Source organism: Oncorhynchus kisutch, linkage group LG13 (assembly GCF_002021735.2).
Source record: "Oncorhynchus kisutch isolate 150728-3 linkage group LG13, Okis_V2, whole genome shotgun sequence".
Classification (NCBI taxonomy): domain Eukaryota; kingdom Metazoa; phylum Chordata; class Actinopteri; order Salmoniformes; family Salmonidae; genus Oncorhynchus; species Oncorhynchus kisutch.
In genome coordinates, this window is record NC_034186.2 from 54,366,695 (window position 1) to 54,430,216 (window position 63,522).

A 63,522-nucleotide genomic window follows, 5' to 3' on the forward strand; every position below is an offset into this window, starting at 1 on the left:
TGTGGCCAGCAGGAGTGACATCACACCCGTGTCTAAGGTCAAATGTCACCTCCATATATCTACTGTATCTATACAGCAGCTACAGTATCAGCAAGATAGGGTCTCAGCTACAATTCACACAACTCTTAATTTAGTGGTTAGGGCAACGAGGGGGGAGGAGGGCTTTAATGGAGGAGTGTGAAGAGGAGAGGAGAAGGTCGAGAGAGAAATGTGCCTCTTCGTCTTGCTGATCCCCATGCTAAGAGGGATTTACATACGTGTTTAATCAAAGCCAAATGAAATCCCACGTCTTGCACTCCCTTCCTGCTCCATCCACCCACCTATTCCTCGCCGTTAAACGAAAGACTCTAATAGATAATCAGCACGCAGAAAAAGATGACATTGACGTGTGTGACGAATATGTGTCAAATGATGTTTTTATAGTCTAAGTGAGAACAATGTCGTTGTAACATCTCAAGGAAGTGCTGAATGGGTTTGAGGTTTGAGACAAATTGAAAAGTGAAAAGGCGTTTACTTGATTTACTTTAGATTGACAGCCAACTTGACATATATTGCAAACATGTACAAATATGGGGATGCGCCATTATTTATAGACAGACAGACGGACGGCCGGACAGACTCCACTGCACATCTTATATAGCTTTACATATTGATATCAACCTTATAGCTTGCGCTCCCCATGACTACTCACTCTTAGGCCTACAGGCATATCATACCAGTCCCACACATAGTCCCCTTCCTCACCTGTATATTCTCAACCCTTCACACCCCCACACATGCACAACCCCACATCCTCCAACAAATACACACCATGACATCCCCATACCACACACACACACACACACACACACACACACACACACACACACACACACACACACACACACACACACACACACACACACACACACACACACACACACACACACACACACACAGAGACACAAAGTCGCCTGTAGGCTTATTTGAGATGCAGACTCCTGTGTCACAGTAAATGATATTAAAAGTCATCTCATGAATAAATCAACAGACGGGGTCCTGATGTCTCCTTCATGACACATCCACACATAGCAGCAAGGGAATCAACAGAGAGTCAGGGACACAGAAAGAGAGAAAAAGAGACGGAGAGAAAGAGACAGAAAGGGGGGAGGAGAGAGAGAAAGAGAGAGCGAGAGAGAGGTGAGAGAAACAGAGCGAGAGGGGGGAGATGGGAGAGAGGAGAAAGACAGAGAGACAGAGAGAGAGGGGAGATGGGAGAGAGGAGAAAGACAGAGAGAGACAGAGAGAGACACAGAGAGAGAGAGAGAGAGGTGAGAGAGAGATAGGGGAGAGAGAGAGGGGAGATGGGAGAGAGGAGAAAGACAGAGAGAGAGACAGAGAGAGAGAGAGAGAGAGAGAGGTGAGAGAGAGAGGGGAGATGGGAGAGAGGAGAAAGACAGAGAGAGACAGAGAGAGACAGAGAGAGAGAGAGAGAGAGGGGTGAGAGAGAGATAGGAGAGAGAGAGAGGGGAGATGGGAGAGAGGAGAAAGACAGAGAGAGAGACACAGAGAGAGAGAGAGGTGAGAGAGAGATGGGGGAGAGAGAGAGGGGAGATGGGAGAGAGGAGAGGCCCACATTATTAGCCAGTTAATTCAAATCTACCTAGAAGTGGAAGGTCTATATTAAAGAGATACTTATGGAGTTTGGCAATGAGGCCCTTAATTTTCTTCCCCAGAGTCAGATGAATTTGTGGATACCCTTTTATGTCTCTGTGTCCTTCATAAATCACCTCATTGCCTAAATCGAGAACTGGTGGATTGTGGCATTTGCCCAAAATACCAGATCGCCAGTCCGCCCCTGCATGTGCACACACACACACACACACACACACACACACACACACACACACACACACACACAAACACACACACAAACAGGCTACAATGCACCTCGCCTCGATTATTTTATAAAGGGCTTCATTGCCAAAATCTAGAAGTATCCCTTTAATACAGACCCTCCACTTCTAGGAAGATTTTAACCCTCTTAATTCAAACTTTCTCCAAGTTTCACCAGAATTGTAAGGCCCTAGTTATTTTGTTGCATTGTTGCGTAATAATCCTCAGTTATTTCTGAGGATTATTTTTTTTTCATGTGATAAGTGATTTACATCTGTCCCTCATTTTAAGGTCAACCCTGTTATATGAACTGAACTCTAGTTTTAAAAGGGTGAAACTGCTCTTTTTTAAATATTTTTTTCAAAAGAAACATTGAACATCTAATAGTCAATTCATAGAGTTAAACCAGGTGAGGTGGTTCTACTCTTTTGGGCCCTTTTCTGGTGTTTTGTGGTGGAAAACTAAGAAGGTCGAGCATAACATGTCAACCCTGTTACCCATAGATAGACAACCCTGTTACCCATAGATAGACAACCCTGTTACCCATAGATAGACAACCCTGTTACCCATAGATGGACAACCCTGTTACCCATAGATAGACAACCCTGTTACCCATAGATAGACAACCCTGTTACCCATAGATAGACAACCCTGTTACCCATAGATGGACAACCCTGTTACCCATAGATAGACAACCCTGTTACCCATAGATAGACAACCCTGTTACCCATAGATAGACAACCCCTGTTACCCATAGATAGACAACCCCTGTTACCCATAGATAGACAACCCCTGTTACCCATAGATAGACAACCCTGTTACCCATAGATAGACAACCCTGTTACCCATAGATAGACAACCCTGTTACCCATAGATAGACAACCCTGTTACCCATAGATAGACAACCCTGTTACCCATAGATAGACAACCCTGTTACCCATAGATAGACAACCCTGTTACCCATAGATAGACAACCCTGTTACCCATAGATAGACAACCCTGTTACCCATAGATAGACAGGCTAGAAATGTTCTAGCAATTATCATTATTTTGCTTGCATTTAATTGCCACTCCCTGTTGCACACAAGATTCCATTCCCCCTGTCACAAAGGGATTGATGTCTGATTTAAGATGAAATTGTCAACCCTGTTACCGTCAACCCTGTTACTTTATTAATTTGTATTAATTTTTTTCTCTTGAGATGGGAAGTTGAACATGTGCACTTGATGACAATGTTAACATTAGGTGAAATCTGAAGGTTTTTTTGACCAAGTTAGACTTCTCAAAAGGCACGGAATTGGTGGAACGACCCAAAGCATTCCTTGTGTATTATGGTAATAGCATTCCTTGTTTATGGTCTGTTGCATTCCTTGAGTATTGCACTACTGTTCCTATTGAGCTTAAGAGCTATGGCCAATTGACGGTCATCAAGGTAATTTTGGTTGTCTCTTGCATGTGTGTTACTGTATGTTGCAGTATCTCAGTCACTTTACTGTACAGAGAGTTTTCCATTGGACAGACAGAGGGCTGTTTGGCAAAATAGAGAGAGAGAAAGAGAGAAAGAAAGATATAGGGAGAGACTATGTGTGTTTCTGTGTGTGTGTGTGTGTGTGTGTGTGTGTGTGTGTGTGCGTGCTCGTGCGTGTGTGTGAGAGAGAGCTGGCTGATGGGCAAAGGCATGCTCAGCCTGCAGGTTAAAACTGCCCGCGAGCCAGGCATCAAACTTTCACATCCCTGCCTTCACTTATTCACTGGGCTATGCTGTCAGGAGTTAGCACCACACAGTGGCAGACGACAACCAGGAGGGAGAGGGGGGTGAGAGGGGGGAGTGTGTGTGCAACAGGGAGAGAAAAAGACAGAGAGACGGGGGAGAGGGAGGAGAAGGAGGTGAGGGGGGGGGGGGGGGTAGGGGAGCAATAACAGATAACGGCTACTCAGACTGTACATTCACAGTATGATCAGGTCAGTGGCGGTCGGGACCGTTATAGATTAGGGAGGACGATATTTTTTTATGAGCATGGCGTTAATGGGCATGGCATATTTCTATTACAGCATATTGGATGACTGTCATTCATTTTCCATTCACTCAGCTCAGCTGTAACATCATTTGTAAATCGGGAGGTGCCGGAACAAAAAGTGAGTGCGAGAGGAGGGTGACCTGGGGAGCTCTGAGGTACCGGAAGGCATGAGGAAAAAATGTCACTGTTAAAATAAAGCATTGTATATCACTGCATTTGCCTGGTGGCATAGAGCAGTAGAGTAGAGGCACTTACAGAAGTTGCACACATGGAGAACATTTTTAGTAGCCTAGTGTCTGGGAAAAATGTGGCCTTTTATAAACGCATTTCATGCAATTCTACGTCGGGAGAATTAACAAAAAAGCAACTTGAATGAACTTTGATCTCTTTTATGTGTACAATCAATATACTAGCTGCATTAACTAAGTAAGTGAAAGGTAAACAAACAAAAAGGACCAATAAAATAAAAAAAATCACAATTGTTTATTTATTTTAATTTTAATTTAAAAAATATATATATATTTGTAATTTTACCCCTTTTTCTCCCCAATTTTGTGGTATCCAATTGTTTTAGTAGCTACTATCTTGTCTTATCGCTACAACTCCCGTATGGGCTCGGGAGAGACGAAGGTTGAAAGTCATGTGTCCTCCGATACACAACCCAACCAAGCCGCACTGCTTCTTAACACAGCGCCATCCAACCTGGAAGCCAGCCGCACCAATGTGTCGGAGGAAACACTGTGCACCTGGCAACCTTGGTTACCGCGCACTACGCCCGACCTGCCACAGGAGTCGCTGGTGCGCGATGAGACAAGGATTTCCCTACCGGCCAAACCCTCCCTAACCCGGACGGAGCTAGGCCAATTGTGCGTCGCCCCGCGGGCCTCCCGGTCACGGCCGGTTACGACAGAGCCTGGGTGCGAACCCAGAGTCTCTGGTGGCACAGCTGGCGCTGCAGTACACCCGGGAGGCCCACAATTGTTATTTTTATGAAATTCACTGAGTAGGATGGTCCTCCCCTTCCTCAGAGGAGGAGCCTACACTGATGTAGCTTTACACAGGCATACAAAAATAGTATTTTCTATGACTAGTAAGGGGGAGAGGCAGAGAGAGGGCAAGAGAGCGAGAGATAAGGACATAGAGTGTAACACCAGTCACTTAGACTTGTAGGTTCACACTACATGCACATATACACAAATGCATGGGCGCACAAATAACCTTTTCTCCTCTGACTCCCTTATCTTTCTCGCTTTCTCTGTATAGCCTCACTAGTCATCTCAAGAAAAGTAAGAAAGAGTTGAGTGGAGAAGTACACTCCTGGATTTTGTCCATGTGACATTTGCGAGACAGTGTATTGCGGAGACAGTTGATACAGATACTACGATTCAAAAGTCTCTATAGAAACATACAATGGGCTAACAGTAATAGGGTCTAGCTTTTTTTTGGTCACTCTTTTATAAACTATTCATTTATCCTCTTGAAAAGGACGAAGAATCAACGGATGACCTTTCAACGTACAGGAAATAAAAACACCAACACAGTATGGGGCCTCAATTTGAGCCGTGCAAAACTCTCGTACACACACAAGTACACCCTCACACACACTTGTGATTTCCCACTTGAGTGCGAGCCAATGGAGAAAACAAGGAAACAAGTGACAGCCAAGCCAAATGGCTGATGGTAAAGACGTCTAGAAAGACATGAAGGAGAGAGGGAGGGAGAGAGAGAGAGAGAGAGAGGGTGAAGGGTGATGGAGACAGAGAGATAGAGAGAGAAATATTCCCCAGAGACATAGTGATGGTAATATGCCTCTGAAGACACATGCCCCTAGCTATGCCACGAGGCTGCTTTGCTAGCACTGACTGGATTAGGTTCTGGGACACCGCCGATAGCATCGACGAGCTAACCACCTTTTATGCACGCTTCGACAAAAACAACACCGAGCCATGCACGAGGACCCTCGTTGACCCAGGGGACTGGGGGATCTCGCTCTCCCCGAGGCCCGCGCGAGGAAGGTTTATGATCAGGTCAACACCCGTAAGGCCGCGGAGCCTGGCAGTACTCCAGGGCGCATTCTCAGAGCATGCACAGAATAGCTGGCTGGCATATTCACAGTCATTTTCAACCTTTCAGTATGTAATCCCCACATTTCTCAAGCTGACCACCATCATTCCCGTTTCCAAGAACTCCAAGGCTACCTGCCACAATGACTACCGCCTTGTAGCACTCACATCTCTAACCATGAAGTCTGCTTATGGCACACATCAACTCCATCATTCCAGACACCCTAGACCCACTCCAAGTTGCATACCACCCCGACAGATCCATAGATGACGTAATCTCAATTCCAACAACCTCTCCCTCAACGTCAGAAAGACCAAGGAGCTGATTGTGGACTACAGGAAATGGGCGGGGGGGGGTGAACGAGCCCCCATCCACATCAACGGGGTTGCAGTGAAGCGGGTCGAGAGCTTCATGTTCCTCGTGTCCAAATCACGAAAGACTTAAAACGGTCCACACATACGCAAACAGTTGTGAAGGCGGCGCGACAGAACCGATTTGGCATGGGCACTCAAATACTCAAAAGGTTCTACAGCTGCACCATTGAGAGCATTTTGACTTGCTGCATCACTGCTTGGTATGGCAACTGCACCACCCCTGATCACATGACGCTACAGAGGGTGCTGTGTCACTGGGGCCGAGCTCCCTGACACCCAGTACCTCTATATCAGGTGGTGTGAAAGGAACCACCACCCAAGCCATAGACTGTTCTCTCTGCTTCCACACGGCAAGCGGTACTGGAGCATCAAGTCTGACACCAACAGACTCATGAAAAGCTTCCATCCTCAAGCCATATGACTGTCAAAATGGCCACACGGACTATCAGCATTGACCCATCGATTGTATTTTTTATTTTTGCACCGTCTCTATGCACACTCACTCCATGCACATTCTACACACTCACTCCATGCACATTCTACACACTCACTCCATGCACATTCTACACACTCACTCCATGCACATTCTACACACTCACTCCATGCACATTCTACACACTCACTCCATGCACATTCTACACACTCACTCCATGCACATTCTACACACTCACTCCATGCACATTCTACACACTCACTCCATGCACATTCTACACACTCACTACATGCACATTCTACACACTCACTCCATGCACATTCTACACACTCACTCCATGCACATTCTACACACTCACTCCATGCACATTCTACACACTCACTCACTCACACACATGCAGTCATCAGACACGCTACTGCTACCCTGTTTATCGTGTGCCTGGCCACCTTACCCATATACATATCTAACCCTACCACTCCAGTATCCCTGCACATATCCCCGCACACTCCAACACACACACACACACACACATGCGCGCGCACACACACACACACACACACACGCAATCATCAGACACGCTACTGCTACTCTGTTTATCGTGTGCCTGGTCTCCTTATCCCTATACAGTGGGGCAAAAAAGTATTTAGTCAGCCACCAATTGTGCAAGTTATCCCACTTAAAAGATGAGAAAGGCCTGTAATTTTCATCATAGGTACACTTCAACTATGACAGACAAAATGAGAAAAGAAATCCAGAAAATCACATTGTAGGATTATTATGGTGGAAAATAAGTAAGACAAGCAAGATTTCTGGCTCTCACAGACCTGTAACTTCTTCTTTAAGAGGCTCCTCTGTCCTCCACTCGTTACCTGTATTAATGGCACCTGTTTGAACTTGTTATCAATATAAAAGACACCTGTCCACAACCTCAAACAGTCACACTCCAAACTCCACTACGGCCAAGACCAAATAGCTGTCAAAGGACACCAGAAACAAAATTGTAGACCTGCACCAGGCTGAGAAGAATCTGCAATAGGTAACCAGCTTGGTTTGAAGAAATCAACTGTGGGAGCAATTATTAGGAAATGGAAGACATACAAGACCACTGATAACCTCCCTCGATCTGGGGCTCCACGCAAGATCTCACCCCGTGGGGTCAAAATGATCACGGGAACGGTGAGCAAAAATCCCAGTACCACACGGGGGGACCTAGTGAATGACCTGCAGAGAGCTGGGACCAAAGTAACAAAGCCTACCATCAGTAACACACTACGCCGCCAGGGACTCAAATCCTGCAGTGCCAGACGTGTCCCCCTGCTTAAGCCAGTACATGTCCAGGCCCGTCTGAAGTTTGCTCGAGAGCATTTGGATGATCCAGAAGAAGATTGGGAGAATGTCATATGGTTAGATGAAACCAAAATATTACTTTTTGGTAGAAACTCAACTCGTTGTGTTTGGAGGACAAAGAATGCTGAGTTGCATCAAAATAACACCATACCTACTGTGAAGCATGGGGGTGGAAACATCATGCTTTGGGGCTGTTTTTCTGCAAAGGGACCAGGACGACTGATCCGTGTAAAGGAAAGAATGAATGGGGCCATGTATCGTGAAATTTTGAGTGAAAACCTCCTTCCATCAGCAAGGGCATTGAAGATAAAACGTGGATGGGTCTTTCAGTATGACAATGATCCCAAACACACCGTCCAGGCAACGAAGGAGGGGCTTCGTAAGAAGCATTTCAAGGTCCTGGAGTGGCCTAGCCAGTCTCCAGATCTCAACCCCATAGAAAATCTTTGGAGGGAGTTGAAAGTCCGTGTTGCCCAGCAACAGCCCCAAAACATCACTGCTCAAGAGGAGATCTGCATGGAGGAATGGGCCAAAATACCAGCAACAGTGTGTGAAAACCTTGTGAAGACTTACAGAAAATGTTTGACCTCTGTCATTGCCAACAAAGGGTATATAACCAAGTATTGAGATAAACTTTTGTTATTGACCAAATACTTATTTTCCACCATAATTTGCAAATTAATTAATTAAAAATCCTACAATGTGATTTTCTGGATTTTTTTCTCATTTTGTCTGTCATAGTCGAAGTGTACCTATGATGAAAATTACAGGCATCTCTCATCTTTTTAAGTGGGAGAACTTGCACAATTGGTGGCTGACTAAATACCTTTTTGCCCCACTGTATATATCTAACCCTACCACTCCAGTATCCCTGCACATTGTAAAGATGGTATTGGCACTGTCCCTGAAACTTACTTACTTTCTCTGGTTCTTCTTATTTCTATTTCGGCTGTGTTTTTGTTTTCTTGACATTTTAAATAATGTTTCATAGTACTACTGCAATGTTGGGAAGAGCAAGCAACTTGAAACCCTTACTTTGCTCTCTCTCTCTACCCCCCCCCCCCTCTGATACCCATAACCCCCAACTGGAGGTCCATAGTGCACTGGAGGATACATGTGTATGCCAACGCTGTGTCTGCCATCTGATCGAGTCAATGAAGCAGGCAGAGTAAGGGAGGGAGAGAGAGCAAAGATGGAGAGAGAGAAGAGGGAGCGCTGCATGGGCCACCACAGAATTCATCTATAATTCATGGCACCTCAATTAGTGTCAGTGTTCGCAAGGGGCTGAGGGGAAGGCTGGCTGGCTGGCTTGGACTGGCTGTCTCCTCCTGGGCTGGGCCACCCACAACCTTAACCCTGTTACCAGATCAGTTTGTGCTGTGTAGCCGACTCCAATGGTAGTTGTCATGCTTGGCATGACAATGAACCAGGAGGAACCAGGAGATGGTGAGACAGCATAAACATATCTGGGATCAGGCTTCCTCGTGGTAGATGTTGTCATTAACCACGTATCTAGGGTAATATTACCTCTAGCCTTAACCAATACTGTATGTGGTCGGTGGATGAACAAATATCTTACCCTGTATCAGTCAGTGGTTAGGGACCATTGTTAGGGGCCGTCTTCTACTTTACTCCATACTTTCCACCCCTGCCTTGACTACAGATCTAGGAATCAGATTTCCTCTCATCTTAACCATTAGGTGGTCTGTGGATGTAGACATATCTGACCCGGTATCAGTAGTTATGGTGCTGGTACACTACTGTACATCTCCAGGAGGTGCGCTGTCTCCAGTCCCAGCTGGACAGATGGTGGTTAGGCACCTAAGGAGAGAGCCTCCCAGCTGGGAAACACAGCTACTCAGGTATGGGCCTGCCTCTCCCTGGAGGCTCGTTTGGGGAGGAGAAGAGAGAGTCCTCTGTACTGTGTGTGTGTGAGAGAGAGAGAGAGAATGGGGAGAGAGAATAGAGAGAGAGAGAGAGAGAGAGAGAGAGAGAGAGAGAGAGAGAGAGAGAGAGAGAGAGAGAGAGAGAGAGAGAGAGAGGAAATGGGAGAGAGAGAGAGAGAGAGATGAAATGGGAGAGAGAGATGAAATGGGAGAGAGAGAGAGAGAGAGAGATGAAATGGGAGAGAGAGAGAGAGAGAGAGAGAGAGAGAGAGAGAGAGAGAGAGAGAGAGAGAGAGAGAGAGAGAGAGAGAGAGAGAGAGAGAGAGAGAGAGATGAAAATGGGAGAGAGAGATGAAATGGGAGAGAGAGAGAGAGAGAGAGGAATATGGGAGAGAGAGAGAGAGAGAGAGATGAAATGGGAGAGAGAGAGAGAGAGAGAGAGAGAGATGAAATGGGAGAGAGAGAGAGAGAGAGAGAGATGAAATGGGAGAGAGAGAGAGAGAGAGAAGGAGAGAGAGAGAGAGAGAGAGAGAGAGAGAGAGAGAGAGAGAGAGAGAGAGAGAGAGAGAGAGAGAGAGAGAGAGAGAGAGAGAGAGAGAGAGAGAGAGAGAGAGAGAGAGAGAGAGAGAGAGAGAGAGAGAGAGAGAGAGAGAGAGAGAGAGAGAGAGAGAGAGAGAGAGAGAGAGAGAGAGAACTAATGAGTGAGAAATTGATTAAGAGTGGAACAGTGGTGAGAGAGACAGTCGCTCAATCATTACCGGTAGTCCCAACAAGGAGATACATTGTTCACACCCCTTGACTTTTTCCACATTTTGTTGTGTTCCAACCTGAATTTATATACACAACCAATCAAAAGTTTGGACACACCTATCCATTCAAAGGTTTTTCTTTATTTTACTATTTTCTACATTGTAGAATAATAGTGAAGACATCAAAACTATGAAATAACACATATGGGATCATGTAGTAACCAAACAAGTGTTAAACAAATCTAAATATGTTTTATATTTGAGATTCTTCAAATAGCCACCCTTTGCCTTTGTGCTTTGCACACTCTTGGCATTTTCTCAACCAGCTTCACCTGGAATGCTTTTCCAACAGTCTTGAAGGAGTTCCCACATGCTGAGCACTTGTTGGTTGCTTTCCCTTCACTCTGCGGTCCGACTCATCCCAAACCATCTCAATTTGGTTGAGGTCGTGGGATTGTGGAGACCTGGTCATCTGATGCAGCACTTCATCACTCTCCATCTTGGTAAAATAGCCCTTACACAGCTTGGAGGTGTGTTGGGTCATAAAATATATTTTGATTTGTTTAACACTTTTTTTTTAAATCTGTTAATTCATAGTTTTAAAGCCTTCACTATTATTCTACATTTTTTAAATGATTTTGGGGATACCTAAAGGGGTACAATGATCAACAACCAACCATTGAACAACCATTGAAGAATTTTGAAAATAATAATGGGAAAATGCTGCACAATCCAGGTGTGGAAAGGTTTTAGAGACCAAAGGGAAAGGGGGGATACCTAGTCAGTTGTACATCTGAATGCATTCAATTGAAATGTGTCTTCCACATTTAACCCAACCCCTCTGAATCTTAGAGGTGCGGTGGGGCTGCCATAATCGACATCCACGTCTTCGGTGCCCGGGGAACAGTGGGTTAACTGCCTTACTCAGAGGCAGAACGACAGATTTTTAGCTTGTCAGCTCGGGGATTCGATCCAGCAACCTTTCAGTTACTGGCTCAACGCTCTAACCACTTGAAGTGCTTCTACAAAGTATTAACTCAGGAGTGTGAATAGTTATGTAAATGTTAACTTATGTAAATTATTACATTTTCAATACATTTGCAAAACTTAAAAAAAACATATTTTAACTTTTTCATTATAGGGTATTGTATGTAGATGGGTGAGAATTTATTTTTTATTTAATCCATGTTGAATTCAGGCTGTAACACAACAAAATGTTGAATAAGTCAAGGTGTATGATTACTTGTCACTGAGAATGGATGGGATAGGGAGAGCTGCGACAGGCTAACCAATAACCATTCAGTGCAGTATGTGGCGTTAGAGGTCAGGCCCAGAGGGATCCCATGATTGGTTCTCCAGAGAGCGGGTCACGCTACAACATCTGGCATTGAGTCCATCTCCCCTCCCATCAGACACTCATCTCGTCTACCCTCAGACACTCATATCCTCTACGCACGCACTCACACTCACACACACACACACACACACACACACACACACACACACACACACACACACACACACACACACACGGCGAGACGACCTTGAGAGTGGCTGCCGGATTTTCTCTTTTCTCTCACTGAGCAATTATCACTAAAGGGAGAGAGCGAGAGTGCTCTGGGGAGGTTCTTGGCGAGGGAGAGAGAGGTAGAGAGAGATAGCGTGGGCAGGGTGGTTGGCTCTAAACCTACGGGGTCAAGGCCTCACACAGACAGCACTACTCCTTACGCACTGGAATAGCTTTAGCAGAGCGCTCGGGAGCTGGCCTGGGGCTAGGATTACTAACTCACGGCTGGGGCTTGGGGAGAGAGAGAGGGGTCAGAGGGGTAAGTGCGAGGGAGGGACTGTGTGCGCGAGCGAGTGCTGATATAAGCAAAGTATAAATGGCGTTGGCTGGGAAAGGAGAGGGAGAAGGGAATCTGATCTTAGGACAGGGGTGATACATGCACACATTTAGAAAAAGGGTTCTCAAATGGTACTTTGTGGAGATTCAGGGTTCTACATGGGACCTTTTTCATCTGATGAGCACTTTCTGGTTCTATGTCGCACCTTTTTTTTAATAAGGGCTCTATTTTAACAAAACTAACGCAATGGTCATTCTTAGCGCTAGTGGTACCATTATAGGTTCAGGTGTGTGTCAGAAATATTTGTGCTGTTTTCACATTTATTTGATGAAATAAGTTGTGGGTGTCGAGGCATGGCCCATCACTGGCCAATCAGAATGTGCTCCATGACTAAATATGTTGTTTCTTCAAGTTGTGTATTTATGGTCTTTTATGTATTGCATTGTCATCAACTCCAATTCGAATGTTGGTCCGTTATAGCCTAGTCCCTTAAATAGCCCGCTCAATATTTGCCAAATATGTTGAACAAGTTTGCAGTCTACATCGTTCTATTTGCGTTGCTTTAATATGGAAAATGCCCATGCGCCAGTTTTTACATGACAAAATTGCAAACTAACATGCGTTTGACTCCTTAGAGCCAGATGAAATTAGAGCCTTAAGAGTGCAGAGATTGAACGCCTAAAAGCCTGGCTGTGAGAGGTATACGAACAGATCCAAGAACGGTCTGATAATTGACCAAGATTAAATGACCTGGCTATGAAAGGTATAAAAACAGATCTGAGTACAGTCTGATACAGGAACAGATTAAAAGTTATATAGCAAGAGATCTAAGAACTGTTGATACAGGCACGTATTAAATACCCTGGCAGTGAGAGACACGATGAACAGATCTGAGGCCAGTGTCAGAAGGAGGTGGAGAGAAGAAGAGACGGGCTGTGGGCTGCAGCACTAACGAGTTCGAAATTCATTAAGAGGGAAACAGTGGTGTGTGAGAGAGAGAGGGGGAGAGCGAGAGAGAGAGAGGGGGAGAGAGAGAGAGAGAGAGAGGGGGAGAGAGAGAGAGAGAGAGAGAGAGAGAACGAACTGTTCGCCTGTGGGAGAGAGCCTCCTGAAGGATCAAAACAATTATTGCCATTATCATTGTCTCATTTTCTCTCTCTCCCTCTCTCTCTCTTTCTCTCTCTCTCTTTCTTGCATGTACACACACACACGCATGCACACACACTCTCTCCTGGCGGTAAGACGGAAGACAGGCCGCTAGCCCAGTGGAGCTGTAGGAGATTCTAATGAGATGTCTATCGCCTCAGTCCAGACTCTCTCTCCTCTCCTCTCAGCGAAGAAGAACCGACGCCACAGCCGCCTGCGAGGGGGAATTGCAAGAGCCTGCGTGAGACGAGATATAGCAGTGTGTGTGCGCGCGTCGGTGAGTTTGAGTGTGTCCGATGCGGCCTCACTGCCTCTCAATATTGTGATGGATGGCCTCACCAACACAACTCCCTCCTTTACCCACCACCGATACACACACACACACACACACACACACACACACACACACACACACACACACACACACACACACACACACACAAACTGCTCCCCACCCTACACACACATCACTGTAACTGCCCTCCAAATTCCACCACCCTTTGTCCCTCTCCCTCCACCCCCACCCAAGACCCTATACCCTCCCCTCCGCCCCTGCCAGGCTGGCCCTCAGTCGGGGCACTACCACCAAAGAAACCTCACCCGTGGCAAAGTCATGACGACAGCTATAGCTGCATCGGTTCCCGTGCTCACCCCTCTCTGCTCTGACCTGATTCCGTACGAACACTGCTTCATGTCAACACTCATTCCTACAGAGAACCAAGGCCACACGAAGCATCGTTGTCTTCCTCAGTTATCGTCCAAGCCCTGGTCAAACGTAGCACACCATTTGGGACACATAACATGAATATTTCCACACGCATTGCTACCATTTGAGTTCAACAATGGCACACTTCTATTTTGTTATTTTTAACAATCAGTTGCTTGCTGTTACAGTGGTCCATGACTCCACATTGTCTGTGGAAGCAGACTTGGTATCGTTTGTCGACTGGTTGTTGACGGCTCGTCCCCAGCTGGTCCTTGATAAGCTGCAGCTTCTCTCTCCAGAGGGAGGGATGTTGACTTCTCTCTCTCTCTCTCTTCCTCTCTCCTGGGTTTTAATCAGTCACTTTTTTGCAAAGCGACTTCTCTGGTAGTCTGGACGCTGCTGTGTACACAAACTCTGTGGTGATTAAGGTAGCGGGAGAGAGAGATGCTGAGAAAGAGAGAGAGAGAGAGAGAGAACGCTTGTTAGCAGCCAGGTTGAAGTGCTGCTCCAGTTACTCGGAGTGAGAGGCTCTGCTTTTTTTTTCACTTTCACTCTGTCTCTCACTCTCACTCTTTCGTATCTAGCTCTCTGAGGTCCTTTGGTACCAGGTGATGCTTACTGAGGGTCAGGGTGGACTGAACACTGGATAACGCAACACACACACACACAGAGGGCTCTCCACTACAGGCCTATTAACTACACTACTGCTGCCCTCGATTCAGAGCCTCTCTGTCTAACACACACAGCCTCTCTCTATTCCTCTCACTTCCTCAATTCAGTTCATTCAATTCAATTATCTCTCTGTCTCTCTCTCTCTCGTACACACACACTCACACCAATGATACATGAACTACCAACCACCGCCACAGCCTGCAGTTGACCCCTCTCTCTGAGCTCCGCAGTCCCCAGGCCCAAATCCAATCCTCCCCTACAGCGTCACATGACCCAGTATTTAAGCACCAGAACCGTCTCTGATCCAGAACCCATGTGCCTGCTCTTGCCCACGGGAGGCTAGTTGAAGCATTGCTATCTCCTAGCGATCAACCCTAACATTCCAAAGCCGCAGCCATAAGCAACACTCGCTAATTACTGTCTCAGTGTCAGCCCGTAATTCTAGACGCCAATCGGCCCTGTTCCCCAGAAGCTAATGCTACGCCAGTGCTGCGCTAGCTGATTCAGGCTACCGCGCTTAACGCTTAGCCCCCATGTGGGATTAGGCCATGTGTGATAGAGAAGGGGGGTGGGTGAGGGGGGATGCAGATTTGAGAAGGGGGCTCAGGGGTATTCACTTGACATTAATTGTGTCATCACCTCTGTAGCCCCCCCCCCCTCCCTCGCTCCCCCAGCCCCCACCTCCTCTGGATGTCTGACTTGGGATCTGCAGTAGTATTAGTAGGCTACAGGGAATTGCTGACTTCATCTATATTAACCCTTTAAACCGGGTGAACTAAGAACAGCAGGACAGCATGGACCTAAGTCGATAGGGCAATTTACGGCAGACGAGGACCGTGATTCCATCTGAGCAGCTGCATAATGTATCCCAATGACAGTTATATTAGCATCTACAATGAGAGTGAAATAAAGCTATACTCTATTCTAAGTAGAAACACATGGGATCAGCATTAAATCAAATGTATCTGTCTTCTGTATTATATTCTAGTATTATATTAACCTATAGGTCCTGGTAAGCAGTGCCCTCCCCTGACAGCCTTTCGCCCTGTGAATGTTTTTCCATGCTATACCATCACCGGGCTCAGTGAAGCAGACCTGCGTTGAGCTGTTTGAGTGAGAGAATAATGGCACCGGAATGTATAGCCTCTCTCTCTCTCTCCGATAGTGTGGCAACAGAAGACTGGTCCATCCCTGAGGCACAGCACCTGGGCTGGGCCGTCTGCTTTCTCTTCTCTCCTCCTTCTTTCCTGTCTTTCTTTCGGTCTCTCCTCTCTGGCTTTACCCTCCGTATGGTCCACCACCTCCCTCTTTTTCTCGCTCTCCCTCCCTCCCGAGAGCCTCTGCCGAGTGGAGTCAATTAAAAGCGCACATTTCAGTGAGAGGAGAATGTGTGTGTGTGTGTGGAGGAGGCTCCCATGGGGCCTGGCAGTATTGCGCTGCAGCGCAGCACTCTCCTCCTGTGACAACGCCTCCGATGGGACTGGGACAGCTGTGACCAACCTACAGCTTCAGCGGGGATGACAAGCCTTATTAGACACTCACCCCCTCATCACCCACCCCCCGCCCCCATATCTCTCTCACACACAGGCAAACACGTTTTTGCTTTCGCACATACAGAAGGAGACACACTAGCATACAAGTACACACTTTCACACCGAAGGGCACATATGCACAAACACACACAGACTGTACACACACACATTTCCCTTATGCACATACACTCATCAACATATGCATACACTCTTTCAAACTAAAAAAAACCCTAGTCGTTCACAAACACACACTTTGGAAGCAACGTGAGTCTGTGTGTGCTGCATGTACAAAAAGAGAACCTTGTTGGACAGATTACCCTTGGATAATATCAAATCAAAGACCAAATTCATATGCAACACAACACATGCATTCGCTCACACAGGTATACGAAAGAACAAGGACTCGAGGACACACCAGCACAAGACAATGGAAATGTCATCACACAATTGTGACAAATCCTCGCACGGAACCACACAAGCGTAGAAAGAGCATGAAACAGATACTTTCTTTTCATTTCATTTATTTAACAGTCACCAGATAAGATACATTCGCTTTAAAAAAAAGAAATAGACGACAAAATTCATATTTTCTTTTTGAGTTTAAAAACTATTATACAATATCCTCAATATATAGATTTTTGTACAAAATAAAATCCTTACGACTGTAAAGGAAGTGTGACGCAGAAAAACAAAGACAAAAAAAAATGCTAAGGAAATTGGAGTTGGCTCACAAACTACCACACTCAGGGGTGACAAAGACCCACCTCTTTCATAAATAAATATGTGTATGATAACGTTTGACATTATATATAACTCTATTTTCCAATATCGGGGCATCACTAAACCTTTTTTAGCGCAGGCTAAAACATAGCCCTACCAAGGGGTCCTTTCGCACAGACTGAGATTGAACAAGAGACGACATCCTAGAATAAGGATGTTGATCTCGAAGGATAGGGCCTGCTAGTCTGTGCCATACTTGACCTTTGGCTGTAATGATATGCCCCTTGTACGGTGTCCATGTTAGGAAATCCCTGGTACGGTGTACATTTTAGGACATTCCTGTTAGAAGTATTCAGTACAGTCCACAGCAGAGTGTGTCTACTGAGGGAGACAGGAGAGCTGGTTCATGTTCTTTAGACATCAAACAAACAAAAGCTAACTGAATCAGAGAGGGACAACCTGGACTTTGTCCAATAAGAAACACACATTTTCGGTTTCCGTTGCAAAGCGCTTTAAGGCGGTTCGCAATGGTGTGCGGCGTGTGGCCTAATGAACATGACCCATGGCTCTCTCCTGTCCCGAATCTTTGTATGGTGGCTAGAGCTACAGTAAAGAGACCGTGGTCCAATTCATGAGGGCTTGTGTAGCCTAGCGTATAGGGTGTGGATCCGGATGTCCGCCTTCACACATCACCATGCCATATACACCCTGTCCCTGAATGTCCCTTCAGAGCGTCAACATTACAACGACAACAAGAGAGAACGACGAACAAAGGAAACGCGCTGAACGTGGACATGTGTGGAAGGAAGGTAAAGAAGGAACAACAACCCTGTTTGACAGAGATTAATGCCAATCTGATTGGCTGATGGTTTTCATCGGTCTTTTCTACCCCTCTATGTACAGTACCTTATATCAGAGAACCAGTCTCAACTCACACTCCCAAAAGGCCCAAAACACAGCCAAGACGACCTCATAACATGTGATAGGGAACACAAGATACAGATGATGACAACGATGCTGATGACTTACAACACAAACACACTACCCGTTTAAGACACACGCGCCCAGAAGGGACGGGGAAAGGGACATGATCATGTGATTATATTGCTGTCGACCTACTATCAACCTGCGTTTACTTATTTGTCCCCCCCCCTCCCCCCCATCGGTGTCCTTTCCGAACAGACAAACGCGGACAGTGTTGTCTCCCTCTGGGCCAGGATGACTAGGTGTTAATCACGGCGATCAGAACAGCACATTTACGTTAGCGACAACTGCAGGGGTGAGAGAGAGAGAGAGAGAGAGAGAGAAAGAGGGAGGGAGGGGAGGGGAGGCTGTTGCGTTTAGATCCCCGATAGTGATGCATGGCTGCAGCATCACTTTGGAGATTAAAAGCAAGGAGCTGAATTTCAATCAAGCACAGTTTAATGGGTCGGTCTGAGGGATGATCACTTTGTCTCTGTTGGTGGTGGTGGTTGGGGGGGGGGGGGGGGGGGGGCAGAGACAGAGAAAGCAAAGTTAAAGAGAAAAGCTGGCGCCACAAAGGAAAAAATAAACCCTGGTTGAGGCAAGGTGATACGCCATTTTCCATTTTGTCTTCTGAATATTCCAAAGATGAATTCAATTAACATAATGCAACCAACTAATATAACATACACTTTCACTTGCACAGTAAAGTAAAGCACCAGATTATAGTTTTCAATTAGGTCAGTGAGGAGGCACAGATCATTGTAAGTCTGTCCCAAAATGTATCATTTGATTTGACCGAATACGAGCCAACAACAAAGAGCCCAAATAACCAATCAATCAGACATTTTTGATGACATTTTCCCTGCTTCCCACTGGCAGTAAACATATCAGCATAGCAACCCCCATTATAAACATTGCAGCATAGCAACCCCCATTATAAATCTATGCCACAAATGTATCTATAGATCCGGATTCTTGCACTTTCTTGGTTTGTTCAGCAAAATTATATGTCAAATACCGTACCCACATCGCAAACAGCCAAACTCTGCATGAATTTGTCTGCTACAGTACGTGACAAGACCTGGGTCCAAATACCATTTGAGATATTTCAAATACGTTTAGCGTTTACTGCAGTCTGCCATGGAGTGCAAAATAGGCGGGGTTTGCACGTTTGCGACAATTCTATTGGCTCCATTGCGCCAGGCAAACTCAATCAAGCCCAGATAAAGTGCCTGAAAGGATTTTGAATAGTATTTGAACCCGGGTCTGTATGTGAGTGAGCTGTGGAGTCTGACCCAGTTGTTTTAAAGTGCTTGGTGAGTTCAGGTCTCATGATAGTAGATGAGAAAGGGACAAGGTTGGGCAACAACACAGTTGAGATTGTCATCACAGTATACAGCTGATGTGAGAAAAACCAATGTGACATGAGCTACAGTCTCCAGAGAGAGTCCGGGTAGGGAGAGATAGGACCGGGGCATTTTATAGCACAACACAGAAAGGTATGGGGGAGTGAGCGACTGAGTGTTTGTCTCATCTCCTCTGTTTTCAGTCCAGGAATGACACAGTTAAGCACAGTGCTCCCCAACATGTTAGTGAGGAGGGGTGGAGTCTGTCTATCTGAGGGGCAGTGAGGGCTGGCCTGCAGCACTCTCTGTAGTGGAGTCTTTTCTGAGGCCTGCCCTGAAGCACTCTGGGAAATGTCTCAGCCGGGCACCCAGCTCTGGTTGTTGTGGGCTTGCTGAGGGCCTGCCAGTCCACTCATGCCCATCCCAAGGCCCACCCCCATGCCCATCCCGATGCCCAACCCCTGCGCCAGGGAGCTGTCAAAGTTAAAGTCCATTTCCTCTCCGGAGTCCATGATATCGTGGAGGAGGATGGACTCCACGTCGCAGTCCAAGCTCCCGTGGAAGATATCCAGGTCCAGATCAGCTGGTAGTCTCTCGTGGGGGTGAGGCTGGTGGTACGAGCTACCATGGTAGCTGCCTCCTGTGCAGCCTCCCACCATGCCCAGTTGGTGGTGGTACAGTCCACTGCCCATTCCCTGGTGTTGGGGGCTGGGGTAAGTGTTGTGGCAGGGGTGCGAGGGGTGGGGGGCGGTGGCCAGGTGGCAGGAGTCCTGGGGCATCCCCAGCATGCCGGCCGGGTTGGGTGGCAGGGTGGTGGAAGCGGGGAGGTGGGCGTGGGATGGGGGGCTGTAAAGATAGGGGACTTTGTGGCTGTAGGGCTGGAGGTGGCCACTGCTGATGCGTGGGGCCAGGGCTGGGGCTCGAGTCGGTGTGTGCGTTGTGTGGTTCTGACTGAGGTTGTGGCCAAGATGAGGAGAGCTGTGGTTGTGGTTGTTGTGGTTGGTCACAGGGTTGAGGTTATGACTCTGAGTTCCGTTGTGGCTGTTGTGGCTGTGAGCTGCATGTCCGTTGTGTCCGGGGTGGTGGCTGTGACGGGTGGAGCTCACTCCGTTCGTGGAGGGCCCCATCATTGGTTGGGCATCTCTCTCCTGGACCAGTATTATGTCCTTGGCACAGTACTGCTGTGGCCCTCCAGGGCCCCCTGTCAGCAGGCTCTGCAGGGCGTTGGTCCCTGAGTAGGCCGGCAAGGTGCCGCAGAAGCTAGCCGGCTTATTCTCCTGGATGGTCTGCATGGGCGAGTGGTGGCGCAGAATGCCCATCCCAGCCTGGCTGTAGACCGCGCCGCAGTACGACCCCTGACCTTTAACCCCAGGGTTGTAATGATAGACCGGGGGGAGTTTGTGGCCCGCTGCCAGGTGAGGATGATGATGGTGGTAGCCTTCCTCCAAGAGCCTCTCCTCCAGGCTGATCGCCCCGGTGAGATTAGCCAGCTGGGGAAGCTGCTCCACGGGTGGACAGTGGCCTCCCACGGCCCCCATGGCAGGGGAGCGGGCACTGGAGGAGGGGGAGGGGTAGAGGTGTGGCGAGGCCGAGCAGGACAGCCCGCTTTCCTCTGACTCCTCCAGTTCGCCCTCGGCCAGGATGGGCGACACACGCCCGCTCAGGGTCGACGTAGACGAACTAGCCCGGGAGTGGAGCTCCGTCCAGGCGTCAAACTCTCCTTCCACACCCCCAGCTCCCCCTATGTTTCCTGGGAGAACCTTCCCCGGCGGGCTACCCTGCTCAGGGGAAGCCTGGAGCCCCACTTGAGCTCCAGAACCAATCCCCGGCCTGCCCACCCTCTTGCGGCTGACCCGGCCCTTGCTCTTCAGGTACTTGGTGCTGTTGTCCATGGAGACGGTTCGCCGGCGAGGGGCCTTTCCCATCTTGCCCCCCTCAGGGTTGAGCATCCACCAGGAGGACTTACCCGTGCCTTCATTCTGCACCCGGATGAAGCGCGTGTGGAGGGACAGGTTGTGTCGAATGGAGTTCTGCAGAGATAGATAGATAGATAGATAGATAGATAGATAGATAGATAGATAGATAGATAGATAGATAGATAGATAGATAGATAGATAGATAGATAGATAGATAGATAGATAGATAGATAGATAGATAGATAGATAGATAGATAGATAGATAGATAGATAGATAGATAGATAGATAGATAGATAGATAGATAGATAGATAGATAGATAGATAGATAGATAGATAGATAGATAGATAGATAGATAGATAGATAGATAGATAGATAGATAGATAGATAGATGATAGATAGATAGATAGATAGATAGATAGATAGATAGATAGATAGATAGATAGATAGATAGATAGATAGATAGATAGATAGATAGATAGATAGATAGATAGATAGATAGATAGATAGATAGATAGATAGATAGATAGATAGATAGATAGATAGATAGATAGATAGATAGATAGATAGATAGATAGATAGATAGATAGATAGATAGATAGATAGATAGATAGATAGATAGATAGATAGATAGATAGATAGATAGATAGATAGATAGATAGATAGATAGATAGATAGATAGATAGATAGATAGATAGATAGATAGATAGATAGATAGATAGATAGATAGATAGATAGATAGATAGATAGATAGATAGATAGATAGATAGATAGATAGATAGATAGATAGATAGATAGATAGATAGATAGATAGATAGATAGATAGATAGATAGATAGATAGATAGATAGATAGATAGATAGATAGATAGATAGATAGATAGATAGATAGAGATAGATAGATAGATAGATAGATAGATAGATAGAAGATAGATAGATAGATAGATAGATAGATAGATAGATAGATAGATAGATAGATAGATAGATAGATAGATAGATAGATAGATAGATAGATAGATAGATAGATAGATAGATAGATAGATAGATAGATAGATAGATAGATAGATAGATAGATAGATTAGATAGATAGATAGATAGATAGATAGATAGATAGATGGGGCGAGAGAGAGAGAGATTGATTCATTTAGAGTGCACATTACATTGTTCATCATATTATGTATATTAGCATTTTCACTGTTTAACACACTGAATCCCACCACTGCCACCAAACGTCACACTTCAGCTCTGGGTGAAGACAGCGTGTGACTTTCAGGCAATGAGTACGGGTCGCCTTTGTGCGTGTCCCAGAACTCCTCATCTGTAGACATCAGCTGAATCAAGTACGCATATGACCCTTTTTCATATGAAACAACTGTCTACTGGAGAGGAAACTAGAGTTTCAGCGACTTTGACAACGTGCAACCTGCCAATCTGATCCCAAGCCTGCTGCTCCGTATTGATGGCTGTTTAAAGGTTTATCTCACACACATTGATGCCACTGGGGAGTGTGTGGATTCCCCTTCCAAGAAGAGCTTCGCTGATCAATACGTACCAGACAGTTTGTGTTCATTCTTATAGAGCTGCTATCAACTCACCATTGTGGGTCTACAAAATACATACTGGTGCCATTTCTGCCTACTAAACTGTAGACACCAGGGCCCAGTTTTTCTGAAGTTATCGATCCGAATTTCAACTATCGGATGTGATTGAATGCGTAGAAACAGAATGAATAGAATGGGTGTCCTTGTACAATCTATCAGGTGAGAGTGCCAATGATTGTCTGAACTGAAGACACTACGTCCACTTTATCTCTGTGAAGTGGAGGGTATCCCTCCCTCCTTCTCCTTCGCTCTGTCTCTTTCCTCTCTACTTCTTCTCCTCCGCCTGGTAGATGTACACTAATCCCTGGTTCAATGTGCCTGGCTGGGGTGTTTGATGTGGCTGCCAGTCTGGCCCGCGCACCAGCCCCCTCTCCCATGGCCTGAGTGTGGAGATGGATCGGATAGATTGAGCTAGGAGCTACCAGGAATAATGGATGGAGCCCACCAACCACCTCCTACCCACACAGACTCTCTCTATCACCGAATTCTCTTTCTGTCTCTCTATGACCCTCGCTCTTTCGCTCCATCACCTTCTCCCCTCCCTCGCCCTCTCTCTCCTTTTATCTCGGTCTCTCTTTTATCACCATTCTCTCTCTTTATAGCCTTCTCTACTCTAAGCTTTCTGCAACTTGTTGCTTCTCTTTCTTTTCATCCTATTTCCTCCCTCTCTCCATGTCTCTTGTGTTTGTTAATAATATACTGGAATCATTATTTACCTGCTGAGAGAATAGATTTAAAAAAAAAGTTTTGTCAATGCCTTTCCCACATTTTTGGGGGTGGGGGGGGGGAAAACACTCAAATTCAATGATAAACTCTCAATAGATGACTCTGTTCGTGCTTCTACACCTGCATTGCTTGCTGTTTGGGGTTTTAGGCTGGGTTTCTGTACAGCACTTTGAGATATCAGCTGATGTACGAAGGGCTATATAAATAAATTTGATTTGATTTGATTTGATTTGTTCATTCCCTTTCTCATTCCAAAAACAATTTGTAGGTGTATTAGACTTTTTCTTCAAGGGCAAGTGAAGGCCATGTGAACAGTAAGTAATATTGATTGATTGACAACAGTTGTTCTGTTCTGCTGTAGGCGTTATTCTGAAACGGGAAGATGAAACCAAAGCAACTAGTGTGGCTAAGCCTTACATTGGTACTATAGTACTATGGTACTATTGTTTCAGATTGAGGTATATGTGGTGTAATTTAAGCATTCATACTTTCAACGGCACCATTGTGTCGTACATCATTTGTATTCACGGCGAAGCGGCACAGTCTGAGTATACACAAATCAAATTGTGGGGCACCAACTGAAAAGCGGCGACTGACTGAATCCAGGTGATCTGTGAATGCCTCCCTTCGGTTGCCTCGCTGTGACACCTCGAGCATTGGGTAACCATGGCAACTGTTGGTAAACGTGCAGGAGAGGGAGTATATGATATTGTGGTGGGTAGAGCAGGGAGGCAGAGTAAGGGTAGCGGGGGGATGGGGAGAGACGTTGGTTGTTTGATGCTGCGGCTCTCTCTCTAACTCTAAACAGCCTTTCATCTGGGCCGTGCCAGTCCGTGGGGGATGCCCGGTCGGCAGGGGCGGGCAACTACGTGCCTGCGCCGACTACTACCCTTTTCACACTATCGTGCCAACTGAAACTGTACTGTGTTTCTCTCACATATTTTCTTTTCACATTGATCTTTTCGGCACAGTTCAAGCAACTACGGTGGATACCCAGCCAGCTCAAACAGCCTGGCTCAGCAAGGTTTGGTCCGGGTACACCTGTCTCTCCCACACCAGAACATTACCTTATCAGATCATGGACAAATGCTGTCCATCAAGTTATAGATGACAGATTGATTGAAGGCCGAATGAAAATGAACCTCCTTCAATGGGACCGGACCCGGTTGAAGCCGCTACCGCGTATGATCTCTGATCTGTTCCAAACGTAGCATGTATGATCAAAAAAAGTACCCCGCTATAGACTTGGGAGAGGGATTTGAACATCATCCCCAAGCCCTCTTTATCTGATGAATCCTGAATCCACCTGCTTAAGAGAGATTTAAGAGATTGCCTTCGTCCCAAATTGCTCCCTATGCTCTATATAATGCACTACTTTTGGCCAGGGGCCATAGGGCTCTGGTCAAAAGTGGAGCACTATATAGGGAATATGGCACCATTTGGGACACAGCCATTGCGTGGGTAAGTCGACCATGATGGCATAGTCAGCTAGCTGTTTGCTTCCTGTTTGCTGGCCTTTCTGTTTTGTTTTCAAACCCGGAGTTTCTCAGTAGTAGTCATCCTGTTTGTGCGTGGGTTTAGGGACTAAGAATAGCCCTGCCAGGTTACAGGTGTCCCTCCCTGTGTAGGAGAAGCCTAGCCCTGGCTTCTCGCCCAATCTTGGACTGAGTCAGGGGAAATATGGCCGGCCCATGCCCCTCTCACTCACGCCCCCAAAACAGGCAGTCGCAGGCAGCCGGTGCTAATCCCGCTTCATTCTGAGTAATCCCAGACAATTCCGGGCTAATCCTGGAGTTGATTCGGGGGCACTCCCAGCTGGGCGTCTCACACAGTCCACTGCCAGGTCATCGTGTGCACCGCGAGCAGCCTGGATACGGTATGAATCAATGGGAGGAGGAAGATGAGGGGGCAGACTAAGGAGATTATTTTGTTAAGCAACCTGCCCATGTAAGACAATGAGAGGAAAGTCCATGATCTACAAGGCCACGTAATACAACCACCCTTTCAATTTCCTATCTGACAGAGCTAAGTGGAATGCCTCACTCTGAGTTTGTTTACGGCAGAATAGAATGTTAAAAACGTTATTGTCTATTAAATATTCATAAAATGTTTCTGGCTTTCAGGAATAGACAAATGAAGGGTAGCACACAAAAACATACAATGACAACGGAGCACACACTCCAAACCCCTTGGTCCGGCAGCTATCTCATATTGAAATCGTTGCCAATTTATACAATACATAATGGCGGAAGGCAGAAATAATGACGTGAGATAGAGAGCTAACACACAAATGTATTGCCTGATCCCACCCGACTTAAGTGAACAGACTGTGCGGTATATCAAAGGTTGTCAAATCAAACTTCTATGAATATGTAACTATCACAGAGTGGGTATTTAAGCAACAACAACCAGTGTGCAGTAGCCTTACACTGTTATTTGTGAAAAGGGCATCTGTCCGATTATAGAACAATTGTAGCCAGTGGAAGACTGCGCAGCACATGCAAATATGATTACTAGAATGGCAAAGCTACTCAGACCACATCAAGTTCACAGAACACTCATGGGTACATTCAATATGGCAGCCGGTTCACCCGTCACATACGTAACATTGACTTGAATGGGAATGTCCTTTCTAGTAAATCTATTTCTGTGGTGTGGCACCCCGGTGGCCCCATAGAGACAAATCGGCTTGAGCTCAACTCTCATTAGAGCCCACGATCCTGATACCTGACGTACTGCTTCTTTATTCGCTCCCCACCAAACCACTCCACCACAGCACTCTTTGCCCATAGATTAAGCTTAAAACCTATTAGCACCCTCAAATCTGACACGTTCACACTCTTTCCAACACACGTAGCCTCAGAGCAGCAGAAAGGGATTTTTCATTTTCCCGAGACCGGGTACTACAAGACTTCCTGTTTTGGATCGACCAAGCTCTGTTCGTGTTCCGAGAATGAACAAAAACGGGCCCTGGTCATTGTCGATAATTCCCCTCTCTTTCAAACCCTTTAATTTGCCCCTCAGCGTTCTGGCCATTCACATTGATTCCTGCTCAGTCCTCCCTCCACACACCCACTGAGTTTGATTTTGGATCTGGAGTAGGCAGTTCAACTTGGAGAATCGATTCAACTTAATAGCCTTCAATGCTAAGGTTTGGCTTTAGACACATCAAGGTCTGACTGTCTGTAGGAAGATATTCTATTGGACTAGCTTTGTGAAGGCGACATGGCTCCCTTTCCAATGTCCTTGCCCGAGGGTACCCCCGGCATTGCGTGAGTAGGGTGACAGTGCCCAGTTGCCCAGCCTGGCACAATGCCAATGTGTCCCCTGTGCCGCCACTCCCAGGGTAGCAATCTGCCGTTGAGACTGTGGTGAGCGGGGTGGTGGGGGCAATAGACCGTCTGGGTTGGCTTGACTGGCTGGCTGGCAAGGCGGGCAGCTGGGATAGAGGGTGAAAGGGGAGTAGTGGGGTGGGAGTGTGGAGGCATAGCGTGGAGCCCAGTGTGTGAGAACCCTCCGAGCCACACAATGGGCTGCCCTCAAAATGGGGCCCCTCTACCCCCCACATACTCACAAGAGGGGATAGACGAAACAGGTCAAACTGTTTAGGGCCCATCTTGTGGAGAGAGGGTGTGCTCACTCAAACAGAACCAAGTGATGAGCCCAAAGACAAGAGGGCTCACGTGGGAACGCCAAAAGAAACCACTCACCCGGTTCAAACTTAAAGGGTTGGATGACTGGCATGTTCGTTCTGCAAAGACGAGAATCTGTCTGGAAGCTATTTACCGCCATTCGCCATGTACTCAATCGGTGTTTATCAATCCCATTTCATACAGAAAGAAGCCATTATGCTCCTCTGCTGTCTATGGGTATCTCTTCATGGCACGCCATTCATTAGATAAGCACAAATCAAGGGGGACCAGGAGAGGCTCTGGCTGTGTTTATTGTGATGCCTGTTTGTGCATCTACAGAGGAGGGGGAGGTGGAGGCTCAAACACAAGCAGTTTTGTTCAGGCAAAGGAATGAGTTTTGTCAGCTAAGCCTGTCTCCAGGCTATTGATGGAAATTAGCACCGGCTAAATATTCGCTTCCAGTGATTGATGTCACGGCTCGGCTTGTCCCCCTTTGAAGGGAAATAAAGAATGTAGAGGCGCATAGATTAATGGGAATAGGGGGGTTGGTGCATTCAGCATTCTCTGTCTGCAGGGGTGGGGTGGAGTGGAGGGATGGGAGGGCTTCAAGGGGACTGAAGGGCCTAATGGTACCTAAAATATGGCTCTATACGTAACAAAGCGGATACGGCACGCTATCCCAAGTGGCACCGGTACAGACAGGAACACAGATCTTGTTGCCTGCGAAGGAAGCCCAAAGTCAGACGATAATTCAAATCCCTTTAGAGGAGGAGAGCCTACTTTAAGGAGAGACAGATGGGCAGATGGACGAGCCTGTTTTCTGGACTGCGACCAAATTGAAAAGATTAACAAAAAAATAGACCTCTTATTAGGAGGTGAGAAACTAACTTAGCCGCCACACGACACAGGGGCGGCTGGTAGCCTTACGGTTAAGAGCGTTGGGCCAGTAACCGAAAGGTTGCTGGTTCGAATCCCCGAGCAGATGGTGGTGGTGTGCCCTTGAGCAAGGCACTTAACCCTAACTGCTCCTCCTGTAAGTCGCTCTGGAGAAGATCCTCTGCTGAACGACAAAAAAAAAAACTTATCAAGCAATGCCATCATCATCGCCATGGTCCAATATATGTCCATAGTCACGGAACTATCAAGTAGGTCTAGTTGTGTAGTCACGGCCAGCCCTGTCAGAAACCTAGACTAGGAACCAGGCTGAGCTACAGTACAGACCATTGGCTACTATCTGTACCTAAGACATAGAACCTTAGCCATTAGAGGCTGACTAAGGCAAGTTTCCCCTCTTACGACAATACAAATCACTTTCAGAATTTCTATATCATCCCATACACCACTCAGTGCCATTCCAAAGGGAAAAGAGGGAAAGTCAACTGAGAGTTTGAGCTGCCATGTGCCATGGTGCCCGCAGTCAGGAAGTCTGTGGGGAGAGGGTGTAAGGGATTCCTGCTTGGCTGTGTTCTAATTGTAGCCAGTTCCTGGCAAATCACTGCCTGTATACTTCTACAAGCACCAAGGGGGATGGTTAGCGGTTTGGAACTGCTGATCAAGAGCTGCACGAGCTTTGACGGCTAAAAATAGCCGCAAACAGATTAGCAGACCATCTGAGACCAGGATAGGGGATCGGAAAATCCACTAAGGAATGCCAGGATGGTCTTGGCGGTTTTCCAGTTGGCCGGCGTGAGGGGGACACGACATCTATGACACCCACGAGACGAAAGCCCCCGCCTGAGCTCGTAATCACATCTGACGCCCACGCCAAACGTGGGCAAGACCTGTGCCGGGACGGGCACATGCAAGAGGGTATGGTTTTCCACAGGGGCTATGGGAGGTAGGCTTCGCTTTCCCCTGTGAGGGTTCACAAAACAGGTGTACGGGGTTGGGCCACCTGTGGGGCATGCCACCTGCTCACAGCTCACACTTCGACCAAAGTCTGGGGATCCATCAGACTCACATTTTCCACTGGGCCTGCCATCATGCTATCATAAAGTCATGCACGTTTCTGGAGAGAGGCTTTTACAGCTTTTTTTATTTGATTTATTTTTGCAAGGAAGAGTAGGTGTGTTTGTGTGTGTGTGTGTGTGTGTGTGCGTGCGCACATGTGCTCGTCTATTTATGTGTGTGCTTGAGTCAGGTCTTTTAACGGCCCACAGGCGGGCGGAGTGTGGATTTGATTATATAGAAACCACCCTCTGCCACATACAAAGAAACAGACGATGCAACAATGGACTCAATGCCGACGCGGTTATCTCCGCCTCTCACTCTCCACCATAATCTCCTTCATAATAACAACAATCTCATTTCCCGCATTCTAAAGGTCAGTACACACCTCTGATCAGACTTTAATAAACAGCATTCTCAGGGTTTCATATCGGCAGAGCAGGAAGCTCATTTGGCAGCGGGTTGCCTTATGGCATGCAAAATTCATTGAACAGTCCCTTCAATTGCTTGCAATTTCATAGCGCAGAGACTAATGATATCATCGCAATCAGATGGAAGCGCCCAAAGATCCAGAAAGACACATGCGTGTACATGCACGAATGCATCTTAAGCAGGCAGGCACGCTGGCAGGCACGCAGGCAGGCACCCACACAGGCACACATAGTAGGGTAGCCATCATTACTTGTGAGGTACAGATGATCTGAAGACCAAAACTCAGCCATGTCTATACGTATATCGCATGTATCAGTCACGCAATAACACACAGCTTCTCCCTCACACGTTCATCTTCTCACATAAACTGGCAAACAAAATATTCACATATGCCTCACACACTCTCTCTCTCTCACACACACACACACACACACACACACAAAGAGCCTGGCACAGTGGGCACGCTCATTACCACAATGCCAAGCTACTAGTTGCTAAGGAGACCTGTGGGAGAGGGAGGCTCCTTGTTTCCATAGCAGCCAGCCTGCTCCCTGCCAACTATCCCCCGAGGGAAAGGCAGCTAGGGAGAGAGAGGGGGGGGGGGTAGGGAGAGGTAGAGGGCACCCGTCTAATAGGGGAGAGATGTTGGGGAACTTCATTAAATGCCCTGTGTACCACACCAACCACTGCTTCTCAACAATATACACCGCATGCTATACACTTACCCTCAAGTCTACTTACTCAGAGATGCAGAGAGCTACACCCACCTATGGTGTATGCCTACATATGACATTGAAAAGGGTATGTGTATATGCGGAATCATAGGTCAAGAAAAGGCCGCTATAGAAGGAAGGAGGGAAAATAAGAAAATAGAGAAAGAGAACAAAGGAGGATCAAAGAGGGTCTTGCATCTTGGTGAATGGAGAACGTTGGGGATCTTAATTTTGGAGGCGTCTGTTAGCCATGGAGCCATCTTGAGACATTCCTTTATGTAAACACATTGTTATGACCGTCTCTTTGAGCCTATACGGCCGTCCAGTGTTCTAGATGACCTTTCGTAAGATAGGCGTCGGATGATTGGTTGAGCCTTCTGTGTGACATCACTCCGAGCCCATACCGAAACACAAAACAATGACGGCCAATTTCTCTCCCCTTGAATCTAAAACCAGTAGTAACCACCAACTTCACTGACCGTTATATCTAATATTCCCACACCCCAATAACATTGCCGCCGAGGAGGGCTTGTTAGCTAGTCACCTCAGCCATTTTCTTCTAAAACAGCTCAGCTATCAATGCTAGCTAACTAGCTAACATTAGCTAGACTGCGTCTAGACTCGGGAGTTCAAGGGCACATAGACAGGTCACATAGGCTTCAGGAGACAGCTGGATAGATATGATTCCACCATGGGCAACAACAACTGGCTACTAGTTAGTTTTTACCTAAATATGTTCAATTAATAGTTAGTTTATCCACTGACCACTGCATTCAGCAGGATAGCTAAATTACTGAAACGTAGCTAGCTAGCTCACCAACTAAATGTGAATTTCCTATTCTTTGATAGATTTGGGTCAACTTGCTCATATCAAGCAACAGACCGTTTGTTTAACGGTAAAAATAACATTTAGTGGACTTGTTTTATGAATGACCGGACAGTGAAACTAAAATAGATGGCAGCTAGCTGGTGAGACTTCAATTTATTTCACGATTAATTAAGCTGAAGCTGGGTTTCCCCAAGTCATTCGGTGCTTACTGCTCATCCCGGTGAGCAAGCTAAACAGACAGCAAGAAGGCTCAACCAATCACCCAACGTAACGCATGAATATTAATGACTTTGCCTCCGGCTATCCTACGAAAGGAAATGTCGCATCCAGTGAGCCCATTCCATCCACTTCCTGGAAATTCAGTCTATGAGAATGAACAAACAATAAATTATTTCAACTTCACATACTGTACAGCAATGCTGTATATCCAACCGTACAGTACAACGGCTCAATGGGAACCTACTACACAACATACTCAAGCAAACATACTGTAGCAGCATTTCTGCACAAACCAAAAGCCAAACACTGGAGAGGAAGAGAGTGCTCATTCAGGACTTACTCATTCTTCAAGAGATTGCTGAAACAGAGTACAGATAGTGATATGGCCAAGCGATAATGCTGAATTCATAGGTACCTTGCCTTTTACACTAAAGTGCATTCACATACAGTAAGAGCGCTTTATATAGTGGACAATGTATGAACCATGTTGCTTCCATGGAAATGATATGGATTCTATTTCTATGGTCGCTTGACCCTCAAGATTGGAAGTGCCAACCTACTGTATGAATGAGGGGCTTTATTGCCGAGTTTGATTCTCAGCAGGGGGGGGGCGGGTGAAGGACACAGAACACCCTGTCTGCTGGGGTAACTTGTCTCACTGTCTAGATTAATGAGAGAAGGAGCGATACCACTCTGCTGTTAGTAAGGAGGAAGAGAGGAATGGGGGATTTCACCCCTCCCCATCTGTCTTCTCCATCCATTTCCCGAAACAAAAAGAGCCCAATTAGGTCAGTTTGAGTTGGTTTGAGTCTGGTGGTGTGTGTCTGTACATTTGTCTGTGTGTGTATGGGTGGGAAACAAGGGGGGGGGGGGGGGGTTAGTGTGTGGTATGTGGTAGAGAAAGTGTTCGGGGGGGGGGTCGTTCTCTCTATCGCTCACTCGTGTGGGAGAGAGAAGGGGAGAGCAGCCAGCCACAGAGAGAAAGAGCGAGAGAGACAAACACACAACTCCACAGCCTAAGCGGGGCAAAACTTGCTCTCAGCTCGACGGGAGACGCTGAAATATTAATCAGTATGCTCCGGTCACAGACTCCTCTCCTCTGAATGCAATCGCTTCAAACCCCTTCCCTCCCTAATGAGTGGCTACGAGTGGGTTCATGAATGGCTAATGGACACAGATGGGGGGCTGATGGCGGGATAGATAGCGATGGGGGGGGGGGGGTAAGTGAGGTATTGGGGAGGGGGATGTAGAGACATGCCGTGACCTTTTAAGAGGCTCCTGAAAACTTCATTAAGGATATCCCCACTATTCCACTTCTCGTTCACTTTTTCATCCTCCCTCTCCATCTCTCATTCTCTATCTCTCCCTCTATTACCTTCCTCTCTCTGTCTCTCCATCTCCCTTGCACTCCCTGTTGGTGCGTGCTGACTGATAACCCTCTTACCTTCTCACCCACACAACCCCTCAGAGCTATACTGTACACTGAAGTTTCTGTTCTAGGGCTATTTAAGGGCACTACACCAAACGACACACTTATGCTTTCACGACGTTCATGTCAAAATGTGCATACTGTACATGCAGGCAAACGTATAAATAACCTACCAACATTAAAACTGCAATAGTCTGAACGTTGTCTCCAAAACCCGTACATAGAAATGCCTCATATAGAATGTAAATATAGAAATGTCTCATATAGAATGTGGTCAGCTGTCGGGCTGTAGAGAAAACCACACAGGCCAGACAGTAGTAGCCCGAGAGTATCTGACAGTGATGCAGTTTTACTTCAAGAGAGATAATCTCTCAGTAGAAAACCAATGCACTATTCCGGCCTTGTTGATTAGATGCGTAAAACCAAAAATGGCTAATAGATTTGGGATAAACCCCCACACTGAAGAAAGCTTTATGCTGAGAAGTTTATGCACAATCCCCGATTCATTGAAGATACAAAATAAAGGGGAAAAGTAAAGCAAAAGGGAAAACATTTCAATTCAGTTTATTTTCGGGACTACTTATTGACTGTGAACCGTGCAGTAACATTTTGAAAGTAAGACCACTTCAACTACTAATGAAACCCTAACTCCCCCTCAACATTCTCCTCAACTCAAAGTGTACGACACACAATCAGCAGCACCTGAAGGTATCACGTTTTTTTTTGTTGGTGAAGTCAGGAGAGGATTAGTGAGCAGAAGAACGAGAAATGTGGGTTACTAAGTCTTCCCAGGACCCAGGATTACTCATATGTTACCATAGAGGCCGTGGCCGGATTAGGAGCGGCTGGAGCGGGCCAGCGTGCTAACGCACATGCACACACGCCCCTGCGTAATCCACTCGCTAATTGGAGGAGTGGGCTCCTATTAGGCCTATGACCTAATTCTTGACCTAACCTCTCCCTCTCAGCTGCAGTCATGGCTGGGCGGGCCACCGGATTACAGTTTGAGCGGGGAAATGAGACCTGGTTCATAGGGGACGTATAGTGTAGGTCCATGTAAGATTGCATGGAGCTATATGAGACTGTACGGATGAATGGGGTCATGCTGCACGGGGACGTATGGTCTATCAATGGATCTGGGTAGGGACGTATAGGCTATCTATGGGTCTGGGTAGGGACGTATGGGATTGAACGAGGCAGGCCGGATTAGGGCAGCAAAACGAGACCTGGCTCACAGGGGGTGTACAGGGCTGTATGGGCTCATGCTGCACTCATATGTCTATCAGTACTGTTGAATGTGCTTCTATATATTTGGGTTAGCTGTATGTGGTTGTGCATGTGTGTGTGATGGTTCAAATATGCTCTCACGTGTTAATCAGCATCTTTGCGTGACATTGAATGTATGGTGCTTTCCATCTAGTGTGTGTGTGTGTGTGTGTGTTGCCTCTTCTCCTAGAAGGGGGCTGCAGAGTTTCCGCCTGAGTGGTACTGTCAGTGGGTATCACTCAGCCCGGCTGTGTGGCAAGACGCGTGGATCATTAGCAGAGATGGAGAGAGAGAGAGAAGGAGCAGAACGGAGGAGAGAATGAAGGGAGAGAGAGACTGAGTCGGGCAGCACGTCTTAATATCCGTCTTGAGAGCATTATACACGGCACTGCACTCTCCTCTCAGTCACGCAATCACCCCGCCGTAAAAGCAGACTCAGCCACCCTTTTCTCCTCTGTCACTCTCTTTCCCTCCACCTGCCCCCCCCTCGCCCTGTCTCTTATTCACTCTCTCCCTCCACCTGCCCCCCCCTCACCCTGTCTCTTATTCACTCTCTCTCCCTCCACCTGCCCCCCCTCGCCCTGTCTCTTATTCACTCTCTCTCCCTCCACCTGCCCCCCCTCGCCCTGTCTCTTATTCACTTTCTCTTCCTCCACCTGCCCCCCCCTCGCCCTGTCTCTTATTCACTCTCTCTCCCTCCACCTGCCCCCCCCCCTCGCCCTGTCTCTTATTCACTCTCTCTCCCTCCACCTGCCCCCCCCCCTCGCCCTCTCTTATTCACTCTCTCTCCCTCCACCTGCCCCCCCTCGCCCTGTCTCTTATTCACTCTCTCCCTCCACCTGCCCCCCCCTCGCCCTGTCTCTTATTCACTCTCTCTCCCTCCACCTGCCCCCCCCCTCGCCCTGTCTCTTATTCACTCTCTCTCTCCACCTGCCCCCCCCCCTCGCCCTGTCTCTTATTCACTCTCTCTCCCTCCACCTGCCCCCCCCCTCGCCCTCTCTTTTTCACTCTCTCTCCCTCCACCTGCCCCCCCTCGTCCTGTCTCTTATTCACTCTCTCTCCCTCCACCTGCCCCCCCCCTCGCCCTGTCTCTTATTCACTCTCTCTCCCTCCACCTGCCCCCCCCGTCCTGTCTCTTATTCACTCTCTCTCCCTCCACCTGCCCCCCCCGTCCTGTCTCTTATTCACTCTCTCTCCCTCCACCTGCCCCCCCCCTCCTCTCTTATTCACTCTCTCTCCCTCCACCTGCCCCCCCCCGTCCTGTCTCTTATTCACTCTCTCTCCCTCCACCTGCCCCCCCCCCGTCCTGTCTCTTATTCACTCTCTCTCCCTCCACCTGCCCCCCCCCGTCCTGTCTCTTATTCACTCTCTCCAAATCTCTTCCCACATCATTCACTCCGTTCATTCACCTTATCTTCATTACCTATTTTTTTGTCTCTCTTGCTCCAAATCTATCGCTCCCACTTCTCTAGATTGCTGGCGTGTCATTTTCTTCTTCACTTCCATGTTCTCCAACTCTGGAGCCTCCACATTCATTTCTTCTCTTTCCATCAGTGTCACTTGCCTGCGCTTTTGTCCATGGCGCTATGTAGCTACTGGCCTATGTCTTCAGATGTAGACACAGACTGACACAAAGACACAAAGACACACACACACACGTCTCTGCTACAGACTTTCACTCCTCATCCGTTTTCTCAATCTGTCTCTGATCTCCTTCACTGGGCATAGCCCCAGTGCAGAGATGTCCTATGCTAAATATTGAAAACAACATGGATGACATTTACTAGGATAATGGTAAACATTTGACTGTATCCTTCTACAGAGCTGGGTCGTGTTCATTAGGTACCAAATGGAAGAAAATAGACTGAAACAGGGAAGGACTACATGGAGTTATCCAACAAGAAACACTCATTTAGGTTTTCTGTTGCAAAATGCATTTTCTGCAGCGTGTCATAATGAACACTACCCAGGACCCATATAAGCACGGCACCATTTGTCCCTCATGCAATGGTGGCTTGCGTGCTTAGCAGGTTAGGCGGTTGAATAACTTCTTTGCGTACATCTGTTGCTGATAGCGTTAGCATTTTAACACACAAACAGATGATGGGATGCTGCATTTGTCCCTATAAAGAATGTGTGAGACCAGCACAGAGCTGCCTAGCGTGGCTCAGCGTTAGCCTCGCTAACACGGGAGGATAGCGAGACTAAGCGATGCAAACTGGCCCGATGCCAACAGTGCTCTGAAACAGACTGAAGCCTCAGATGACATGCAGACAGAAATGAGACGCGTGTACGGCCCACTCACTGCTCGGGGACCACGTGACCGCACAGATGCAAATGGGGCTGGGTGGATAGAGGACAGAGAGTTTTGGCAAGTAGGCTATAAGACTGTTGGAACAGTGTATTTGAGGGATGACTAAGGAAAAGATGGAATGATAGAGTGGCTAGTGACGGAGTGTGAAAAGGTGGGTCAATGAAAATCTGAAGCAGCCTAGACGTCTCATGTACAAGATAGGCAATCACATTGAGATTGCACACACTCACGTCCAAACATACACACACACACACACACACACACACACACACACACACACACACACGAGTAACACAACCCAACGACCTCTCCCTTATGACAGAAATACCATAATCACACACACATACAGTACATAATGCAACAACCAAACAATCTCTCCCTTATGACAAACATACATTCATAACATTCAGACGCACACGCACAACTTCAGCTACACACACCTTAACCTCAGCAATGTGGTCCTGCGCGCACGCACATACACACACACACACACACACCAAACCCCCTCTCTTCTACACCACTGATTTATTTGCCTCCCCTGTTGGTCCGTCTGCATGGATCACTTGTAAGTATTTGAGAAAATAATTTTGCTAAGCTGATTGCTAAAGGGGGGGGACGGGGGGGGGGACAAATTAACGTTGCACAACTGCATAAAACCTTCTTGGGTCATGCTCTCCCTTATGTAATAGTGTGTGTCTGAGTTCCCGAAATACCACTCCCCCACCCGACACACACACAGCCCCCGCCTCACCCCATTCACCCATTCTGTTCTAATTGAGGGATCTTTTTTCGGAAGCTGTTATTGCTCTCATTTAATTATTTATTTTGTCGGGAAGCACTGAGCAATCTGGTGGGATAAGATACGTTGTGTGTGTGTGGGTGTGGTTTGACAGTAACTGTAACATACAGTATGTGTGTGAGTGAGTCTAGACCAGAGTAGAACTTGAGTGAAATGAGGTATATTGTGAAGGGAAGGAGGGTCTGTGTGTGCCTGTGGTTTTGTTTATTTGCACGAAAGTAGGCTATATACTGTGTGTGAATTTTACAGTGAACATGTGATTTTGCGGGTGTATGTGTCTATGCATGTGTGTGTGTTAGTTTAAATAGCCTTGTGGGTACCAGAAGTCCTCATAAGGACAGTAAAACAAGGAAAATTCTGACAAGTGGGGACATTGTGTCGGTTAGGTTTAGGGTTAGGGGTTACAATTAGGGTTAGGGGTTACGGTTAGGTTTAGAGGTTAGGGTTACAATTAGGGTTACAATTAGGGTTAGGGGTTACGGTTAGGTTTAGAGGTTAAGGTTAGGTTTAGGGTTAGGGTTACAATTAGGGTTAGGGGTTAGGTTTAGGGGTTACGGTTAGGTTTAGAGTTAGGGGTTACGGTTAGGCATAGGGTTAAGGTTAGGGTTATGGTTAGGGGTTAGGTTTAGGGGTTATGGTTAGGTTTAGAGTTAGGCGTTACGGTTAGGCATAGGGTTAAGGTTAGGGTTATGGTTAGGTTAAGGTTTAAGGTTAGATTTAGGGTTAGGGAAAATAGGATTTTGGATGGGAAGCTATTCTTTGGTCCCCACAAGGATAGCAATACAAAACTGTGTGTGTGTGTGTGACTGTATGAGTTTCTGAGTGCAGTGGGAGTGCACTAATGGACGCACACTTGAGCTGAAGTGCGCAGAGTAGCTGAAGTGCAGCCAAGTCTGGCTTCCAGTCCTGCTTGGAAGCTCTAATCCACTCATCTCCCTCTCCTTCTCTGTCTCTTCGTCTGCTCTCTCTCTCTCACACACACACACACAATTATGGTTATTTTCTGGGTACATCAGACTGGATACAGAGCTGAACCTACCGCTATATCAGCCAACTGTAACCGTAGCCTGGCTGTCCATCCATGATGGACACACCTGTGGTCACAGGCAACTATAGCAACCAGAGGCCCCCCAAACTCCCTGTGGAAATGTCAGTCGGATACAGCCAGAGACCAGAGACAACTCTAAGACCGACATTTCGGGAGAAGAAAAGAGAGGCGTTTATCACGCTCCTTTTAGTAATAAAAGAATGACTGAAGGAGAGAAGGAAGGAGAGACGAAACAGGACATCAAAAGAGGATGAAAGGAGAGGGAATAAATGAGCGAGGGATGGCGAAATGAGTGGTAAAAGGTGGTACTTTTGAGAGAAGGAATGAAAGTGACTGAAAGTGTGAAATAGAGCAATAGAGGAAAGGACGTGAAGGGATTGAGTGACAAGAACTGGGTGTGTGAGAGAAGAAAATACCAAAATACAAGAGAAATGGAGTCAAAAGGAGTGGGAGAAAAAAGCTAGAGAGAGAAACACAGGGAGATGGAGACAGAGAGAGAGAGAAAAAAGCCCAAGATACAAAGAGAGAACAAAAGAGAGAGGGAGAGACTGCACAGCCAAGCACGACTCCAACACCATCATTAAGATAGCCGATGACACAACAGTGGGAGGCCTTATGACCGACAACGACGAGACAGCATATAGGGAGGTCGTCAGAGACCTGATCAAGACAATGGAGATGATTGTGGACAGCAGGAAAAGGAGGGCCGAGCACGCCGCCATTCTCATCGACGGGGCTGTAGTGGAGCAGGTTGATAGCTTCAAGTTCCTTGGTGTCCACATCAACAACAAACTAACATGGTCCAAGCACACCAAGACAGTCGTGAAGAGGGTACGACAAAATCTATTCCCCCTCAGAAGACTGAAAAGATTTGGCATGGGTTCTCTGATCCTCAAAAGGTTCTACAGCTGCACCATCGAGAGCATCTGGTTGCATCACTGCCTGGTATGGCAACTGCTCGGCCTCCAACCACAAGGCACTACAGAGGGTAGGGCGAACGGCAGTACATCACTGGGGTCAAGCTTCCTGCCATCCAGGACCTCTATACCAGGCGGTGACAGAGGAAGGCCCTAAAAATGGTCAAAGACTCCAGCCATCCTAGTCATAGACTGTTCTCTCTGCTACCGCACGGCAAGCAGTACTGGAGTGCCAAGTCTTGGTCAAAGAGGCTTCTAAACAGCTTCTACCCCCAAGCCATAAGACTCCTGAACATCTAATCAAATGGCTACCCAGACTATTTTCATTGCCCCCCCCCACCCCCTCTTTTATGCCACTGCTACTCTCTGTTATTATCTATGCATTGTCACATTAATAACTCTACCTACATGTACATATTACTTCAATTACCTTGACTAACAGGTGCACATTGACTCTGTACCGGTACCCCCTGTATATAGTCTCCACATTGACTCTGTACCGGTACCCCCTGTATATAGTCTCCACATTGACTCTGTACCGGTACCCCCTGTATATAGTCTCCACATTGACTCTGTACCGGTACCCCCTGTATATAGTCTCCACATTGACTCTGTACCGGTACCCCCTGTATATAGTCTCCACATTGACTCTGTACCGGTACCCCCTGTATATAGTCTCCACATTGACTCTGTACCGGTACCCCCTGTATATAGTCTCCACATTGACTCTGTACCGGTACCCCCTGTATATAGTCTCCACATTGACTCTGTACCGGTACCCCCTGTATATAGTCTCCACATTGACTCTGTACCGGTACCCCCTGTATATAGTCTCCACATTGACTCTGTACCGGTACCCCCTGTATATAGTCTCCACATTGACTCTGTACCGGTACCCCCTGTATATAGTCTCCACATTGACTCTGTACCGGTACCCCCTGTATATAGTCCCACTATTGTTATTTTATTGCTGCTCTTTAATTAGGTGTTCATTTTATTTCTTATTCTTATTTCTTAAACTGCATTGTTGGTTAGGGGCTTGAAAGTAAGGATTTCACTGTAAAGTCCACAGCTGTTGTATTCGGCGCATGTGACGAATACAATTTGATTTGATTTGAGCGAGACAGACAGACACAGAGAGAGACGCATGCAGAGAGACTGAAACTGAGGGAGACAGACGTGCTGGGTTCATTCTGGTCTATCTGCTGGCTCTGAGTTCAGCCCTCCTCATACAGTCAGAATACTAAACATTGGGCCCCGCGTCCTGACCTACAATCATCCTCACTGACACACAAAACCTGCTGGCCACCGCTAACGTCACCACCCCTGCTGCTACAGTCCCGACTTGGGTTGGAAAATTCCCCAAAATGTCTCGTTTCTTTTTTTCTTTTTTTTAAGAATTCCAGGTTGGGGAATTCCAACAAGAGTTAATTCCAGGAATCCTTCAAGAGGAAAAAACAGCGAACTTTGGAAACATTTTGGGATTTTTGCAACTATACCCCTACCCCCAGTGAACAGCACCCCAATGTAGTACCATAGGCTGAAGTTGGGCTTAGATACTTATCCAAGATCCAATTTGTGCCCTTCTCCCCAGGTGCATAAAACTGTTTCTGAGGGAAACTTGTACCTGCAGTGACCACCAACAGCCAAATCCATCAACTGCATGGGCGGAAGTGGGCTACATACAGGTGTACATGAATAGCCAGTAACCATTAGCATAACAATAGGACTGTAACGGTTCTCAGCCCTGGTCTCCTCCTCACTCTCATATCCACCTGTCAACGATACGTCAAGGTTCTGTCAACGGTAACTACATTTCCCTTTGCGATACAGCCCTCTTCATCCCCCTTTAGAGTGGTTATCTGTCCAGCCACGTGGCTGCGGGAACCTTAGATAAGCTGATAGACGGCTCACACACACACTGATAGAAGGCCCAGACACACACACACACACTGATAGATGGATGGCCCAGATACACACACACACACACACACACGCAGGCAGGCAGGCAGGCAGACAGACAGAGACAGGTTGAGAGGGGTGGGACAGACGGGGACACGCCACCTCAAACTGGCCAAAGATGGGAGTGTCACCCACCCAGCCTCTACTCTCTCCCCTCCTTGCTCTTCCACTTTCCTCACTCACTCTCTCTCCCTCTCTCTTTCCCCATTCTCTCCCTCATCAATCACTACATACAGGGAATGCAAAAAATTGAGTTATGAAATAAGAAACATGACCACCCAGAATTTCTGCGCTCATTTTTTTTGTGCCTCTGAGAGAAATATGGCTTCCTGTGTACAGCATCTCCGTATGTAGACTGAAGAGAGAATCATACGTTTTTTTTTTATGTAACATCCTTTCCTTACTTTATTTATTAAATAAATGATAAACATTGAAAAAAATTATAAAGCAACACCACCCTCATGTCAGCAAATGTTTGATCATTCAAATGCAAATATGACAGGTTCATGGCCATTATTCTGTGTTCTCCATGGGGATTCTGCTCCACACAGTCATAAAGAAGGACAAAAGAGTACATTATGTAAATGACAGTGTTGCATTACAGAAAACCTAATTTCATCACACTGTACAATGAATACCAAGATAGTTTTATCATAACAACAATAAAGACTGGAAAAAGCCTTAATGGGACTCACAGGTTCGAGTTGCCTTACATAAAACAATGTCAGCATTCTAAACATCAACACACGGTAGGCATGTATCCCTAAATCAATCATAACAATGCATGACATTCCACAAACGTTGCTAGAGAAATATAGAAATGCTCATCTGATCTGTAAGTAAGTGTAAATAGTAGGTTTGTGACATTCCGTGGACAGTAAGAGGAGGTGTACAGTGTAGAGGTCGACCGATTATGATTTTTCAATACCGATACCGATTATTGGAGGACCAAAAAATACTGATACCGATTAATCGGACGTTATTTTGTATTTATTTGTAATAATGACAATTACAACAATACTGAATGAACACTTATTTTAACTTAATATAATACATCAATAAATTCAATTTAGCCTCAAATAAATAAAGAAACATGTTAAATTTGTTTTAAATAATGCAAAAACAAAGTGTTGGAGAAGAAAGTAAATGTGCAATATGTGCTATGTAAAAAAGCTAACGTTTAAGTTCCTCGCTCAGAACATGACAACATATGAAAGCTGGTGGTTCCTTCTAACATGAGACTTCAATATTCCAAGGTAAGAGGTTTTAGCTTGTAGTTAATATAGTATTTATAGGACTATTTCTCTCTATACCATTTGTATTTAATTTTCCTTTAACTATTGGATGTTCTTATAGGCACTTTAGTATTGCCAGTGTAACAGTATAGCTTCCGTCCCTCTCCTCGCCCCTACCTGGACTCGAACCGGGAACACATTGACAACAGCCAACCTCGAAGCATCGTTACCCATCGCTCCACAAAAGCTGCGGCCCTTGCAGAGCAAGGGGAACAACTACTCCAAGTCTCAGAGCGAGTGACGTTTGAAACGCTATTAGCGCGCACCCCGCTAACTATCTAGCCATTTCACATCGGTTACACCAGCCTAATCTCGGGAGTTGATAGGCTTGAAGTCATAAACAGCGCAATGCTTGAAGCATTGCGAAGAGCTGCTGGCAAAATGCACTAAAGTGCTGTTTGAATGAATGCTTACGAGCCTGCTGCTGCCTACCATCACTCAGTCAGACTGCTCTATCAAATATCAAATCACAGACTTAATTATAAGTCTAAATATTGCTGTTACATTGTACAACCTTCAATGTTATGTCATGATTACGTAACATTCTGGCAAATTAGTTCGCAACGAGCCAGGCGGCCCAAACTGTTGCATATACCCTGACTCTGCTTGCAATGAACGCAAGAGAAGTGACACAATTTCACCTGGTTAATATTGCCTGCTAACCTGGATTTTTTTTAGCTAAATATGCAGGTTTAAAAATATATACTTCTGTGTATTGATTTTAAGAAAGGCATTGATGTTTATGGTTAGGTACAGTCTTTTTTGCAAATGCACCTTTGTTAAATCATCCCCTGTTTGGTGAAGTTGGCTGTCTTTGTTAGGAAGAAATAGTCTTCACACAGTTCGCAATGAGCCAGGCGGCCCAAACTGCGGCATACAGTGCCTTGCGAAAGTATTCGGCCCCCTTGAACTTTGCGACCTTTTGCCACATTTCAGGCTTCAAACATAAAGATATAAAACTGTATTTTTTTGTGAAGAATCAATAACAAGTGGGACACAATCATGAAGTGGAACGACATTTATTGGATATTTCAAACTTTTTTAACAAATCAAAAACTGAAAAATTGGGCGTGCAAAATTATTCAGCCCCCTTAAGTTAATACTTTGTAGCGCCAGCTTTTGCTGCGATTACAGCTGTAAGTCGCTTGGGGTATGTCTCTTTCAGTTTTGCACATCGAGAGACTGACATTTTTTCCCATTCCTCCTTGCAAAACAGCTCGAGCTCAGTGAGGTTGGATGGAGAGCATTTGTGAACAGCAGTTTTCAGTTATTTCCACAGATTCTTGATTGGATTCAGGTCTGGACTTTGACTTGGCCATTCTAACACCTGGATATGTTTATTTTCGAACCATTCCATTGTAGATTTTGCATTATGTTTTGGATCATTGTCTTGTTGGAAGACAAATCTCCGTCCCAGTCTCAGGTCTTTTGCAGACTCCATCAGGTTTTCTTCCAGAATGGTCCTGTATTTGGCTCCATCCATCTTCCCATCAATTTTAACCATCTTCCCTGTCCCTGCTGAAGAAAAGCAGGCCCAAACCATGATGCTGCCACCACCATGTTTGACAGTGGGGATGGTGTGTTCAGGGTGATGGGCTGTGTTGCTTTTACGCCAAACATAACGTTTTGCATTGTTGCCAAAAAGTTCAATTTTGGTTTCATCTGACCAGAGCACCTTCTTCCACATGTTTGGTGTGTCTCCCAGGTGGCTTGTGACAAACTTTAAACAACACTTTTTATGGATATCTTTAAGAAATGGCTTTCTTCTTGCCACTCTTCCATAAAGGCCTGATTTGTGCAAGATACGACTGATTGTTGTCCTATGGACAGAGTCTCCCACCTCAGCTGTAGATCTCTGCAGTTCATCCGGAGTGATCATGGGCCTCTTGGCTGCATCTCTGATCAGTCTTCTCCTTGTATGAGCTGAAAGTTTAGAGGGACGGCCAGGTCTTGGTAGATTTGCAGTGGTCTGATACTCCTTCCATTTCAATATTATCGCTTGCACAGTGCTCCTTGGGATGTTTAAAGCTTGGGAAATCTTTTTGTAGCCAAATCCGGCTTTAAACTTCTTCACAACAGTATCTCGGACCTGCCTGGTGTGTTCCTTGTTCTTCATGATGCTCTCTGCGCTTTTAACGGACCTCTGAGACTATCACAGTGCAGGTGCATTTATACGGAGACTTGATTACACACAGGTGGATTGTATTTATCATCATTAGTCATTTAGGTCAACATTGGATCATTCAGAGATCCTCACTGAACTTCTGGAGAGAGTTTGCTGCACTGAAAGTAAAGGGGCAGAATAATTTTGCACGCACAATTTTTCAGTTTTTGATTTGTTAAAAAAGTTTGAAATATCCAATAAATGTCGTTCCACTTCATGATTGTGTCCCACTTGTTGTTGATTCTTCACAAAAAAATACAGTTTTATATCTTTATGTTTGAAGCCTGAAATGTGGCAAAAGGTCGCAAAGTTCAAGGGGGCCGAATACTTTCGCCAGGCACTGTATACCCTGACTCTGTTGCAAGAGAAGTGACATAATCTACCTAGTTAAAAGAAATTTATGTTAGCAGGCAACATTAACTAAATATGCAGGTTTAAAAATATATACTTGTGTATTGATTTAAAAAAAGGTATTGATGTTTATGGTGATAGGTACACATTGGAGCAACGACAGTCCTTTTTCGCGAATGTGCACAGCATCGATTATATGCAACGCAGGACACGCTAGATAAACTAGTAATATCATCAACCATGTGTAGTTAACTAGTGATTATGATTGATTGATTGATTGTTTTTTATAAGATAAGTTTAATGCTAGCTAGCAACTTACATTGGCTTCTTACTGCATTCGCGTAACAGGCAGGCTCCTCGTGGAGTGCAATGTAGTTAGAGCGTTGGACTAGTTAACTGTAAGGTTGCAAGATTGAATCCCCGAGCTAACAAGGTAAAAATCTGTCGTTCTGCCCCTGAACAAGGCAGTTAACCCACCGTTCCTAGGCCGTCATTGAAAATAAGAATGTGTTCTTAACTGACTTGCCTAGTTAAATAAAGGTTTAAAAAAAATGACGGCAGGAGGAGAACAGGAGAGAGCTAGGGTGAATATTGGAGGCAGAGAGTCAAACCTGGGTTCAAATACTATTCAAAATCATTTCAAATATTTTAGCTGGGCTTGATTGAGCTTGCCTGACACAATGGCACCAATGAAATAGTAGCAAAATGGCAAAACCCCAAACATCGCCTATCTGGCACTCCAGACAGACTAGCTCAAACGCTCTAAGTATTTGAACGATTTCAAAGTATTTAAACCCAGGTTTTACTGAAGGCAGAGTGAATATGAGGGCTGTGCTAGGAGTCTATACACAGTGGGTCTGCTGCCTTGCCTGAGTGGAGCAGGCTGCCTGCAATTAAGGTGAAATCAGGGAGAAATCTGCACTGCCTTGATAATGAGCCTCGTCTGAATTATTAATGAGAAGCCGTTCCCCCGGGGAACTGAACTCCCACTGAGCTCATCAGACGCATGTGAGCTCTCTCTCTCTCTCACACACACACACACACACACACACACACACACACACACACACACACACACATACACATACACATACACACACACGAGTGAGCACAGACACATGCATGTAAGCGCACACACACCGAGGTATACAGTACGTGCACACATATACATAATACCACAGGAGGTTGGTGGCACCTTAATTGGGGAGGACGGGCTCGTGGTAATGGCTGGAGCGGAACGAGTAGAAAGATATCAAACACATGGTTTCTATGTATCCACAGACTCAAGCTCACCGACTCAATCATAGACAGACCAAGTTACTCCCAAGCACCGACAACATTTCATTGAACACAATAGCAATATGCTATCAGCTGCTGCGTGGACCTTTGTGATTTATCCATGTAGTGAAATGGGCTCTACAAATAAAATGTATTGTTTTTCATGTTCAAGAAAGAAGAACGGGAACGGATATCCAAATGAATAGCTCCCAAACCAACCCACGCGCAAGTCAAAGGGCTCGTCCGTAAGCATTTCACAGTAAAGTCTACACCAGTTGTATTCTGCGCATGTGACAACTAAAATTTGGATTGAATTCAGCAGAAGAGAGCTTGATGTGGAGCTTGAAATCGACTTGAAGGACATCGTTGCTAATATTTGAGTCACTCCCACTGAGACTCTTCTCCTACGGACAAACAAGATGGCTCCCAATGTACATACATTCTCTGAACCACATACAATGGAACTATAACCATAAATAAACTGCAAAAAAAGTCAATTAGACTGGACTCTGTATATCAGTGCAAAGAGTTGTCTTACCATCTTCACATTCACATACACACACAACGCACACACACACATCTACATTCACCAAATCCTCCAAAACAAAGCCTTTTGGTGAGCGAACACAAGCCAAGTAGAAGGATAAATATTTGGTTTGGGATGAAAATAGAGCTGAGGGACTGACCACATCCACATCCAGCTTTTATTGGGCACAATACAAAACCACCGAAAGGACTAGCACTCTCAGTGTCTCTTTCTACTTGTTGTTTCGTTGGAATATAGGCCTAGTTGCGGATGCCTGCCGATAACTCATTGTGCACCCAGTCAGTTAGCTGGATGGTTGGATCATGATGTATACAGAGAGCAACACAAAAGCAGGCCTCCCCCTCTTCCCTCTTTACTTCCCCATCCAACCCTGGCAGGGTAGAGAGAGAAATGTAGAAAGAGATGTGCTTTCTCAGAGGATCCAACATTGGCCCAATGCTGAGAACAGAACCCCCCTCCCCCATCCCCCCTTCCTTCCCTTGACTGTGGACGTTCCAAACTCATAAAGTGCCTCGGCACACCAAGTCCCAGGCTGTAAAAGGCATCAGCAAAAGCATTTGACTCTTACCAAACAATGCCACACCTCCCCAAAGAGCCAATCCACCACAAGTCCAGCAAGTTTCAAAACAAAGAAAACTACCACATCTACAATACTTTCCCCTCTCATCATACCCCCACCCCACCCCACAGGCCTCACCACCAAGAACACAGTGTTCTTCCATGGGTGGTGCTCCAAGGCACAGGGATAGTGTGTGTCTTTGTGCGCATGTAGGTATGCATGGTAGGAGCCAGCCCAGTCAGAGGGTGATGATGAGACACTGCAGGAATGACGATCCACTGAGCCATATTTTGTATTTATTTTGAAATGAGCAGAGTCCACGTCCTAAAGACCTAGCCTGACTCACAACACTGCCTGAGAAAACTAGAGAAAAGGGGGTTTAGTGTGGTAAGTCTCAACATGGAAACCCTCCAAGTGAGTGACCCAATGTAACTAGGCCTGCGTCCCAAATGGCATCCTATGCCCTACATAGTGTACTACTTTTGATCAGAGCTCTATGGGACCTGGTCAAAGTAGTGCACGAGATAGGGAATAGAGTGCCATTTCCAACATATTTTGAATGATACAGTTAAGGTTTGGGATAGTGTTCAAATTGAGGGCCTAGTAGGGTTGCAAAGGATCGGAAACCTTCCGGGGAATTTGGGGAATTTTGCTTAAATTCATCAAAAAAGTTAGCTTATAACAGTTAACATTTTTGTGGGATACACTTAAGGCAATTCTAGGTCTTGTTGCATATTTTGGATAAACTATCCCCAATTCAAAACCCTCTGCATGCACAGTGCATTCTTTTCCATCACATGTACAGCTGATTCTCAAGATCTTGCACACTAATGAGATACTATTGAGCCCACATTATGACACTGTCTGAGCCAAGGACTACATACTTTCTGGTAAATTGTGATTACAATACTGGGTGGGGTGAATGTATTTTATTTTATTTGACATACATTATGTTTTGTTAACTAGTAATTAGTAGCCTACAGCAAAGTGTGTATAAATAATTTCTATCTTGTTTACAATTTCTGCTAGTTAGTTTTTACTACCATGTGGTTTTAGCTTGTTTGAGCCTGCTAACTGAGGAGTGTTAATCCACCTGTTTCCATACATATTTCATTTTAAAACATGCATCTTACAAAGGAGTTGTTTAATCTAACTGCTTAACTATTTATCTGTACATGGAATAGTAATAGGTTTTCTTTACTCATTTTTTTCTAATCTTTACAGGAAAATGCCACGGGCACTATGTGATGTGTGGAGAAATTACACTGCAGCTAATGTAGAAGGAAAAGCTGTGCACATTTGCAAATACTGTGCCAAATCATATGTGAAGAATGCAAGAAAGATGCAGAATCGTCTGGCCAAGTGCATAAAGTTCCCTCAGCGCTCACAACAAGCAACATCTGACAAAAGTCCCTCTACTTCTATTCGAGGTGAAAATTATGAATCAGACACGTTATCGATAGCAACAGCTCATGATCCTCCTGGAATCAGAAGTTTTTTTGACTCATGGGAGGAATGTAGTTAGAGAAATGCTGATGAATGTCTTGCTCAAGCTGTGTATGCATGCAACTGGTTCACCTTGATGCTCACAGGCAATATGTATTGGAAGAGATTTCTGAATGTTCTTTGACCAGCATACACCCCTCCAACCAGACATGCTTTATCTACTCATTTGCTGGATGCAGAGTAAAACAGAGTTCAAGTGAAGGTCAAGCATATCACAGAGAAAGCAGACTGTATTGCAATCATTTCTGATGGGTGATCGAATGTTTGTGTGCAAGGAATAATTAACTACACAATCTCCACCCCTCAACCAGTATTATACAAGAGCACAGACACAAGGGACAACAGACACACTGGTATCTACATTGCAGATGAGCTGAAGGCAGTCATCAATGACCTTGGACCACAGAAGATATTTGCACTGGTGACAGACAATGCTGCGAACATGAAGGCTGCTTGGTCCTACCCTCACATCACACCCATTGGCTGTGCTGCTCATGCATTGAATCTGCTCCACAAGAACAACATGGCACTGAAAACAATGGATTCACTCTACAGGAGAGTCAAGGAAATGGTTAGGTATGTGAAGGATCATCAAGTTATAGCAGCAATCTACCTCACCAAGCAAAGTGAGAAGAATAAGAGCACCACATTGAAGCTGCCCAGCAACACCCGTTGGGGTGGCGTTGTCATCATGTTTGACAGTCTCCTTTAGGGGAAGGAGACTCTCCAAGAAACGACCATATCAGTCTGCCGATATAGACAGTCCCATTAAGAGGATCCTCCTGGATGAAGTATTTTGGGAGAGAGTGGTAAGCAGCCTGAAACTCCTGAAATCTATAGCAGTAGCCATTGGACGGATTGAGGGAGACAATTCCATCCTGTCTGATGTTCAGACTCTGCTTGCAAAAGAAGAAATCTGTACTGCCCTGCCTACTTCACTGTTGCTCCAAGCAGAGGAAACTGCAGTTCTGAAATAATCAAAAAGCGTGAAGACTTCTGCCTGAAGCCCATACACGCCGCAGTGTACATGTTGGACCACAAGTATGCTGGCAAGAGCATCCTCTCTGGTACAGAGGTCAACAAGTCCTGGATGAGGGCAAGGTTCTTGGCAGTCTGGCGAAGTACACTTCCATGCAAGGGCTTTGGGATGGAGATGCAAAATGGCAGTCGTGCCAACATATCTCATCAGCCACCTGGTGGAAGGGACTTTGTGGATCTGAGACTCTTTCCCCTGTTGCCTCCATCATCCTCCAAATCCCACCAACATCAGCTGCCTCAGAGTGCAACTGGTCCTTGTTTGGGAACACACACACCAAAGCACGCAACAGGCTGACCAATACAAAGGTTGAAAAATTGTTGGCCATCAGGGAAAATGTTAGGCTTTTTGAGCCTGATAACGAGCCATCCTCAACAAGGTTGGAAAGTAACAGTGAAGATGAGGCCTCAAAGACTGATGTTCAAGAGGTGGACATTGAGGAGGTCCGGGGAGAAGACATTGAAGCCTGAGAGGAAGACAACCAAAGCTTTAGTTTCTAGACTATCATTTTACAGATGTATGTAGGAAACATTTCTGTGAGATGCGATGGATCATTGGGGATCATTCAATATTCCCTTTCTTTTGTGTTTCAGTGAAATCATCCCATGTGAAGAATCAACTCATTTAATTCAAGTTCAATTCGTAACAAAAAAATTTGTTTTATTTCTATTGGAAGGATTTAATCATTTGCAATTATGTCTACTTATGATAAGGTAAAAAGTGTATGTTTCTGTCTCCATATGATATGGTAAATATATCCATAGGAAAACCCATCTACATTTAAAAGGAATTAATATTAATTCGCATATATTAGCGTTAATTCCCATATATTCCCGTTAATTCCCACGGAAAGTTTCCACCTCTGAATATTGCCCAAATATTCCCAACCCTAGTGCCGAGTACTGTGATTGAACACGCGACCCTCGGTGCTCGCTAGCAAGTCGCAAGCCTACTTGATGGTAATAGCGCTCACCATTGCCCCTATTGGATGGTTTTGAAAGCATCTCCCGACGTCATGGGGACCTGGACGAATGTCAAATATCGCCTTGGATCTGGAGTGACCTGGCTGGTGTGTGCATGCATGTACATAACAGAGAGTGTGTGCCAAGAGAGAGATACTGTATAAGGTGTTCATAATCAGACATCATAAATCTATCCAGATTGTATCATCTGTGCTCTCATTGTGTGCATCACTCTCTGTCTCTCTCAAATTACACAATTCCCCTGAGCCAAAAGAGAGGATAAAATATGAATCAGCTGAAGTCTAGAATGGTTTCCAGTCTTCCACCCGCAACACGGACGCACACACTCACGCGCACACACTCACGCACAAACTCACACACACAATCAAGAGTTATCAGTCTCCTTTCTGTGCTAAGCTTTTACACACAAAGTCATAGACATACCCTCTCACACACAGAGACAGCCATATCCCTCTTATTTCCCAACTTGAGTGTTTCTCTCCCTCTTCTGCTAAGGCCTGTGTGTACTGACAGCACTGTGAGTGTCTGTACATCTCTCCACAGACGTTGGCACACATGTCAGTGTCACGTTTGTAGAAATCAATAACTAAACAGATATTATCCAATTGACTTTATCCCCTTTAAGAGTGATGACTATCGTAACACTGTAATGTGATTGTGTGATCGTCAGCGGACACCAGGGTCGTGTTCATTAGGGCAGGCAATGGAAAATGTTCTACAACGTTTCGCAACAGAAACTTAAAATGAGTCCCTCCCTGTTTGTCATTTTCGTTAATTTGATGCCTAATGAATACAACCCTGTCATTCCAAAATGTCAAACAAACAGCCCAAACTCACTCAGATGTCTTCACTCCCCCTCTCCCTCTCCTCCTGTCTCTTTCTATTTCCCCTTTTTCTTCTCTCCACTCTCTCTAATTTGGCTGATTTCTGTCAAGCAGCTAGCTAGCGGTTGACCCTATGCCCTCTTGGTCCGCTTGATACCTAAAGACACATTATAAATAACAGTCTGGTCACTTCAGATTAGACCGTCAGACTGACGCACTCGCTCCGACCTGCCTCGCAATCCCTTGGCATCTGACTGCCTGCAGCTTACACACACACACACTGACACACACTGTGCGACACACACACACATATACCCTAAGTAGCACATAGAACAACACCCATTCAGAGACCCCCCCCCCCTGCAGGCATTACACACACAAGCACAGTTAAAACACACCGTTATAGACATTAGGAAGTCAGCGGCAAGGCACCATTCTCTTCAGTGACACGCTGTCACACCAATCAGAGGGGCCAAACACACACGTCTATAGAATGAGACAAACCCTCCCCCTGCAGTATCCCCCACAAAGACACAGCACCACCACTCACTGGTGACCCTGTGTTGTGTGTTCTCAGCATCATGTGTGTGTATGTCCTGCGTGTGCTTGCACTCATACGTGCGCGTGTGTGTGTTCATTTCTATGCCTGTGTGTGTTTGCGTACGTGCGTGTGCGTGGCCAACACCACAAAGCATCATAAAGCCCACGCACTACAGTAGCCTCCTCGAATGAGATGATTAGGTTCAGGCCAGGGCCTCAGATTCCAGCCTTCCTAGAAGTCAGAGGAGCAGGTATTTATAGTCAGCAGTTGTTTGTTGCCAGCACTGTCTAGGACCAAGAGGGAATCCGGTGTCCATTCCAGACCAAGAGAGAGAGGAACTGGAAGCTTAAAAGACTACCTGCTTTTGGACCAGATTAGAACTACTACATACAGACCTCACTTAATAGCTGTCTGCCTGTGCCTCTCCATTTAGCCGACCCCTCCCCCTCTCATCCTCCTCCGCAAACCATACCATTTCATTTAATTTCATCAGCGGCTTACCAATATTTTTGTCTTTTATCTTTTTTTCCTTCTCCCGCAAACAAAACAAATAACTAACTTGTTCCCACATCAAATGCTTTCGCCTTTTGATTGAAATGGGAATGCAGCGTATGATGCAAGAAATCTTATCCAACTCTCACACACACACTCGCACGCACCTTATGGATAATTAGGGAGCCTGATATGATTGTGTAAGTATGCGAATGTGTACGGGGAGGGAGATAGCGTCTACAAACAACTGACTCATAATTTGGACTGTGCTGCGAGTCTGCGACAGTATTCGCATCAAAAGCAGTTGGCCAACAACTGGACGTTAAGCCCTTGCACAGTCCATCATTTAAAGTGATTATTGACTATACCATACATTTTTATTACATACAAACGACTGCTATACGGACGATGGGGTTGTGTCGCGTTAAACACTGTCTCCTCAGGCCTGAGTACGCGAGTGCTTCCTCTAAGTGTATGTTTTCATTACCTACCACGTCTCTCAATGAAACCAGGCCAAGGCTATTACTGCAATTATGCCTTGCTTTAAAACAACTTTCCTAAACACCTTCATTACCTGGGATGGACCGCGCCTCTCCCCTCGCACCGTTCATAATAACCCTGGTCCTCAGACTTTCTCAATCTTCCAGGGAGTCAAACCCCCTAATTTGCCCGTTTCGTAACTGTCGGTCTCGCTGACTGGGTGACACTAGGCTAAAGATAAAGCTGGGTTGTCGCTTAGCGGTTAAAGTCTGTTAGCTATGTCAATATGTTACTATTCCCTCTGCTAAAATGTGCTGCCGGAGTCTCCCGCCTGTCATGAGCCGCCAGAGTCTCCCGCCTGTCATGAGCCGCCAGAGTCTCCCGCCTGTCATGAGCCGCCAGAGTCTCCCGTCTGTCATGAGCCGCCAGAGTCTCCCGTCTGTCATGAGCCGCCAGAGTCTCCCGTCTGTCATGAGCCGCCAGAGTCTCCCGTCTGTCATGAGCCGCCAGAGTCTACCGTCTGTCATGAGCCGCCAGAGTCTCCAGTCTGTCATGAGCCGCCAGAGTCTCCCGTCTGTCATGAGCCGCCAGTCTCCCGACTGTCATGAGCCGCCAGAGTCTCCCGTCTGTCATGAGCCGCCAGAGTCTCCCGTCTGTCATGAGCCGCCAGAGTCTCCCGTCTGTCATGTGCCGCCAGAGTAGCCAGTCTGCAAGGAGCCGCCAGAGCCGCCAGTCTGCATGGAGCCGCCAAAGCCGCCAGTCTGCATGGAGCCGCCAAAGCCGCCAGTCTGCATGAAGCAGCCAGAGCCGCCAGTCTGCATGGAGCAGCCAGAGCCGCCAGTCTGCATGAAGCAGCCAGAGCCGCCAGTCTGCATGGAGCAGCCAGAGCCGCCAGTCAGCATGGAGCAGCCAGAGCCGCCAGTCAGCATGGAGCAGCCAGAGCCGCCAGTCAGCATGGAGCAGCCAGAGCCGCCAGTCAGCATGGAGCAGCCAGTCAGCCAGGATCTGCCAGAGCCGCCAGTCAGCCAGGATCTGCCAGAGCCGCCAGTCAGCCTAGATCTGCCTGATCAGCCAGTCAGCCAGGATCCACCAGTCGGCCAGGATCCGCCAGTCAGCCAGGATCCGTCATTCGGCCAGGATCCGCCATTCGGCCAGGATCCGCCAGTCAGCCAGGATCTGCCAGAACCGCCATTCAGCCAGGATCTGCCAGAGCCACCAACCTGCCTGAGCTTCCTCTCAGTCCTGAGCTTCCTCTCAGTCCTGAGCTCTCTTTCGACGGAAGAAAACCGTAACACAAAGTTTTGTTGTTATCTGGTAAATATTGTATATCTAATAAGGTGAAAGAAGTATCATACAAACTCATTCATAGAATCGACCCTGTAAATACCTTTATTATACACAGGTTTAAAATAGCTATTGATAACAAATGTGTATTTTGTGGTTGTGACCCAGAGACTATTGACCAATTATTTTGGGACTGTTCTTATGTCAGAAGATTTTGGTGTGAGTTAGAAGATTTTATGTTAAAATAAACAACTATTACTGTTAATTTGAAAGATTCTGATATTACGTTTTAATTTTGATCCAAATGATATGGACCCTGATTTAACTTTCATTGTAAATGTGTTTGTCTTTCATGGAAGATTCTTTGTCCATAAAAGGAAGTGGGCAGAGACCAAACCCCTCTTCACATTATTTAAGATAGAATTGAAATATTATTTTTGAAATAATCAATAAATGTAAAAACAAAAAAGCAATGCACACCATAAAAGTATGTAACAAATTGAAAATTAATCTTGATAGGGAATACCCCTGTCTGTTAGGTTTATGTACTCTTGTTTGTACTCTTGTTTGTATATATCTCTTGTTTGTATATTGGTATTTGTTGTGTACATAATAAAAAATGTCTGTTAGCGGTGCCACTGCCGTCGAGGTACAGGGCGGGGATAACAAGGGCTAAGCCACCTGCAGACACACCTTAGCAGTGCTCACTTAAATGGGCTGGACTTAAAGAGTTAAGAGTTAGTCAGGCGCTTGGTGATTAAGGCTAAGCAGACTAAAGGACTGAACTCGACATACTCCTCAACTCGTGACTACCTAAGTGCACCCTGCTCCCTATGTAGTGCACCACTTTTGACCAGGGCCCTTATGGGATTGGGCGCCATTTGGGACACACCCAAAGGCCTCTTTTAGAACCAGACTACAACAGGTGTTTATGTGAAGACGACCGAACTCCACAAAGAGAGACATACAGATCATAAAGACAAAGTCGCGTTTAAATGGAAAAGAAACACTTAAAACCCCAGGCCTCCAAGCATTTCTCACATGTACACCAATAAAGTGTTGGTTCATTGCTATGAGCCTGGTTGTGAAAGACGAAACTGACACTTGCCAAGCATGAAATACCTGGTAGGTGATGAACTGACATGTGCGATTTTCACTCTTTTATGGGGTGGTATTAGTGTAGTCTACTTGTTCTGGTGTTGATTACTAGCTGTGGTCCTTTCAAAGCAGCTTTTTACGGCTCGTGTTCAAGGCTAGCTTTGTTGAACATTGCAATGTCATGAATAGAGCCCACATTATTACTGATTCTACATGTCAGAGAGGCATGTTAGTTCTACGTAAGATCGGAACGCTCCACGACGTTGTGCCCTGCTTAGCCCGCCCCTTGTGATACCCTGCCCTAACCATGTCGATTCACAATAAGTAGTGAGCAATCAAACTAGCCCTGATGATTTTCTCATATGTTTTGGAGCATCTCACCGTTAAATTGTGAGGGTAAAACCATCACAACATGTACATGTACAGTGGATGTGTTTTTATGTATATACTGTATACACCTGTTCTATTCATATACTGTCCATAATGGGGCGGCAGGTAGCCTAGTGGTTAGAGCGTTGGACTAGTCATTGAAAGTAAGAATTTGTTCTTAACTGACCTGCCTAGTTAAATAAAGGTAAAAAAAAGTATTATAATAATAAGGTTTCTATACACGCCATCATATACATATACACTGAGTGTACAAAACGTTAGGAACACCTTCCTAATATTGATTGCACCTTTTCTTGCCCTCAGAACAGCCTCAATTCGTCGGGGCATGTACTCTACAAGGTGTCGAAAGTGTTCCACAGGGATGCTGGCCCATGTTGACTCCAATGCTTCCCACAGTTGTATGAAGTTGGCTGGATGCTATTTGGGTGGTGGATCATTCTTGATACACACAGGAAATTGTTGAGTGTGAAAAACTCTTCAGCATTGCAGTTCTTGACACACTCGGTGCTAATATAACTACTACCATACCCCTTTCAAAGGCACTTAAATATTTTGCCTTGCCCATTCACTCTCTGAATGGCACACATACACAATCCATGTCTCAATTGTCTCAAGGCTTAAAAATCCTTCTTTAACCTGTCTCCTCATCTTCATCTACAGGTGACATCAATAAGGGATCATAGCTTCACATGGATTCACCTAGTCTGTCTATGTCATGGAAAGAGCAGGTGTTCTTAATGTTTTGTAAACTCAGTGTATATTTTTGGGATTGTTAGGTATTACTTCACAGTGGGAGTTGGAAACACAAGCATTTGGCTGCACCTGCAAAATATGTGTGCACGACCAATAAATATTGATTTGATACGATCACACAGACAGAAAAAGAGACCATGACTGTAGCTTTCAAAACAGCCTCTTAGGAGGGAACCAACAGGAATGACTGACAGCAAAGAGGGGAGGGATACTACAGTCAATCCCACTGCATGCACGACAACGGTTCAAACTGCTGTGAATTTCACAAAGGTTCTAAAAGGGTTCTTCTGATCTACAGGAACGAGGGTTCTACATGGAACCTTTGGGAACCTTTTTCATACAAAATGTTTCTTTGGAACCTTGTGTTTATGAAAGAAAGGATTCCAAAAGTTTTCTTCGTTGGGTGAAAATGCTCTATCTGGAACCATAAAGGGTTCTTCTACCTGGACAAGTATTGTGGTGTGGGTTTATAAAACTCTCCCACCTGTGACCTCATCATGTCTGGACCTCAAGATCTCCTCTCTGAGAGGTACAATATCAACAGCCACACTTGTGCCTCTAACTTTCCTTGTTACTTTGGGATTTTATGTTCTTAACATTAGCTTGTGTTAATGAAGAACAGCGATAGGAGTGTTACGGCATAATAATGAGGCTGATACAGTGAAATGGGCAGACATCCCGGAGAGGCTGCTCTAGGCTGCTGGCGAGACAGGTGGTAGTCTGTGTGTGTGTGTGTGTGTGTGTGTGTGTGTGTGTGTGTGTGTGTGTGTGTGTGCGTGTGAGAGTGCGTGTCTGGAGAAAAGCCCCTTTTGAATAGCCTAACCCCTGGGCACAGACGTCAATTCAACATCTATTCCATGTTGGTTCTATGTCATTTAATTGAAATGACGTGGAAACAACATTGATTCAACCAAGTGCCCAGTGGGTATTTACACCATTGACAGCTGACCAGCTACAACTACAAGTGTCTCTCAAGTGACACCTTAAAAAGAGAGTATAAAGTAGGTGTACAACAAATATTTGAAGTGAGAATCTATTTTTAATTGGCTATATGCCTCTGTCTAGGGCCTACTTCTCTGTCTCACGCACATGGAGATAGTGTGAGAGAGAGAGAAAAGAAAGGAGAGAGAGAGGAGAGAAACCAAAGGAACCAATATAAAAATGCATGCCATGTGTGCATTTTCATGATCATAGGCTGTGGAATGGGGGCGGTTACTCATTTACTGTATACACGTAGCCAAACCAAAGATGGAATTATGAAGGTATGCACCGTGCTTTTCCAACCTCTACCCAGCTCCATTCCATGTTGCTGTCAATGGTAGGCTACAGTCCTTTATTGATCAGTGCCATTGACGCGAGGGATAATTACATGGCACCATTCATGCGTAACGACCCTAAAGTGTGACATGTGGCAATGTAATATACACTACATGTGCAATAATGTAGCCTATAGCCCAGGAATAGCATACCCAATGTTGTCTTGGCTGAGACTTCTGGTGTGTTTAATATCGACATAAAGTATTATATATTATAACAATTGTTAGACATGCGCTTACCTTCCATCCAGCTGAACTATTACTGTCGCCCTTATCCTTGAAATAGGGAACATAGCGGACCATCCAATCATAGACCTGTGAAAGCGTGAGTCTTTTTTCAGGGGTGCTTTCAATGGCTCGTGTGATAAGGTCCGCGTACGACTGGTTACCCCATGCGTTCCGCCGCGAGGATTTGGCTTTGCGCAATTGTCCAGTCACATCAAGTGCCGCGCTGGCCAAGCATGGGTGCGTCGCCCGGATGGGAGCCGGGGCAACTGCTGGATGCTTCAGCTCCGTCGGCGTGCCACCCATTCTCCCCGCTCTGCACGCTGAAACGGTTAGATTGTCATCTGGTTCCACCTTGATGGTGGTCAGTGGAAGACCCCCATTGACCTCCTGCACTTCGGGGAAATCCTCCGGACAAGGCAGTGGCCAAGTGCACGAGCGAGGCCGACTTTGCGGCTCGAAATCCGAATCGATATCAACCTGATGAGCCAATTCGTCGTCCTCCATCATCAACATTTATCCTCAGTTGTGAAGCAATAACCGGGTTAGAAAGAAATACAATGCCTCCACTATTCCCGTATTGTCTCCAATACTAGGCCTACTTCAAGCCGAAATCCGTCTCGTGACGAGGATATTACAGTCTGACTCAATAAAGTAACGATCAAATCTCTGAGAAGCCGGCTGCTGTGGAGATGGATGATTTTGAATAGCTCGTCTGCAGTGGGCTATCACCGACCCGCATGTAACGATAAGAGTAGCAATAATAGTAACAATAATCGTTCTCCCATTTTACCTGAAATAAAACATGTTCAATTGGGGGAATTGTGAATTGCCTACATCTCCAGCAGCTAGAGTCAATCCAAATGCATGACAGTGTCAGTTCATCCGGCTGCAGCAACAGATGATACCTCATATAACGAGAATAGAGATGCAGAGAGCCGTCGAAAGGATCCGAAAAAACATTAGACAATGATCATTTTAAATCAACAGGATTGTGCAGACAGCACAGACAAGCGATGATGTGTGATTATCGCAAATTATTAAATATTCCAGTCTTCACGGAATAGGCTGGCAAATGCAAATCCATTCACAGTCACACACAAACGATTCCGATTTCAATTGCAATGATACTTTTAAAAAATCGGGTCGCATGTGTCTTTTAAAAAAGCGACACACTTCCAGACATTGCACAGTCCAGCATCGGTCTGTTTGTTGTCCACTTGATAAATAATTGTAACACACGTATTGCTCGCCTCTAGTATTTCTAACATGTAGTCAGTCTATCTCCAATCTCCTTTTCTTACTCTCAGATCCCCTCACATGTCCTCATTTAATAAAACTCGTTTCGTAAATGTGAACTGATGACGCGCTGACGCTGTGGTGTGGAATAGATGCTGCCATTGGATGGCGCGCACATTACTCCCAGAACATGTTTAGAACACCCCGTCCAGAACTCTCTCACATATCATATCAACCCCATCATAACGCGGTATGTTGTTGCAACATGAAAAATATACATAATGTTCGTTAATCTCTGGAAAAGCGGCTGCTGCGCGTTTTAATGCGATATTTGGTCTCCAGATTCCAATTTGCCTAACTTTCACTCTTAAGAGAATTTGGTGCAGATATACTCTCAATGTCCTTATGATCAGTCTTGGAGAATCAGTTGATAATCTCCTTTTGGCTGCACGGTGTCCAAAAAGACCCACTGATGCGCAAAGCGTCTCTGGTGGTGCACCAGAACAGCGGGAGTGTCGTTTTTTTTACCACAATTAGATAGATTTAGTTCAGATTAACAGAGATTAGGTAACAACAGATTCTAATCCGATATGAGTGAAGAAAAAATAAAATAGCTACATGCTGTTCAATTAACTCTGCTCTTTTCCCTCCATCACCGGAAGAAAATGTAGGCGTAGCACATAATTTTCTAAAATTGCTTTTGCCAAGTTTCGATGCGTTACAGCAGCCTGTTTCTTTTTACACTTGCAGAAATGACCGTTGAGGATGTCAGACTCCCAGTGGCAGCCCCTGTTTGACCCGTGCGTGTAGCAACCAGATTGCTACATTGACCGAGGGGATTCCGCCCACTGTATGGTGCCGCCTCCTCATGTGTCAAATTGACAGCTGGGCGGGCGCATTGCTCAGGTGCTCTGACGCGATTGGCTACCGCAGTTTAGACCTCGTTGTCCATTGGCTGATTATATGGCCGAAGGGGTTAATTCAGATGAATAATGTAATGTGTCCTTTACTTTGACTGAGAATGTATGATTTTATTGGTGGTAAGTCTGCATCACATATTTGTCATTGACAGTAATAGTCAAAGGTGAACAAAAGCAAAGAGTAGTCACAGACGGGGTATTTAGACACCATGTTAGTCTAACTCAAAACATATGGGTCAGTGGTTTTCGAAAAACAGACAGAAACTACATAAAACTAGAAAAGTAAAAATAGACATAGGGGGCTGCCTAACCCATAATGCATTTTTTGAACCACACAGGAATGGAAAACATATACCCAAACGCTGACCTATACTGTACTTTCCACCAAATAAATCAAACTTGCTTTACAATCCTATTACACAGTTATTAAACACATGGAGACATCTTATTTACTGTACATGGGTTGCTCACTAATACAGTGTTCAAAATAATACAGGATAGATTCAGGATCAGGGCAGTGACTTTTAAATATTTGTTTTTATATATGATTTTCATTCGTGAGGAATAAAATGTAATCTTCCATCTTGAAAGTGTTTGGGGTGGACCCTTAGACTGCATGTTGGCTTGCTGCCCATTGTCTAGTGAAGTAACCAAGCCAGGATCAGGTGAGCGGTTGGGCAATGTCGTGGCCATTACGGAATGTCTGCACGCACCAGTTATGAGATAGGTAGGCCTACACTACTAACCCACAGTCATTGCCACACACACGCACACACACACACACACACAGACCTTACTTCACATTGCATTATTTGTTCTGCGAAAGGGGTTGTCAATGTTCTACATTATTTTACCCATGATTGGAGTTTTTGGCTGAAGCTTTTGTTCTGTGGACAATACTAGATGGTGGATCGAATAGCATTGTTTAGTTGAGGGACTGACAGCACACACAAACAACAATGGGCGCTCATATATTCCTTGAGTGATATAAGTGGCCACAAAGATCCCAAACCACAAAAACATCTATTTAAAGAACAAGCTGAGATTGTCTACCAAGTCCCCACCCATTACACCTACTACAGTAAGTACAGTTAAAGTTGCACAATATGACTACAAAATGCAGTAAAGTCTCAGTTGTGAAATTGTACATGTCAAATATAGCACATGCGTGAGGCGGAAGAATGTGTCATAGTGTGTCATGGTATGACCAATAAATATATTGCTTGAGAAACCCTTCACAGAACAACGCAAACTGGCATTAACCAGAATAGAAAGATGAGTGGGAGGCCCCGGTGCACAACTGAGCAAGAGGACAAGTACATTAGAGGGTCTAGTTTGAGAAACAGACACCTCACAAGTCCTTAACTGGCAGCTTCATTAAATAGTACCCGCAAAACACCTGTCTCAACGTCAACGAGTTGCAAAGAAAAATCCATATCTCAGACTGGCCAATAAAAAGAAAAGATTAAGATGGGCTAAAGAACACAGACACTGGACAGAGAAACTCTACATAGAAGGCCAGCATCCCAATGTTGAAGTTGAGACTGGTGTTTTGAGGGTACTATTTAGTGAAGCTGCTTGTTGAGGACTTGTGAGGCATCTGTTTCTCAAACTAGACACTCTAATGTACTTGTCCTCTTGCTCAAGTGTGCACTGGGGCCTCCCACTCCTCTTTCTATTCTGGTTAGAGCCAGTTTGCACTGTTCTGTGAAGGGAGTAGTACACAGCGTTGTATGAGATCTTCAGTTTCTTGGCAATTTCTCGCATGGAATAGCCTTCATTTCTCAGAACAAGAATAGACTGACGAGTTTCAGAAGAAAGTCCTTTGTTTCTGGCTATTTTGAGCCAGATACTCATCTAGTCTAAAGAAGGCCAGTTTTATTGCTTCTTTAATCAGAACAACAGTTTTCAGCTGTGCTAACATAATTGCAAAAGGGTTTTCTAATAATCAAATAGTCTTTTAAAATGAGAAACTTGGATTAGCTAACACAACGTGCAATTAAAACACAGGAGTGATGGTTGCTGATAATGGACCTCTGTACTCCTAATTATTCCAAAAACAATCAGCCGTTTCCAGCTACATTAGTCATTTACTACATTAACAATGTCTACACTGTAATTCTGATCAATTTTATGTTATTTTCATGGACAAAAAATGTGCTTTTCTTTCAAAAACAAGGACATTTCTAAGCGACCCCAAACTTTTGAACGGTGGTATACTTCCATAGATATTTTGAGATGGTACTGGTCTACCTTCAGATGAGTCTTGTGGGCATCCTAGAGGAAATCAACCAACGCGTTCGTGAGTGTCTCACCTTTCAATAGAGGGGTGATATTAGTGTTTAGGCCAAACCATTCAGACAGATGTTTTTGTGAGAAGACCGATTTTCAGGATGTCTCCTGGTCTGACAAATACCACACTAGCTCTGCCACCTTTCACAGCAGATGATGAAGGCCGACATCAACGGATGTGGTTGATTGAGATGCAGCCCATGCAACAACAAAAAATATACTGTATCTCTAGCTTAACAGACAGTTTTTTATTACTATGCTAGTTAGATTTTTGCAGGGCGCTCTTCACACACTTCAGAGACACTGAAAAGTTACAATTTCCAAGCTATGGAGTTTCGGCCAGCATTGCATAACATGTCTCGGAACAAGAACTTCTACTGAGACAGAGAACATATAAAAAAATAACTAATCAGATGTGATGAGAGACAGTGGACCCAATCCAGAGGCTTGGAAGAGGACCACACCTCAGGAGGGAGAAGAGGGGAGGCGAGGAATAGGTGGAGAGACAGAGGGAGGCCCTGTCA

The 63,522-nt window shown here is 45.7% G+C and overlaps 1 protein-coding gene across 1 annotated transcript; it reads right to left on the minus strand.

Moving 5' to 3' along the window:
• Positions 1–18,859: 18,859 nt before the first annotated feature.
• On the minus strand, positions 18,860–59,961 carry LOC109901491 (forkhead box protein O6-like). The gene is made up of 2 exons (XM_031786577.1): positions 58,563–59,961; positions 18,860–21,708 (listed from the first exon to the last, which is right to left on the minus strand). Exons 1-2 carry the CDS (start codon positions 59,061–59,063, stop codon positions 20,035–20,037), a joined length of 2,175 nt encoding a protein of 724 aa, XP_031642437.1. The 5' UTR covers positions 59,064–59,961; the 3' UTR covers positions 18,860–20,034.
• Positions 59,962–63,522: the final 3,561 nt, after the last annotated feature.

Bases quoted from the DNA above. Each gene is read 5' to 3' on its own strand.
- LOC109901491 (XM_031786577.1), bottom strand. From the start codon at position 59,063: ATGTTGATGATGGAGGACGACGAATTGGCTCATCAGGTTGATATCGAT. The intron at 21,709-58,562 runs GTAAGCGCATGT...CTATCTCTGCAG, and splicing joins ATAGTTCAGCTGGATGGAAG to AACTCCATTCGACACAACCT.